At 38.4% G+C, this 72,089-nt stretch overlaps 2 protein-coding genes across 2 annotated transcripts; one reads left to right on the top strand and one right to left on the bottom strand.

Annotated features, from left to right (window-relative positions):
* The first annotated feature begins 52,105 nt into the window (after positions 1–52,105).
* LOC127081743 (uncharacterized) lies at positions 52,106–54,014 on the top strand. Its single transcript, XM_051021967.1, has 3 exons — positions 52,106–52,438; positions 52,887–53,311; positions 53,411–54,014. Exons 1-3 carry the CDS (start codon positions 52,274–52,276, stop codon positions 53,838–53,840), a joined length of 1,020 nt encoding a protein of 339 aa, XP_050877924.1. The 5' UTR covers positions 52,106–52,273; the 3' UTR covers positions 53,841–54,014.
* A 344-nt stretch (positions 54,015–54,358) lies between these two features.
* LOC127081735 (homeobox-DDT domain protein RLT1) lies at positions 54,359–64,137 on the bottom strand. Its single transcript, XM_051021961.1, has 18 exons — positions 63,360–64,137; positions 62,846–63,268; positions 62,163–62,242; positions 61,129–61,599; positions 60,956–61,045; positions 60,694–60,858; positions 60,351–60,573; positions 60,134–60,234; positions 59,661–59,747; positions 59,403–59,552; positions 59,149–59,304; positions 58,692–58,901; positions 57,947–58,618; positions 57,313–57,864; positions 56,322–56,942; positions 56,090–56,194; positions 55,707–55,970; positions 54,359–55,535 (listed from the first exon to the last, which is right to left on the bottom strand). Exons 1-18 carry the CDS (start codon positions 63,538–63,540, stop codon positions 54,624–54,626), a joined length of 5,463 nt encoding a protein of 1,820 aa, XP_050877918.1. The 5' UTR covers positions 63,541–64,137; the 3' UTR covers positions 54,359–54,623.
* Between the last annotated feature and the right edge of the window lie 7,952 nt (positions 64,138–72,089).

Below are 72,089 nucleotides of genomic sequence, written 5' to 3'. Positions count from 1 at the left end.
GTTATTGATTTTCTAATCAAACACTTAACAGTGTAGAGAGATCCAGTACGAGAAAAACTATGGCCCACTCAAATGAAAAGGATAGTTACAATGCTAAGCCTCCTGTTTTTGATGGAGAGAAGTTTGACTACTGGAAAGATAGAATTGAAAGTTTCTTTCTGGGTTATGATGCTGACCTCTGGGACATTGTCACAGATGGATACACACCTCCAGTCTTAGAAAATGGAGCTGAAGTTCCCAGAAATAAGATGTCAGAAGATCAGAAACGTGTCTTCAAAAATCACCACAAGGCCAGAACCATACTTCTCAATGCTATATCGTACAACGAATATGAAAAGATCACCAACAGAGAGACAGCCAAAGATATACTTGACTCTCTGAAGATGACTCATGAAGGAAACTCTCAGGTCAAAGAGACAAAGGCTCTGGCGCTTATCCAGAAGTATGAAGCCTTCAAAATGGAAGATGACGAAGCTATAGAGGCTATGTTCTCTAGATTCCAAACTCTTATTGCAGGTCTCAAGGTTCTAGACAAAGGATATACAACTGCAGATCACGTCAAAAAGATAGTCAGAAGTCTGCCAAAGAAATGGAGACCTATGGTTACTGCTCTGAAACTGTCAAAGGATCTGAACAATATCAGCCTTGAAGAACTTGTCAGTTCCCTCAGAAGCCATGAGATAGAACTAGAGGAAGATGAGCCTCAGAAAAGGAACAAGTCTGTAGCATTAAAGTCCAGACCTGAAAGACGCAAACCTGACAGAACCAAAGCTCTCCAGGCAGAAACTGAAGATGCTGACGACTCTGAACCAGAAGATTCTGATGATGAAGAAGAATTGTCCCTACTAACCAGATGAGTTAAGCAACTCTGGAAAAAGAGGAACAACAACTTCAGAAGACCAAGACCCAGAGGGGATCGATCAGAATCAACTTCAAAAGGTAAATCTAACAAAGATATTACCTGTTATGAATGTAAAGAAACAGGTCATTACAGGAATGAATGTCCCAAGCTAAAGAAAGACAACTCTAGAAAAGAAAGCTTCAAGAAAAATACCTTCAGGACAAACAAAGGACTGATGGCTACCTGGGATGATAGTGAATCTGGATCATCAGAATCTGACTCTGATGAACAGGCCAACGTGGCACTTATGGCTACCACATCCAAGAGTAGCTCAGATGAAGAATCTGAAGAGGTATTTTCTGAACTTTCTCGATCTGATCTAGAATCTTGTTTGTCAAAAACTCTTAGCTCATATCAGAAATTAAAACAAAAGTTTAAAAACATTAAAGGTTGTCTTAAAGTAAAATTTGAAGAATATAGTGAACTTGAGATGACAATTCTAGCACGAGAAGATACTATTAGATCTTTAACATTAGAAAGAGATGGAGCAAAGAGAAAAAGCTTAGAATTAGAAGAAACGTTGTCTCAAGCACCACAAACTTCAAATAAAATAATTTATAAATACGAAGAAGCCTTTCAAGAATTTCTGAAAAATGGGATAGATAGGAGTATTATGGCATCCATGATTTATGGAGTAAGTCAGAACAATAAAAAGGGAATTGGGTATGATCCTAAGGAAGATAAAACTTCTACCAGTAACCAACTTAAGTCTCCCTTTTCATATCACTATACACACACACAAGAACAAAAATTTTAAAATGCCAGAAAACCCAAAGTTATAAGAAACTCTGGGAAAACTAATCTGAAAGGACCCAAGAGATTCTGGGTACCAAAGGATAAGATTGTCTATGTTGCAGATATCCTATGCAGCAAAGTTCAGACACCAGTCATGGTACCTGGACTCTGGATGCTCGCGACACATGACGGGAAGAAAGTCTATGTTCCAAAGTCTGGAACTTAAAGATGCTGGATTTGTAGGCTTCGGAGGAGATCAGAAAGGAAGGATCAGAGGCTCCAGAACTATTGGTAATGGTACTCTTCCCTCTATATCTGATGTTCTTTATGTAGAAGGATTAATGCATAACTTATTATCCATAAGTCAATTAAGTGATAACGGTTATGATGTAATCTTTAATCAAAAAACATGTAAAGCCATTAATCAAAACGATGGCTCTGTCCTTTTCATAGGCAAGAGGAAAAACAACATTTATAAAATTAATCTTTCTGATTTAAAAGAACAAAATGTTAAATGTCTGATGTCTGTTCATAAAGAGAAATGGATATGGCATAGACGCTTGGGCCACATTAGCATGAGGAAACTTTCTCAGCTAAATAAACTCGAGTTAGTCAGAGGCCTACCTAAACTGAAGTTTTCTTCAGATGCTCTGTGTGAAGCATGTCAGAAAGGAAAATTTTCAAAAACATCCTTTAAAAAGAAAAATGTTGTTTCTACCTCTAAGCCTCTGGAACTTCTCCACATTGACTTATTTGGTCCTGTGAAAACAGCATCAGTCAATGGAAAGAAGTATGGACTAGTCATTGTTGATGATTACAGTCGCTGGACATGGGTGAAATTCCTAAAGCACAAGAGTGAGTCTCACTCTGTATTCACTAGTTTCTGCTCCAAAGTGCAAAAAGAATTTGATGCTAAAATTGTTAGAGTCAGAAGTGATCATGGTGGAGAATTTGAAAACAAAGATTTTGAAGAATTATTTGACTCTAATGGAATATCCCATGATTTCTCCTGCCCTAGAACTCCACAACAAAATGGAGTTGTAGAGAGGAAGAATAGGACACTCCAAGAGATGGCCAGAACCATGATCAATGAAACTAATGTGGCAAAGCACTTTTGGGCAGAAGCTGTAAATACAGCGTGTTACATTCAGAATAGAATCTCTATAAGACCCATTCTAGAAAAGACTCCCTATGAACTGTGTAAAGGAAGAAAACCAAACATTTCATATTTTCATCCTTTTGGATGCTCTTGCTTTATCTTAAACACTAAAGAACATCTAAACAAGTTTGATTCCAAAGCACAGAAAGGTATTATGTTAGGATACTCAGAACGCTCTAAAGGCTACAGAGTATACAACACAGAAACCAAAATTGTGGAAGAATCAATTCATGTCAGATTTGATGATAAGCTTGACCCTGAAAAGTCAAAGCTAGTTGAAGATTTTGCAGATTTAGAAATCACTCTTGCAGGATCTGATAAAATTCCAGAAGCAACTGTCATTCAGAACTCTGAAGAAATAAAATCCCCAGAAATCCCAAAGAAAGTCAAAAGTCGTATTAAGATATCTGAAGATTTGATTCTGGGAAACAAGGACGAACCTGTCAGAACCAGATCTACCTTCAGGACCTCTGAAGATACTCCTCTGGGACTAGTGTCTCTGATTGAGCCTATGTCCTGTGATGAAGCACTTCAAGATAACGACTGGGTTTCAGCCATGCAAGAAGAATTAGATCAATTCACAAAGAATGATGTCTGGGATCTTGTTCTAAAGCCCAGAGGCACTCACGTTATTGGAACCAGATGGGTATTCAGAAACAAGCTGAATGAGAAAGGAGAAGTCGTCAGAAACAAAGCTCGACTGGTAGCTCAAGGGTATAGTCAACAAGAAGGTATTGATTATAATGAAACTTTTGCTCCAGTCGCAAGGTTAGAATCTATTCGTCTTCTTGTATCTTTTGCTATTAACCATTCTATTAAATCATATCAAATGGATGTCAAGAGTGCGTTCCTTAATGGTTATATATCAGAAGAAGTGTATGTCAACCAACCTCCAGGTTTTGAAAATCCAAACTTTCCAGAACATGTTTTTAAACTTAAAAAATCTTTATATGGACTTAAACAAGCTCCCAGAGCTTGGTATGAACGTTTAAGCAATTTTCTTCTGGAACACAATTTTATCAGAGGAAAAGTTGACTCCACACTTTTCTGTAAAAACCTTAACAATGATCTCATGATATGTCAGATATACGTTGATGACATTATTTTTGGTTCAGTTAACGCCTCTGTTTGTCAAGAATTCTCTAAGTTAATGCAGGCAGAATTTGAAATGAGCTTAATGCAAGAACTAAAGTTCTTTCTGGGAATTCAAATTAACCAAACCTCAGAAGTTACATATGTTCATCAAAGCAAATATATTAAAGATGTTCTGAAGAAATTTGACATGGCTGACTGCAACTCTGCAAAAACTCCAATGCATCCAACATGCATTCTTGAAAAAGAAGAAGTAAGCGCAAAGGTTTGTCAGAAGCTCTATCGAGGTATGATAGGCTCTCTTCTCTATCTGACTGCTACTCGTCCTGATATTCTCTTTAGTGTCTGTCTCTGTGCCAGATTCCAATCAGATCCTAGAGAATCTCATTTAACAGCAGTTAAGAGAATTCTTAAGTATCTGAAAGGAACTCCTAACCTGGGCCTGATGTATAAGAAAACATCAGAGTATAGACTTTTTGATTACTGTGATGCAGATTATGCAGGAGATAGACTAGAACGAAAAAGCACATCTGGAAATTGCCAGCTTCTGGGAAACAATCTAATCTCCTGGGCTAGCAAAAGACAGTCAACTATCGCTCTATCAACTGCAGAAGCAGAATATATCTCAGCATCACTGTGCACAACTCAGATGCTCTGGATGAAGCATCAGTTAGAAGATCTGCAAATTTTTGAGAGTAACATCCCTATCTTCTGTGATAATACTGCTGCCATTTGTCTAAGTAAGAATCCCATTCTACATTCCAGAGCTAAACACATTGAAATAAAACATCATTTTATCAGAGACTATGTTCAGAAGCAGAATATATCTCAGCATCACTGTGCACAACTCAGATGCTCTGGATGAAGCATCAGTTAGAAGATCTGCAAATTTTTGAGAGTAACATCCCTATCTTCTGTGATAATACTGCTGCCATTTGTCTAAGTAAGAATCCCATTCTACATTCCAGAGCTAAACACATTGAAATAAAACATCATTTTATCAGAGACTATGTTCAGAAAGGGATAGTAACATTGAAGTTCATTGATACAGATCATCAATGGGCAGATATCTTTACTAAGCCTCTAGCTGAAGATAGATTTCTTTTTATCTTAAAAAATATGAACATTCAAAATTGTCCTGAATGAATTGTGCCTCTGAGAATATAAAATGAGACTCTGATGTAAACAAATGTACTTCTACCTCTGACTCTGATACTTCTACCAAGTTAAGAAGATATCTGAGTTAGAAATCTCTAGGAACCAATCCTTTGGTAGTCCTGAAGATCAGATACATCAACACGTGGAGCACTTAGCGTCCAACCCTAGAACTTCTAGACAGCTGTCCAGAAGAAAATCAAAGGGAAACGTTTGAGATCTCCTCGAGCAGTGTGCATACTGTTGGGATTAGACATTCATTAATTAGCCTTAATCATTTCTCCCCCAAGCGTGCTTACTTGAGCTTTGTGCTAACGCAATATTGTGTGTCGTTTTGCATGTGTTTTAACTTAGGGTATTTAAACACTTTTCTCACTTTTCACACACTTATCACTCTCACTCACTCTCAAACCCTCTCTAAAACCCTAAACCTCTCTAAAGCATTTCTGCAAACTGCAAACTCTTCATCTTCTTCCTCAACTATGGATGCTCAACAACAAGAAGTTTTCAACTTCTCTCAACAAATGGAATCCACCACCACTGCCCAAACTTCAAGCATTTCAACTCCAATGGTTACAGGCGTTTCCACTACCCCAGTATACAAGGAACCCCATATCCTTGATCGTTTACCTCACATCAACCTAGCAACTCCCTTTGAGGGATTGGATGTGTTATGTGAAACACTGGTGGACTTTGACAACTTGAGAAGAAATGGAGTTGATCTTACTGAAGAACTTCATCAACAAGGTTGGGGAAACTACTTCCAAAGGCTCTATGGCCCTGTTTACCCACTTCTCGTCAAGGAGTTCTGGAGATTTGCAGATGCTGATGACCATTTCATCGTCTCCTATGTTTTGGGGGTAAAGATAGTAATTACTGAAGAGTCAATTGCTTCTTTGTTGAACATGGAGAAAGATGGAGGAAAAAGGATTTACAACATCAACCCTAGATCAAGGCGCGTTGCTGAAGTAATCAATCCAACCATCTTCAAACCCAACACTGAAGGAAATCCTTCAAAGAACAAAGAGCTGCATCAGAACCTCAGAGTGTGGCTCAAGATCATTCTGGGAACTATTCACCACCGCCCAGCCTCAAATTCCTCTGATTACATCAATGCAGATCAGAAGTGCATTCTATATTGAATTCACAAGGGTGTGAAGATCTGCCTTCCTGCACTACTCTTCAGATGCCTAAGAGACTCTGTCAGGGAGACCAGAAACAACATGAAGCCCAGATCCTACATCCCTCTGGGAAGATTGTTATCTGATGTTTTCATCGAGAATGGGCTGGTAGATCATCTGGAGAAGGCCAAGCTGATGCTAGATCTGGCAATAGACACTGGGAAGCCTTTGAACGCCAGAAATCTCAAGAGTATGGGTATAATAAAGAAGATTCAAGTCAGACCCACGCTGGACACATCCTGGGATTCCTTGAAAGATCAGAGGAAGCTGCCTCATGGTCTTGCTAGGTTCTACAAGAATGAACTCAGAGATGCGGTTGCTATCTATCTTAATCGTCTGCTGGATGAAGGTGTTGACATCTCTGACTTCAGCCTCGACGATTGTCTAGATTCAGAAGAAGACTTCGTCAGGTACAAGAGAGGTCTCTCTGAGAAGAAGATAACATCACAGGCAAAGAAGGCAAGACTTGGAGAATCTTCTGGAAGCAGATCTCCAGCTCCTCTGCAAATTTCTACTGGTACGTCTGTTCCTCCTATTTCCTCTGCACCTCTGATGGTTTCCTCTACTCCTTCCTCTAATCCTCTCCCAACACCACCCATTTATACAACCTCTGAAGTCCCAACTTCTATAACCAGGACCTCACAACCTTCACCAATTTTAAATATCGCCCATACATTCATACCTCCTTCTGAACCTGAACAAATGAACCAAAGCACTTCCTCTTCATCATCTTCAGAACCAGAATCACCATCATACCTTCAAATCTCCTCTGACCAAGAATACTCTGACCCTGACTCTCCAACCTTAGCCCAAATTCAGGCTCAAAACCTTGCTTCACAACAACAAACACAAACACAATCTGAAGCAACTTCACCTCCACCAGAACAAACAACCAACATTACTTCTGAAGACCAACCCTCTGAAACTCAACCCTCTGACCTCCACACCTCTGATATCACACCTTCAAACATCTTCGCAGAATCTGAACCATTAGACTTAAACCCGCTTTACGCTTCACCCCAAAGATCTGAACCTCAACCTGAAACAGAATCTGAACCTCTCACCTTAAATCTCAGCCCTCCAACATCTCCACCTCATACCTCTGAACCTGACCTTTCTATACCTACCCTTGAGGAAGCCATCATGTTGGTCGCAGGGGCTTCAGTACAAAAGGTCAAGTCTCTGACCACTAACTCTGAAGTCAGTGATGATCCTGACTCTGTAAGGACACACTGGAACAGAGTCATTGGCTGGATGACCTCTGAGGCTTTTAGACTGAAGAACATCTCTGAACAAGTCAGAAATGGCTACATCAGAGATGCTGAGGCAAGACTTCAGGAAAGACTTGCAAGAGAAGCTGAAGCCAGAAGGCTGGAAGAAGAGAGATTAGCAAGAGAAGCTGAAGAAGAGGCTAGAAGGCTGGAGGAAGAAAGAGCAAGAGAAGCTGAAGTTCTAAGGATAAAGGAAGTTGAAGCTAAAGCTCTGGCTGAAGCTGAAGCGCTGGCTGCTGCTGAAGCACAGCAGGCTCTGACTCAGGGGGAGTCTTCTTCTTCTGTTATCCCTATGGTTCTCCAGACGCTGAAAGAACTTAAGCAAGATCAGAATGAACTCCGTGCCAGAATGGACAAACAAGACACTGTCAACGACAACATTCAGAACATGCTGGCTATGTTGCTTCAGAGAATGCCTCCGCCTCCGAACCCATAGGCACTTAGGATATTTTTTGCTTGCCTGTTGTTTTGTTTGCTTTCTCTGATTCTGATGTTTTCCTGTTCTTGTTGCCTTTGTGCTTTTATCTGAATACAATGTTTTTCTCTTAAATTCCTTATTTTTGCTATGTCTTTTTGATTCTGACAAAAAGGGGGAGAAGTCATTAATAGCTCTGATGAAAATATTGTCTAAATACCTTAAGCATTCTGCAACATATTTTTCTTAAAAACAAATTTATCTAACCTGGACTTAAGAAATTGCAGAAGGTATCAAGAAACCTCTTTACTTAGAAGCTCTGGTAAGAACTTCTGAACTCCCTAGCACTATCTCAGGGGGGGCTCTTATCTATCTGATCTGATATTATTCATGTTTCATCTGCTAATTAAGATTGTTTTGTCATCATCAAAAAGGGGGAGATTGTAAGAACAAAAATTGTTCTACAACAGATTCCTTGATTTTGATGATAACAAAGGATGAAACCAAAAATGGCACCCTAACGAAAAGTTTCTAAGTGTGCAGGGTTCTAAAGAAAGAAGGAAGAGATCTGATGATGTCATCAGATACAGAACCAGATCAGATACAAATTATCAGAAGATAAGAAGCATCTGAAGTAGAAACACGTTCAAGAAAGTCTAACTCTGAGCAAAACAGCAAAGTATTAGAAGCATCTGAACAAGAAGTAAGCTCTAGAAGTTCTGACTCTGATCAACGCTATCTCTAAACTCCAGAACTTATCAGCGTTATCTGAAGAATCCATCAGAATCCAAAAGAGATCAACATCAGAAGCAAGACTCCAAGATTCTCAGATACACGAAGACTCTGATCATGGAATTGCTAATTATGAAAGAGTAACGTTAAAATCAAGTAAAGGTTTGCAAATGGATTTCCTAATACAGAAAGAGACGTTAATCTCCAATTTCAATAAAGAAGATACTATATGTGGTAAGTAGTCATTTCAAGGAGAGAAAGTTATCCTGCAGAAGCTATTTAAGTGATGGCGTAAATTCATTTTAATATCCATCAGTTTCAACTACTACCTCACTGATCTATATATAAAGGACTGCAAATCAACATTCAGCACACAACACATACAAGGAAAAATATACTGAAACATCAAACACTCAAAGAAATACTCTTGCTCTCTAAATCTTCACGAAGTTGTTGCTTATAACGTGAATCACTTTGTTCTTACTATTGTAATATTTACTTTCTTAGAAGCACTTTAGATTACATAAATCTTTTATCTATTGTTTGTTTATTTCCTCAAGTGACTCTGTGTAGTCTGTATACTTGAGAGGACTAAGAGATCTTTCTCTTAGACGTTGTTTGTAATCAATCTTTCAAGATTAGTGGATTAAGTCCTTGTTGAAGGCGAAATCACCTCGGCCGGGTGGACTGGAGTAGCTTTGTGTTATAAGCGAACCAGTATAAAATCATTGTGTGGTTTTCATTTTGAAAAAGCGCTTATTTTTCCAAACAATTCAAACCCCCCCTTTCTTGTTTTTCTCACCTTCACATACCACCCACAGACTAGTGGCCAAGTAGAAGTATCTAATAGGGAGATAAAACAAATCCTAGAGAAAACTGTTTCTATTTCTAGGAGAGACTGGTCTCAGAAGCTTCAAGAAACATTATGGGCCTATAGAACCGCTTTCAAAACCCCTATAGGAATTACTCCTTACCAACTAGTTTATGGAAAATCTTGTCACTTACCATTCGAGTTAGAGCATAAGGCCTATTGGGCCATTAAAACTTTGAATTTAGACTACCTAGCCGTTGGAGAAAAGCGTACCCTAGACATTCATAAATTAGAAGAACTTAGGCAGTCGGCCTACGAAAATGCAAAAATATATAAAGAGAGGACAAAAGCCTATCATGACAAAAGAATAGTAAAAAAAAACTTCAATGTAGGCGATTTTGTTCTCCTTTTCAACACTAGGTTACGACTCTTCCCTGGAAAGCTACATTCAAGATGGGCTGCTCCTTTCGAAGTATCCAAGATTCTGAGATCAGGAGCCGTAGAAATCAAGAAGCAAACATGTATTCCATTCATTGTAAATGGACAAAGACTGAAGCTCTACGAAGGAGGAGACATTCCAGCATACTACTCAAGCCACACCTTGATTGATCCACCGATTCCTACTACTACAGGTGTATAAATTCTAATCGTCAAGCTAATGACGTTAAACAAGCGCTGCGTGGGAGGCAACCATTGGTTTTTCTTTCATTTTAATTTTTCGCATTTATTTACATTTATTTTTATTTTTATTTTTATTTTTATTTTATTTTATCTAATTTTGCATTGAGACTAAAATTTGAATGGTTTGCATTTTCAGGATCACCTTCTTAAACTTTTACAGGATGCAGGGTTTTGATGACATGCACGTTGCCTATAGAGATAATGCTCAGAGGGAGCGCTACATTGCTTTGTATCAGCGCCCTATGGCACCCACACGTTACCCTGATCAACACTGTATGGAGGCACTGGGTATCGAGCCGAGTATCAGATTCCTTAGCCACCAACTTCACTGGGACGAATTTGCTGATGACTTGAATAACACATACAGGAACCTGACTTTGGAGTTCCTGAGTTCATTCGACTATGACCCATATTCTGGACCAGATGGGTATGCTGCTTTCAGACTTTTCGGAGTTGAGTACTCCTTCAGCCAGAAAGAGTTCGGCGACTTATTGGGCTTCCAGACCACTCCTGATGCTATTTCGGAGACACCTATGGGATATTTTCTGGGTAAGGAGGTGGAGAAGTTTTGGAGTGATATATCAGGTGGCGGAAGCCAGGATCCATATACGCAGTTATCTTATGTCATACATAACCCAACCTTCAGATATTTTCAGATGATATTAGCACATTCCTTCTTGGGAAGACAGGATGCAGAGACACTACTGAGTGAAGAGGAGATCTTCCTATTATTTTGCGCATCCCAGTCTCGCCTAGTAGCATGTGGGAACTTTTTATTGAATAATCTCAGCGGTATCTCTAGATCCACCGAAGGAGTCATCCATGTTGGTGGAATCATCACACAGATTGTTGTCGCTTTAGGTCTGTCTCGTAAGCTGTCACATCTTCGGATCTACTGTGGACACACTACCATGGACATCGATTTCTGTTTGACCAGAGGATTGATGAGGAGAGCCTCTTTCCACCCATGTCAGTTCCGATTGCTAGTCGACAGTGAGGCTATCCATTATTTCACACTGCCAGACCCTATGATGACCAGTGTGCATGATCCAGCGAATTGGAGTTATGCTCTAGAGGGCCGGGGAGAGACCGTCGAGGCACCGAGATCACCAGCCGTTGCTGAATACACGCCTACACCACCATCTCCTAGAATCACTGTTTTCTCTAATAATCATTCATTGCAGACACCCGACATACGCACCCAGATTGCTGAGTGCCGTAGAGAGATTGCAGAGCTTAGACAGGAAGTGGCGGACCTAAATTTACAGATAGGAGTGTCTGATCTCATCCATGCTATTGAAGTCGATTGTCTATATCAGGAGATCGCAGAGCTCGGGCAGGAGATAGCCGTGCTCCGTGGATCCACTCAGGCAGACGAAACCCCTAATACCTGATCTCACCATTTCATTTTATTTCTCTTTTATATATTTATCGTATTTGCATTATCTATTTTATATTATCGCATTTAGAATATTATATAAACCACTACTATACATTAGTATTTCTATTCTTATCTATATATGTTTTATATTTATTTTATTTGCATTTTAATTTTTCAGTTATTTATTTATTTATATTTAATTTCTGTTTTTTTTTGTTTTTGTTTCAGTTTCCCTTTTTATTTTTCATTTTTACTTTTATAAAAATTATGCAAGTCGAAGAAACTAGGAGAATCACAAGACAAATGCTATCTAGACCCCTCAAAGCCAAAAGACAAGAGAAGCCCAAACCAAAGGACCAAAATCTGGCCCAGCCAGATTTGGCCTTGTGGCGCCCGCCATAGGACCTGTGGCGCCCGCCACAGCGTCTGTAAATGGTCGGGGCAGACCCCTTTTCTTCACCATTTTTGCAACTTACAACCTCCAAAACCCATTTTTTCACCTTGGAAAAAAGTCCTTGAACCCACAAAAAGCTAATACTTTCCTAACCATCATACCACACAAATCATTAATCCACTTTCCATTTTCGATTTCATCCGCCGGATTTTGTAAAAATCCAACCTTTTCACCAACCACTTCATCTTCTTCATCCACTTTTCAAGAGCATTCAAATGGAGTTCAACGGATTCATTCTTCGAGGAGGGAAACCGGGGGAGAGACAAAGAAAAATCATTGAACGGTTGCAAAATCGGGAAATCCTCCCGACAAGGTATGTTGACGAAAATTGTCTCTATACTTAGGTTTGCATAATTTCTTTATCAACAAAGAACCCACCTATGAGCGGTTGACAATCGAGTTTTTAAGTTCCTTAATTTATATTGTCAACCCTAACACTGCTAGCACAGTCGATACTGTCAAATTTAGAATGTTTGCTGTTGAATACCAATTCAGTACCGATGAACTAGCCAGCTTGTTAGGGATCCCTCATGGGGAAGGTGCTATTTGTGAGGGCCCTTTGGATTCTGAATGGTCTGTTGAGGTATTTTCCTTCTGGGAGCGTTTATCAAACACTTCCATAAACTCTTTTGAAGGAGTTCTTGCCTCAACTATCCATAACCCGACCATCAGAGTTTTTAGATATCTGTTGGCATGCACTATTTTTGGCCGGGAGAATCCAAATAAGGTTAACACTAGAGAGCTTCTATATTTGCAAGGAAGCCTCACAAATAGGAGAATTAATTCGGTTCCGTTTATGCTCGCCCATATGATTTTAACTCTGAATAAGGCGGGACCGATTTCTTTTGGTGGATTGATTACGTCTATTGCTCGGGCACTTAACCTGAACAATGAGATGGCTACCCTAGACCCCTTACCTCCTCGCACAATTAACTTAAAATTTTCTGAGAGACATGAAATTGTGTCGTTCAAGGAGAGAAGGAGGTTATACACTTATGATTCATGGTGTAGCCATCCCATCTGTTATTCTACCTTGCACTAGACGTACCGATATACGTGATGAGAGGAATTGGACCTACGATTTAGATGCTCCACCTGTTTTGGGTCCTCTTCCTCCTAACATTCCTGATAAGGCGGGACCAGACACTGATGATGAATATGATCGGCGAGAGAGATCTCCCGTACCCCATGTGTCCCCCCATCATCCTTCACCACCACACACCGCACCATCTTCTTCTTCTGCAGGTACCACTCCTGGCTTCTATATTACAGAGGAGATGTGGCGTGACCACCTGGCTAGAGAGCAGAGGCGAGATGACCTACTCTCTACCATCCATCAACAAATGGCGGACAACATGAGCTTTATGCAAGAGTCGCAGCGGAGGACAGACAGGTCCTACGAGACCGTTCTACAGTCTATGCTTGCGATAACAAATACACAAGCCCGTCAACAACAATACCACCAGCAACACATGGCACTCGTCGAAAACACTCAGGGTACCATTTTAGGTCACCTTCGAGAGGTGAGGACCGCTCAGGATGCCCTGCAGGCGAGGATGGATCAGAGAGACCGTCGTCGTACCCGATCCCGTCGTCCACCTCAGGATGGCGAGGGCACTAGTGGTCAGCAATAGGTTGCCAGGTAACTCTTCCGTTATCTTATTTCGAAACATTGTGGACAATGTTCGATTTAAGTGTGGGAGGAGCATTTATCGTTTTCCTTTTATTTTCAGTTTTATTTGCTGTTTTTAGACTGTTTATTTCCTTTTAGTTGTTTAATTTCCTTTTTAGTTGTTTATTTTTCTTTTTAGTATAATGCATGAGTCTGACGAGTCACCGAATATAGCAGATCTTTAGTATAATCTAATCTCCCCATACCTTTTAGCCCCACCAAATTTTTTTTGCAAAAGAAAACAGTGCTATTCCGAAAGTTTTCAGGTTTTAAAGACATGTTTTGAGTAAGGATGCGGTGACTTGGGAGAACTTTGCGAAACATCAGTATTATTTTAGCACCATAGACTTCGTAAATATATGAATCATTCCCGAAACCCCATATATCATGGCCTTAATCATCATTTCCGTATAAGTCCTCAGTAGTTTATCTCAGCAGTCAGCTCCGGCCTACGCATCCTCTACGTAGGGGACCGATGCAAATAAGTGAATGATCCAAAAAAACAAAAAAATAAAAGAAAGCAAAAAGGCAACTCCGGTATAGGTGACCCTCACAAAGTCATTTAAACCAAAGAATTGTAAAAAATTGCTACAAAAAGAAAAAGAAAAAGAAAAAGAAAAGCAGTACCCACTACTAGTTGGTTCAGAGGTATCTGGCACTGAACTCGGTAGGGCGGATTACGATCCGATCCCCCACAACTCCAGTTGGGTCCAAAAAAAGGTTTTACACATGTTTATGTGCCGGAAACCCCAAGCTCAGATCATAATCACTAACAGGCCACTCTACTATGAAGCATGTACGATAACGGGCTTAATGTGATTGCGTCTGAATGAAAAGGACACAAAAAGAGATGAAGAGGCAGGCCTAGGTATTGTGGGATAATATGGGTTGGTTAATATAGGAATGAAGTTTATGTCCGTATTTGCGGATTAGTGTCATCATGATACCCTTAGTTCACTCAGTTAGTACCTATCACTGCATCCCGACTTGAACTTAGAATTTCTACCTGAAGCACTCATTTACACCGGTTTTTCTTTCATGAGCTTTATAATGTTTTGCTTGAGGACAAGCAAAGGTTTAAGTGTGGGAGAGTTTGATAACACTAAAATTTACGTATTTTCGACTCCGATTTCACATGCATTCTAGTTGTTTTATTGTCATTTTGTTGTGTTATTACTGTGTTTTCCTTTGTTTTCAGGTTTTTACTTTAATCGGAGCCCCGATCAAGAAAAGGAGTGAAAAGGGCTAAAAACCCTAAAATTCGGCATTTTGTGCTTATGCCCTACCCAGTGGCGGGCGCCACAGAACAAGCCATGACGTGTCAAATTCAACTTCCCTCAACTTCCACGTTTTCCCACTACTTCCACTAAGGCGCCTCACTTTGGCCTTGTGGCGGGCGCCATGGCCTTGTGGCGGGCGCCACAAGAGGAAAAACGGTTCCCTCCTATTTTCAAGTTGAAGGGCATCCAAGTCATTTCCATCTTTTTACTTGCTTATAAATAGAAACGCGAATTCACTTGTACAATCATCCAAACTTAGAGCAGAGGCAAACTCAGAAGAAAATTTGTTTCACTTAGGCATATATTCAGTATTTTATAGTGGTAATCGCTTCGCATTGGAGTGTTACCACAATTGTGTCATCAAGTCTGTGATAGAGTCTGTAATCGAGTTTGGAGCACTTTGGAAGGAAGTTAATCCTGCCGCCATTTTCATTTCCGCATCGCAATTTACTCAGCCCTCCGATTGGAGCAGATTTTTATTACTCGCCTTTACTTTATTTATTTCCCGCACTCGCTTTTACTTTATTTATTTCCCGCACTCGCTTTTACTTTATTTATTTCCTCGCATTCGCTTTAAATTATTTATTTCCTCGCACTCGCTTTAAATTATTTATTTCCTCGCACTCGCTTTAAATTATTTATTTCTCGCACTCGCTTTAAATTATTTATTTCCTCGCACTCGCACTACTTTTATTTACTTTCCGCACTCGCACTACTTTTATTTATTTTAATGCACTTTTACTTTACCATGTCTAACTAAATCTAAAAGGTTAGAATGTAAGGATCGTAATTGAACCGATAATCCGTACAATTGTTCGTAGAAACACTTAAGGGTTATTTTAACTTTCAACTTAAGTTTTCCCGCACTTCAATTCCGTTGGGTAAGATCGAAAGCCGTCCAACGTCTTTATAAACTTAATTGTTTTTAACTATTTCAAAAACAGTGAAAGCGCTTTGTTTAGTTCATTAGGAGTTTTTACCATTAAGAAGAAAATAGATTTTAAAACTATTTTCGGACGCGTTTATAAGTTTAGAGTCTGGTTCGTAAGAACCTCTTTTGGTTAAGAAGTCCAGGTTATAATACTTTTCAACTTAGTCAAGATACTATATTTCTTAAAAATAGGTTTACTACTCTAACGCAATGCGCACCTTTTTATAAGTGACAATAAGAGGGTTTGATTAGGGAGTACAACTCGGTTCTGAATACGCGAAAGCGACAGTTCCCATTAAATTAGTTCTTTTCAAAGTAGGAAACATTGCCCATAAGTAGTTCTATTAGCAAGTACTTGGATTATCAATTGGTTACATGAATTACATTCGACCCTGTCTTTATTAGTTAAATCTATTTAAATACTTTACTTTCCATTGCACACTACAAAAACACCTACTTTGATTTCCCTTGATAAACACCATAACAACAGATAACGATAGCTTGACACTTGGTCTCTGTGGATTCGACAATCTTTTATATTACTCTGACGCGTTCGTATACTTGCGAAAAACACCGCATCAAGCTTCATAGTAATGCTCAATTGTTGAAGACAATGCTGAATGTTAGATATTGTTATCTTAGGTTAATGAAGGAGATTGAGGTTAATAATGATGGTGTTAATCATGGGTTGTTGAGTTTCAGTTACAAGTTGAATGTTAAGAAAGATGTCCCAAACATTGTTTCCAACATCTTTGCACTTGTTGATGAAACTGATATGGTTTTTGATGGAGAAAGTTGGAGTTGTTTCACCTTAATTTGTTATTGTTGCTACTACCATTTTGGTGTTCCTTGTTGTATGTGCTCCCGTGGTCAGATTATATGATACATATTCCAAATTTGAAGTCTTTTAAGTTGAACATATGTGCTGGCCTGATTGGCTGTTGTTCTTGTCAAGCTTGTGTTCTAGATCCCGAAGCTTGTTGTTTTGTGTGTGGTTCTTTCCATACCTTTTACAAATTATGGAAAGGGGGGGGCAATGATCATGTGGAACAAGATGTTCCAACATGATGTTTTGTGTATGTATTGATCTGATCTCTTGATGTGTAGCAACAACCTTACTTATGTATTACTTCTCTATTTGTTATAATATGTGATATGGTGTGCTACTTCTTGAAAATCACATCTTGTAAGTTGTTTTATCCAAAATTTTCCAAATGGGGGATTGTTGTTCCTTTTGATGGATTGCATTAAGTAAAACAACATATGTACAAGAAGTATTTTATGCATAGATAATATGTGAAACAAGATGTTCCAGCACGTGTTCCAGCATCTGAAACAAGATGTACTTTATTCATATGCAATATGTAGAACAAGATGTTCTAGCATATGTTCCAGCATCTGACCTAAGTCTGTAGATCAAGACTCGCGAGTGAATCTGTGCGTGTTGATGTTTGATTCCTAGAAGATTTGTTGTTGTATCCTTTAGAAAATATTATTCAGTTAGATTTGCTAAAAAAAATTATTAATCCATAAGTTTGAAGAAGATTTAATTTAGATATGTATTAATTAAAAAGATTTAGAGTTGGATTATTTGCATGGATTTACATTGAAGAAAAGATTTAAACGGGTATGCTTTAAAGATAGATTTAGTTAATTTTCATCCAAGATTGTGCTGAAGATTTAATTAAAAAATATTTCATTAAGAGATTTTATGGGATTTGTTTTATTACAAGATATGGATTTGCACTTAATGAGAAAATCTTCAATCCAAGATTTAGAAGCGTGGCTCAGTTTTTAAGAAGAGATTTATTCTGAATCAACTACTTGAGAAGTTGGAATAATGATTTATATCAATTAAAGATTTTATTTGAATTGTTCAAGATTCAGAATTCTATCACGAGGATACATATGGAACCTGATGTTCCAGCATGTGTGCAACATCTAGTCCTTGTCAGCAGACCAATATTGTAGATGTTTGAAGTGTGGTTTTTTTATTGGACCTCAATAATATTTGTTGCTATTTGTTACTATCTTTTAGCAATGCATTTATGTAGATTTCTTTGATTAGATTGGACGTGATCAAATCAATTTAAATGGAGATTTAAATTTAAATTTGAATAAAAAATAAATCATATATTTTGGAGATTTTCGTGGAGCAAATCAAAACAGAATCTCTTATAATTCTTGACGAGATCAAAGTTGCTTATGCCCATTAGAAAAAGTCTAGAAGAAGCATTGTTATTTAACAAGACTCGAACCTCTCTTAAGAGGGTGTGCATGTATTGAAGATTTATGTGTTAGGATTTATACTTTAAGTCTTTGTTTTTGTTGTTTTTTGTGCAACACTCTAGCGCTTTTATTCATATCATAAAACATAGAGTTTGGTTTGTTTACTTGAGTTGTAATTCAACGTCAATATTTTGTTTATTGAGTTGATCACTTGAGATTAGTGATTGAGAGAAATTGTTTATTAAATTTGTCAATTGGGATTAGTGATTAAAGAAAGTGAGGGAGGTTCTCATATTTAGGGGGATACCTAAATAAAAAATACTTAAGATTAAGAAGAGGCATTGAACATCAGGGTTGATGTTCCTATAATACTAATTGTACTAATTCAAGATGATGAATTTCCTTTCTTGGGTAGAGTGTTCCTCAATCGTATGTGTTCTTTCAGCGATCTGGGTTAATAATTTTTTGTGTTCTTTATTATTTTAATTGTTTTAGCTATCTATCTTATAAACTATTTTTTTCCTGGTATATAATGTCCCAGAACCTGTCATCTGTCATAAATCAGTTATACACATTTTCTCAGGCATCTGGTCCAATATTTGTCCTCCTGAGAACATTATTTTAGATTTTACGTGTGTTCCATATTAGATTAGGATCTATGTCGTCCGAGTTAAAATAGTTAGTCAGATTATAGAATGAACACACCTTATAAATACATTGGATAAAAGTTGACTGATTTGAATGAATAGTTATATGTGAGAAATTGAAGGAACTCTTTCATCCTCCCATTGAAATAGTTCAAACTCATATACACAATTTCAAATCTTAAAAAACTCGCACTGATCATCAAAGTGTTTACATGTACACTCGTATCTGAAAGTTGCAGTCTACAGAACAACGACTATCAACAAATATCCACATTCAAACATATCAAATGTCTCTTGGTCCGACCAAATCAACGCATATTAAAAAAAGTAAAAAAAAAATAGAAGTTATAAATTAAATATTGTGTTTTAAATTAATGTAATAAAAAATTAATATTTTAATTGTAAAAAAAATTAAAATAAATATTGTGTTTTAAATTAATTGTAAAAAAGTTAAAATAATTGAAAAAATAAAATAAGAAATATTTAATGATAAAATATAATAAATGACATTAATATTTTATTTTATTCATATTATAAAAAAATTAATATACTCTTTTGAAAGTAACGTATAATTAAAAACCAAGGGTGTATATGAATTATTTTAGAATGAAAAAAAACAAAGCAAACCATGGCATGCCTTTTATAGTTCGGGGCACTATTTATAGGTAAAAGAAGAATTGTTGTTGAAAAAGTAACAATAATGATTATTTTTCTTAGTATGTGTGAAAACTTAAAAATTGACACTTAAAAAGGAACGGATGGAGTATTTTCAACTCATGCATCACGTGGATATATGAAAATTAAGTCAAATCATTATATTTACTACTCCCTGCGTTCTTTTTTAAGTGTCTTCTTTTTGAAAAAGTTTTGTTTCTTTTTAATTGTCACTTACGAAGTTCAATGTAGTATTAATTGTATTTTGTCAAAATTGTCCCTATGTAATTATTACAGGAGAATTGTGATTGAAAAAGTAACAATAATACTTGTGTGTAATTATTGGTAGATGTAAAAATTCAAAAAATGAAACTTAAAAAGGAACGAATGGAGTATTATTATTTCACCACAATAATACTTGTGTGATTTTTTTTTTAAAATAATCATATTTTTCAAATTAAATACTGAAATAACCATTTTTTCAAAAAAAAATTAGAAAATAACCATATTTTCAAACAGATACGTCAGTTGATATGACGCAACCATTTAGTCCTAAGAGGAGGCGCCAGCTCCCTTGGCGCATGCTTCTAAAGCATTGCATGGAGACGTCAGGGTTGTTGGGACATGCATGTGTCTTTAGCACATGCGCACATGCATATGACGTATGCATGTGCTTGTGTGCTCCTCTTTGGGACATTTAAAAATTTTTTTAAAAAGAATTAAGGTGTATGCATCAGATCCATTGGCGCATACACCAATGCATAGACACATGCGCCAACAACCCTGACACCTCCATGCAAGGCTTTAGAAGCATGCGCCAAGGGAGCTGACGCCTCCTATTAATATTAAATGGATGCGTCGGATCAATTGGCGTATCTGTTTGAAAAAATGGTTATTTTCGTATTTTTTTTTTAAAATGGTTATTTCAATATTAAATTTGAAAAATATGGCTATTTTAAAAAATAATCTACTTGTGTTATTATCTTTAAAAATATGTTTCTTACTCATTCGGTTTTATTTTTGTTTGTTTCAACAATATACAAAAGCTAGAATATTTAATTTAAAATTAAGTGTTTGTTAAAAAATTTAAATAAAAATTTTAGAGTTAATTTTTAAAATAGAAAACTACCACTTTATTATGTCATATCAATATTTTAAAAATACTTATGTGAAAGTTACATATAATTAATTTGTTGATAATGTAAAATTAAATACATATTTCATTTTTCCAAAGTTTTAAATGTTTAAAATTGTTAATGTTTATGAATCAAACTAACTCCTTCGTCATTAATTGATTTATTCTTTTGTTTCCCTCTCAACGTCTAAATCAAACTAACTATTTTTATTAGCTTGACTTTATTATATTTAAAAATTAAACTAAATCGATTCATAATACTTCTCTATAAGTGTGGATGGCAAAACGGTCCCTGACATGTCCATTTTTCTTTTTTTTAGGTTGATCAAAGATCTAGACTCGCATTCTCTAATGTGTTTGTAATATCATGTCTCGTTTTTAGCAGACTTTAAGTGTGTGAGAATTAACATTTTTTTTCTTTTAAATTCAAAATATGCAATGTACGCGAATCCGCTCCGCCACCCTCGCCTATTTGTAGGACAAACCAAAGTTTCAGACCTAGATTTTTAACTATGTATGTTCCGTCTCACTCCATCTTTTGCTAACTTTTATGGGACGAGGTTAAACTGGGCGGAAATGTCCATTTGTCACCTCTATATATAAGCTTAGAAATTTTAGTAGAGTTGTCGAAATAGAGTATACTATCTGAATAAGTTACATCGATTAGTCTATTTGATTAGTCCATTTGAGCCGTTCATAAAAGTTAAGTTAAAAAGAAAATGATTTTTATGAAAATGTTTTTTAAAATATTAAAAGTTTTTTCAAATTCTTTTTATATAAATTGAAAGATTAATTTTGACATCTTATAACATACATTATTGAAGATCAAAACATTGTCAAAATCATAATTTTTTCAAAAAATTGTATTTCAAAAAGGATTTTTATGAAAAACTATTTGAAATAGCTTCAAAATTAAGTAATTTTTTGAAATTTTGATAACACATCAACAATATTATCTACCATAGTCTACTCTCCCTCTAGTATCTCCCGATGAGCTGACCTAAGTGGACCACTCGGAGTATCTGTCATATAAGGATGTGATACCCTAAAATACCACTGGATGTAATCGTATGCAGTGCTCCAATTGCTAGGAGCTAGGGAACCACATGCCTCATTCGATACCAGATGAATAAGGTAATAGTAATACATGGCATCCACATCCCTGTGTCTTATAGCGGGAGGAGAAGACTCGGAAGGGTCTTTCGAAACAAACTGCATGTAGTTGAATACCCGCATAACACGCTCAGGCACATGTAGATACATCAGACGTGAACCGTAAGTCAATCATCTAGAGTAGAAGGCTATGTTGTCCAAGTCTAATGGTGATCGGTATACGTTTGGAAGTGTATATCTTCTGCTACCAAGCGGTCAAGATACACTCTGAAACATTATGTCACCCGATTCCATCTGAGCGGGATAAATGCAAAAGCACATGGCATATCCTCGGTGTAGGTCAGAACATATGGCCGGTCGGATATGCCCAAAAAGTGTTGGAGGATTCTACCCTGAAAAATAGTACATACAGATTATTAGTAATGATGTAACACAAGTGTTATGAAAATGACACACAAACACTAAAAAAATGAAAATATATTATTGTCATCACCGTGCAGATGTTTGTCCTTTGTTTGGTCTTCCATATCCAACCTTCATTCATCTAACTTGGAGTACATATAGACAAAACAATTATTCCCTAGTTATACTCATGGATTTTCTCCAAGTCAACAATGTATCTCAGATAAACGACATCTACATAAGTGACACTGTTATCCATAAAAACTGGACATGCCAACCAAGTACAATAAGTATACTCTCAATCTGTATGCTTTATGGTGTATAGCCTGCTCATCATCACCAACGGTCTGGTCTGACACATGAAGCTACTTGCATACAACCTTTCCAAGAATCTAAACCTAGCTTGACACCCTCGGGTGGCTTCTAACTTCTGCATGGAATCCCTTGGTCAAATCTCAGATAGGTCATCATCATGTCCACTGCCTCATCTATGATAATCCTATCGTGGTCTAATAGTCCCCCCCTAATTGAAAGATGCAGCAGGCATGAGACATTGTTCAGGGTGACAGACATCTCACCATGTGCAAGATGAAAAAATTACGTCTCTGAATGCCATCTCTCTCAACAAAAATGGATAATATAACATAACATGTCATGCAAAAGTCTCGCAACTCAGATAGTTGCATTACATCCTGAAACCACTGCTCAGCAGGCCGCAACAGACAGACAATTTTCCGTCCATTGTTAATGCATTTTAAAGCATCACCGTCCTGCAGAAAAATGAATCACCGTCAGAAACTTCTATTATTATATCAAATGTGTTTCAAAGAATAAATAAAATTTAGTTTTACCTTTCCATCCCACATATGTCTGGAAGCATGGTCAGGATATAGAGGCAGTATAGATGAGTCATATGAGCCTCCTACAAACCCCTGGGGTGCCTCAACATGTACAAGTGGGGCTTTTCGATGTGACATCTTACCCCCTACAGGATGACGAAGGCGAAGATGCATGAGCCTCGGAAGTTGACGCTTCTGTGTCAACCGAACTAGAACCAACCAATGCTTATGATGATTGAGCTTTTTCCCTTTAAAGTGATGCATGTTGCGCAACTCTGTCATGCCTCAAACTATCTTATTTATCAACCATAATGGCTATAATTAAACAATGCAAGCATAATTTAGATGAAAAACAATGAAATGAAGCCAAATAATGCAGACATAAAAAAATTAGAAATACATCTTTAGATTCTGAAAATCAAAATGTTGAAAAAAATTGGAGATGCGTTTCTGGATTGTGCTACAACTCAGAAGAACGTGTTGAATCCAACATCCAAAAAATGCATTGATCATTTAAACTACCTATAAAATACATTGCTCATTTAAATAACATATATAAACTATCTTTTACATAACCTAATTCCTAAATTCTACAAATGTATATATAAATAAAAAAAATCGGAGAGAAATTAAAAACTTACCAAATGTTAGTTTGATGTTGTGCTCTTTGATCGATTGCATGTTAATGGTAGAAACTTGGAAATGAGTTGAATGAGTTTGAGAGTTTATGAGTTGATAGAGTTTGAGAGTTGAAATATTTTGAGAGTTTGGAGAGTGTGTGAGTTGAGAGAGTATTTTGAGAAGTGAGGAAAGAGAAGGGACCTTTAGCGTATACTTGATTAAAAAAGCGTTCAGGGGTCCATCTTCGTAAGTTACACAGACATACATTTTTCTTGACATAGCCTTAGGGTCTGACTAAAAAATAAACGTGAAAGAGGTGCATTCAGGGATGCATTTCTGGATTCTATAGGTAGTTTTGGTTTTTTACTAGGGTGGGGGCAACAATGCTTATGGTAGGAAAAGTAATTCTCAAAATCTAAAGTCTCGAGTAGTTTGTTTTGACACTCTATTTTAGTTCCAAGGAGAAAATAAAATGGAATTACTTCTCCCACCCTAAGTGGTGGAAAGCACAATATGAATATCCAAAAATACCTCTAAGAATTCGGAAGTGTAATTCTGGATGCACTCATTTACACTAAATTCATGCATAAATGAGTAACACCCTCATTTTGTCAAAGAAAAATCCAAAAATATTATTTCAGATTAATCCTAAAATATACTTTCGTAAAATTTGCTTATAAATTTTTAAACCTCATTCGCCTTTATACCCCCTTACTATATAGAACTCAAATCTCATAGAAAATGCGCTAATAAAACAACAAATACAAACATAAAAAACCCAGGGTCTTAGAAAAAATGAAACCTAACTTAACTTGTATGAATTTGATTAATCAACAAACTCATCTATTTAGCTTGACGTCTATTGATCTAAAAGCATTCCAGGCACTACTATAAAAAACACACCTAACCTCAAAGGCGAAATGCATTTAACCTCAGCTATAGAGGCGAGGTAACGAAGGACGTCATGAAAAGTGGCCACTTTACCCCTTAGTTTTTAAATAACCGAGGGGTAAAGTTATATGCACATGAGTTTGATCCCCATCATCTGCATTTTTTTATTATTTTCAGAATTGGATGGCGCGCCTAATATTAACTATATATGTTATGTATAACCGATGTAATATCTATATGTTATTACCTCAGTTTTATGTAAAAAGAGAGGGGATGCGTTTTTTTAGTACTATCGTATGCACATGTATTAGAATCATATTATAGAATATAGAACCATATTTTGCATATTCCTGAAACAGAGACATTGTACATTTTGCCAAAGTCTCAATCTGAAACATTTTACTACAAATATTCATTGTTAACACCAAATGCAAACTCAAAATGGCACACACTTTATAATTTTAAAATAAAACAAAAACAAATAATTAACCAACAAAAGCAATACCCAAAATGGAAAGTTTTGTAGGTTGTCCAATATGATTTGTCATTGGTCTTTAAGCACCTATAATTTGAACAATATTTGAAACCGATTAGGATAATCAACAACAACCTTAAATATATAGTACACAGAATAAAAAATAGTAAAATGAATAATTATAAATTACTAAGAGATATAAACCATTTACTTACTAATTTTCTCATATCCCCTCTTCATGATCACGACGAATAGTATGCACATCATCTAAATCATTTTCTTCAGATGATTTCCATACATGTGTTGCAAAATAAGGGGTCTCAGAGTTAAAATATTGATTTTCGTCAGTACTATCAGAAATATGTTTTCCATGAAGAACAAATGTTCTTTGTATACCCTTTAAAAATCTTCATGTAACGCTCTACTAAATACATCCACCATAAACAAATCAGACCATAAATTTTAATCTTTCTTACTAGATGAAGAAATAAGTGAACCATAATGTCAAACAATGATGAAGGGAAAAACATCTCTAATTGGCACAAGATAATTTCAGCTTCATGTTCTAAGTAGTCTAATTTCCAAGATCAATAACTTTACTATATATAGCATTGAAGAATAAGCATAATCTAGTTATAGTTACCCTTACATTTCTTGGTAAAATGTCACGAATAATCACTGGTAGAAGTTGTTGCATCAAGACATGACAATCATGAGATTTTAAGTCAACTAACTTGAGATCATTCATTGATACAAGTTTCTTCACATTTAATGAGTACCATTGGGGAACTTTGATATCATGCAAACATTCACAATTTTTTTTTTCTTTTTTAGACAGAGTGTGACATGTTGGGGAAAATATATTCTATTTCTTGTTATTTTGGGGGCTAACTCTTGTCGTATATTCATCACAACCATATCTTCGCGGGATTTCTTAGTATCTTTTGTCTTGACTTTAATGTTGAGAAGTGTCCCAATCAAATTATCACATACATTTTTTCCACATGCATCACATCAAGATGATGTCTTAAATCAAGACTAGACCAGTATGGAAGATCGAAGAACACTGACCTCTTTTTCCAAATATTTTTCTCCACGTTCTTTTTTGTTTCTTTCCAAAGACAAAATTAATATGTTATTGCCTTTTATAAACTTTCTTCACAGTTAAGGGCTTTGGAGTGATATCAAACTCATGGTCTCCATTAAAAGCCTTTCGGGATCTACGATACGGATGATTAGTTCTTATAAATTTTTGATGTCCGAGATAAACTTTTTTTTTCTTTTTGCAATTGGTGGTGATATGTATCAACTTCACATATATAACACGCTTTATTTCCCTTGACGCTATACCCATACAAATTACTCTATGCAGAAAAGCCATTGATTGTTCAAAACAACATGGCATGCAACTTAAAGTTATCACTCGTATACAAATCATCAACATTAACACCTTTCTCCTACAAAATTCTTAAATCTTCAATCAATGGTGTTAAATAAACATTTATGTCGTTCCCTAGTTGTCTTGGACATGAAATCATCATTGATAACATCACATACTTGCGTTTCATGCACAACTGTCATACGGTGAACTGGACTTTATTGGATTTTTAATCGCAATGTCGCGGTTAGCAAGAGTCGCCACCGACTTTTCTTTTATCCCATAAGGAAAGGTGGAAAAGAACAGGAAAGACCTTAATTTTAAATTCTTAGGTTCGGGAGGTACTTTATACAAAGGGAAGGTATTAGCACCCTTTGTATCCATGGTTATCCATGGGCTCTTAATTGCTCAATCATTTATGTTTTCTAGTTTGAAAAAGGTGGTTGAGAAATGTGTGAAAAATGTTTTGAAAATGAGAATTTAACTTTGTAATGATTCTTGCATGAATGTATACAAAGTGGTTATCTCGTATAGTTTTTGAAAGTAGTTTAGAAAAATATAACTCGGCAATGATCCTAGTACGGATGTATGCTAAGTGATGATTTTCCAAAAGATGTTTGAAAGGTGTGAGGTGTGAAAAGTATTTTTTTTGTTATGAATGAGCAATTAAGGTTATACCTGTCCGAGGTCTTTCCGGGCATTTCCTATCCTTATGAGGGTAAAACTGTCCTGACTATTGAGAAGTAAGTATTTTTATCCTTGGGATGTAGAAGGGTCATCGTAGGGTCATTGATAGGTCATTGAAGGCAACAGTAGTGAGGATACCTTAGCATTCGAAGGGACGATCATCATTTAACCGTAGGCTACACCGAAGGGTCATCGAGGGACAAAATCGTATTTTCGAAGGCAACATCCGAGGGACTATGATGATTTAACCGAAGGGTCTTTGCTAAGGATATCCCCATATTCGCGGGACATGACCGTATTACGTAATCGTGGGGTAATAAAGAGAGGTCCGATATCATTTATTTAAAGTCCGGATTTTAACAATTAATTAAATAGCCGTAATCAGTTAGGTAATTAGGTCCACAGGAAATCAATGAAATCAATACATTAAAAATCAAGCTTGGTGATTCAAGATGAATCTCCATATTAAACTTAGGTCATCCAAAAGCCATCTCCTCAAGAATGTCCGCACCTAAAGCGGCATGCCTAGCCGGTTATTTCTTTGGAAGTATGCTAGCCTTTACATCATGCAACACACGGATTAGAGCATTGAGGCAAAATACAATTGGAAATTGCCCCATAAAATAAATATAACAGTCAGAAATTTAAGCCAAATAATGCAGAATCGTGATTAGATGAACATAAAATGGACAACAAAGAGACAAAACAGCCACTGTCCCATTCGCCTCTGCTTCGCCTAGCGAAGGCTCAGCGAAGGCTCGCTGCAGGCTCGCCTAGCGATGAGCTAGCGAGCGACCACGGGTTTGGAATTTGAGAACAGTATGACCTCAACCTGCGGCATGGCTTATGGCATCCAACACATAATTACATGGTTCAGCATTCACAATATTCAGGCACACTTAAATTCACATGCAAAACTTCAAATATGTTTATGAATTCAATTATAATATCATCCACAAGTTAAGAACATGAAGCGGTACCACATGCCAAATGAGAACACAAAGCGATATCACATGCAGATTAAGAACCTAAAGCGGTACCACATGCAAAATAAGAACATAAAGCGATATCACATGCAAATTAAGAAAATAAAGCGATAATAGTGATGCAAACCTGTTTGCAATCGAATTGCAACCTTGAATTGGCGAGCCGGATTGAGTGATGCAGACCTAAAGCGGTACCCTCTGGGTCTGTGTGTGTGTTCGTCCGTCCGTTTGTGTCTTTTTTTCGTGGCAGAGGAGCTGGTATTTATAGTGGTAGTGGTGGTGACCTAATGGGCTTAAAATGAGGTCCAAAACTTCAAATTTTCGCAAGCTTCGCTAGGCGAAGGAATTGCTCGCCTAGCGAGCAAGCTAGGTCTGGGCTTTTTCTGGACCTGGTGCTTCGCTGGGCGAGTGGCATGCTGAGATATTCGCTAGGCGAAGGAATTGCTCGCCTAGCGAGCAAGCTATTTTGGGCCACTTTGGATTAGGCCTGTTGTGAGCTGGGCTTTTGTCCATTTGATATCAGTGCCTTGCAGATCAAGTCAGAGGGTCTTGGAAAATGCTTTGTAATATCAACGGGCAAATTTTGGGGTATGACAGCTGCCCCTGTTCAATATTCTTGAACCGAGAGAGTAGGATGGTATGTGCCATTCGTGATTTGGAGGTGAAAGATTATTGAACACTAGAATGCCCCTAAAATTTGCGATTGTCAATCAGGAGCTAGTCTTGAGGGAGATGGGCTTAGAGATGCCATCCAGGAAGTTTGATGACGAGCTTCCGATGGTGTCGTACGTTAGACGATGTCTGAAGCCATGGATGTCATGCCGGGTCATACGCTACGCCGTATAGCGAATCATCCATCATGCTGTTGACTTCGTTGGGGAGTCAGAGTATGCTATACACTGCTGGGGATGAGGGATCAGAATGGATCGTATATTAGACCGTGTCTGAATACCAGAGTGAGTTATTCATTAGGCGGATGACTTTGCTAGGGATGAAAGATCAGAATGGATCGTACGCTAGATCGTATCTGAGTTGAAGATCCAAATGGGCCTTATGATAGACTGTATTGGATGAGCCGTCCATTAGGCTGAATCTGATGATAAAAGGGGGTAGTCGTACACTAGACTACACTTCAGAAATGTACCGTACACTAGGTAGCATCTGAGAAGATGAAGGTTTAACTTGGTCGTACATTAAACCATATCTGAGCAGAATGAGCCGTCCATTAGGCTGAATCTGCTGAAAAGGGAGTAGTCGTACACTAGACTACCATTCAGAAATGTACCTGTCCGAAGGTAGCATCTGAGTAAGGGAGTAGTCGTATACCAGACTACCATTCAGGAATGTACCTGTCCGAAGGTAGCACCTGAGTAAGGGAGTAGTCGTATACCAGACTACCATTCAGGAATGTATCTGTCCGAAGGTAGCACCTGAGCCAGGGAGTAGCCGTATACCAGACCACCATTCAGGAATGTACCTGTCCGAAGGTAGCACCTGAGCAAGGGAGTAGCCGTATACCAGACCACCATTCAGGAATGTACCTGTCCGAAGGTAGCACCTGAGCAAGGGGAGTAGCCGTATACCAGACTACCATTCAGGAATGTACCTGTCCGAAGGTAGCACCTGAGCAAGGGGAGTAGCCGTATACCAGACTACCATTCAAGAATGTACCTGTCCGAAGGTAGCACCTGAGCGAGGGGAGTAGCCGTATACCAGACTACCATTCAGGAATGTACCTGTCCGAAGGTAGCACCTGAGCGAGGGGAGTAGCCGTATACCAGACTACCATTCAGGAATGTACCTGTCCGAAGGTAGCACCTGAGCAAGGGGAGTAGCCGTATACCAGACTACCATTCAGGAATGTACCTGTCCGAAGGTAGCACCTGAGCAAGGGGAGTAGCCGTATACCAGACTACCATTCAGGAATGTACCTGTCCGAAGGTAGCACCTGAGCAAGGGGAGTAGCCGTATACCAGACTACCATTCAGGAATGTACCTGTCCGAAGGTAGCACCTGAGCAAGGGGAGTAGCCGTATACCAGACTACCATTCAGGAATGTACCTGTCCGAAGGTAGCACCTGAGCAAGGGGAGTAGCCGTATACTAGACTACCATTCAGGAATGTACCTGTCCGAAGGTAGCACCTGAGAAAGGGAGTAGTCGTATACTAGACTACCATTCAGGAATGTACCTGTCCGAAGGTAGCACCTGAGCAAGGGGAGTAGCCGTATACCAGACTACCATTCAGGAATGTACCTGTCCGAAGGTAGCACCTGAGCAAGGGGAGTAGCCGTATACCAGACTACCATTCAGGAATGTACCTGTCCGAAGGTAGCACCTGAGAAAGGGAGTAGTCGTATACTAGACTACCATTCAGGAATGTACCTGTCCGAAGGTAGCACCTGAGAAAGGGGAGTAGCCGTATACCAGACTACCATTCAGGAATGTACCTGTCCGAAGGTAGCACCTGAGAAAGGGAGTAGTCGTATACTAGACTACCATTCAGGAATGTACCTGTCCGAAGGTAGCACCTGAGAAAGGGAGTAGTCGTATACCAGACTACCATTCAGGAATGTACCTGTCCGAAGGTAGCACCTGAGCAAGGGGAGTAGCCGTATACCAGACTACCATTCAGGAATGTACCTGTCCGAAGGTAGCACCTGAGCAAGGGAGTAGTCGTATACCAGACTACCATTCAGGAATGTATCTGTCCGAAGGTAGCACCTGAGCAAGGGAGTAGCCGTATACCAGACTACCATTCAGGAACGTACCTGTCCGAAGGTAGCACCTGAGCAAGGGAGTAGCCGTATACCAGACTACCATTCAGGAATGTACCTGTCCGAAGGTAGCACCTGAGCAAGGGATGAAGGTCTAACTTGGTCGTACATTAGACTGTATTTGAGCAGCATCTGGTCTAACTTGGTCGTACATTAGACTGTATTTGCAGAATCTGACTTGAAGGTCTAACTTGGTCGTACATTAGACTGTATTTGCAGAATCTGACTTGAAGGTCTAACTTGGTCGTACATTAGACTGTATTTGAGTGGTATTTGAAGATTTGAAGGTCTAACTTGGTCGTACATTAGACTGTATCTGAGTTATTGAAGGTCAGAATGGATCGTACGCTAGATCGTATCTGAGTTGAAGGAGTCATGTGTTGAGATGAATCAGGGTGGACCGTATGCTAGGTTATATCTGATAGTATTTGTATATGTTGTATTTGCAATAAATGTCTGGGATGGGCTTATAGATGCCATCGTTAGGAGGATGTCAGAATGAATGTTGTCATGGAGTGTATCTGAAAGATGTAGTTGAATCCTGAATGTAATTGATAAGGATGTCCGTCTGAATGGACCTTTGTTTTGACTATGTCAGGAGGATAATTGACCTGAAAAATAAAGTTAGCTTCATGCCATGTCATGATGCATGAGATGCAAATGTTGTATGCATGCGTATGCTGTGAAATGATGTAATGAGTGAATTATGCGTCTGGAATAAATGAGAGCATTGTATACATGTGCATGTTATGAAATGATGTAATGTATATGATGCGGAACGAAAATTGTATGTAGGTATGTGATGTGAAATGATGTAATGAATGCACTATGCGTCTGAAACGTTCTTCCAGGGGACTCTACTGGGGAAATAAATCTCAGTCTTCTGATCGGAGATATTTGTATTGATGACCCTTCCTTAGCTAGGGGTATTTGACCTTTATCTGATGGAAGAGATATTCAACAGAGCCTGGTTGGGGGTAGAAGAGATGACCAGTCTAGTGATGCCAAGTTCTTCTGGGGAATAACTGGCGTTGCCGGGGAATCGAATTAGCAACGGATTCATTGGGAAGCATGGTTAGACCTTCTCCTCGATCCTGAAGTCGTGTAGTAATTGCTATTACTATTCTAGGCATGTATTTTTGATAAACATTGATCATATTCAAATGCATATATCAATTCAAATTAAATCAATGGACGTTTATGCAAACAAAACAGAAAAGTAAAAGAACAACATTTTTTCCGAAATGAAATGGCATTGATTTTGAAAGAGGGCCTATACATAGGCAATTTGAGTACAAGGAGACAGAAATCCTAGTAAGAGGAAATTGTCAGGCAAACAAAGAGAAAGCTATGCAGAAAAAGTCCTATCGATTCTAATTCCACCACTGTCATTATGTCTTCAAGCATCTCATCTCCTGCTGTCGGATAGAAGCGATTGGCTTGTTCAGTCCCTTGAACTTGGTTGGAGCAGACAGAGAACGGGGCATAGTCATACGCTTTAATCCCTAATTTTTGCCTGGACCGCCTTTTCAGGTTTTCAGTCCACCGGGATACCCTTTTTTGCCCAAGCCGCCTTTTCAGGTTTTCGATTTACCGGGTGTATGTCTTTATATGTTTATCCCTAATTTTTTGCCCGAACCCTTTTGGTTCGCCGGGATGCCCTTACTTTTGCCTAGGTACGTCGACCTAGCGGGTCTCTTTTATGCGTAGTATTTTTTAACTATGTCAGCGTTCACAGGATGCGGGAACTCTTCGCCATCCATTGTAGCAAGCATCATGGCTCCACCAGAGAATACCTTCTTAACCACAAATGGCCCTTCGTATGTGGGAGTCCACTTGCCTCTGGGATCCCCTTGTGGTAGAATGATACGCTTGATCACCAAGTCGCCAACTTGATACACCTGTCTCTTGACTCTTTTGTTAAATGCCTGGGTCATGCGCTTCTGATATATCTGCCCGTGACAAACAGCCGCCAGTCTCTTCTCATCAATCAAGTTTATCTGATCGAGTCGAGTCTGAATCCATTCATCTTCATCTAAGCCCGCCTCTTTCATGATTCTTAGAGAGGGAATCTGGACTTCCACTGGTAAAACAGCTTCCGTTCCGTAGACTAAAGAGAAAGGAGTTGCCCCTGTCGAAGTGCGTACTGAAGTGCGATAACCATGGAGAGCAAATGGTAACATCTCGTGCCAGTCTTTGTACGTTACTGTCATCTTTTGCATGATCTTCTTAATGTTCTTATTAGCAGCCTCCACGGCGCCATTCATCTTTGGCCGGTACGGAGAAGAGTTATGGTGCTTAATTTTGAACTGCGTGCAGAGTTCAGTAATCACCTTGTTGTTCAAATTAGTACCATTGTCAGTGATAATCCTTTCAGGGATGCCATACCGACAAATAAGGCTATTCTTGACGAACCGTGCCACCACATTCTTGGTGACAGAAGCGAATGAGGCTGCCTCTACCCACTTCGTAAAGTAATCAATAGCGACAAGAATGAAGCGATGTCCATTAGAAGCCGTGGGTTTAATCTCTCCAATCATATCGATGCCCCACATTGCAAAGGGCCAAGGAGCTGTTAACACGTTCAATGGAGCAGGAGGCATATGTACTTTGTCCGCATAGATCTGGAACTTGTGACAGGTTCTGGAGTGATGGTGGCAATCAGTTTCCATGGTAGACCAATAATACCCTGATCTCAGAATCTTCTTAGCCATTGTATGTCCATTAGAATGAGTCCCAAAAATACCGTCATGCATGTCTTCCATAATCTTTTCCGCTTCCGTTTTATCCACACAGCGAAGCAGAGTCGAGTCATGATTACGTTTGTATAACACTCCATTACTCAGAAAGAATTTAGCGGAGAACTTCCTCAGGAACTTTCTGTCGTTGACGGATGCCCCTTCGGGGTATTCCTGAGCTTCTAAATAGCTTTTCACGTCGTGGAACCAAGGTTTCCCTTGTACCTTTTCAGTGTGAAGTTCATAACAGTGTGCTGGTTCATCTAATCGTTCAATAGTAATCCTGGGAGCTTCACCGTCCCATCTGACTCTGAACATAGATGACATGGTAGCTAATGCGTCTGCCAATTGATTCTCCTCTCGTGGAATATGTTCAAATGTAATCTCTTCAAAGTATGGGATTAATGTCATCACCCGCTCTCGATAAGGGATGAGATTTGGATGTTTAGTCTCCCATTCTCCGTTGATCTGACTGATTACCAAGGCCGAATCTCCGTACACACTCAAAAACTTGATTCGCCAATCTATAGCAGCTTTGAGTCCAAAAATACATGCTTCATACTCAGCCATATTATTGGTACAATGAAAACATAGTCTAGCAGTGATAGGTGTATGGTAACCTCCGGGAGAAATAAGTACAACCCCAACACCATGGCCCAATGCATTAGAAGATCCATCAAAGACCATAGTCCATCGGGATCCCAGTCCGGGTCCTTCATCCGGTTCAGTTTTTTCATCATCAGTAACAAGCATGACATCCTCATCTGGGAACTCAAAATTCATAGGTTGATAATCATCCACCGCTTGATAAGCCAAATGATCAGCGAGCACGCTTCCTTTGATGGCTTTCTGGGTAGTATACTGGATGTCGTACTCTGTTAAGATCATCTGCCATCTCGCTATTCTTCCGGAGAGGGCAGGCTTCTCGAACATGTATTTGATGGGATCCATCCTAGAAATCAACAAAGTGGTATGATTCAACATATACTGTCTTAGTCGGCGAGCAGCCCAGGCCAAAGCACAGCAAGTTCTCTCGAGCAGTGAGTATCTTGTTTCACAGTCGGTGAACTTTTTGCTCAGGTAGTATATGGCATGCTCTTTTCGACCAGACTCGTCATGTTGCCCCAACACACACCCCATTGAATTTTCTAACACGGTCAAATACATGATTAGAGGTCTTCCTTCAACGGGCGGTACCAGAATTGGAGGTTCTTGGAGATATTTCTTGATTTTGTCAAAAGCTTCTTGACATTCCTCATTCCATATCATCTCTTGATTTTTCCTCAGTAGCTTGAAGATGGGTTTGCAAGTAGCGGTCAAGTGGGAGATAAATCGAGCAATGTAGTTCAAGCGTCCCAAGAAACCTCTGACTTCTTTCTCCGTACGGGGAACTGGCATTTCTTGAATAGCTCTCACTTTAGCCGGGTCAACCTCAATTCCTTTACCGCTGACAATAAAGCCCAAGAGTTTACCGGATCTTACTCCAAAAGTGCATTTGTTTGGATTCAATCTCAACTTGTACTTCTTCAACCTCTCGAACAGTTTGTATAAATGATCGAGATGTTCTTCTTCAGTATGAGACCTAGCTATCATGTCATCCACATATACTTCTATCTCATGATGAATCATATCATGGAACAAAACCACCATAGCACGCTGGTACGTTGCCCCGGCGTTCTTTAGACCGAATGGCATTACTTTGTAACAGAAGGTGCCCCATTGCGTCACAAACGTAGTTTTCTCCATGTCCTCAGGTGCCATCTTAATCTGATTATAACCCGAGAATCCATCCATGAATGAGAATACTTTGTGTTGAGCGGTGTTATCTACCAGAACATCAATGTGCGGGAGTGGAAAGTCATCTTTGGGACTCGCTTTATTCAAATCTCTGTAATCTACGCACATTCGCACCTTACCATCCTTCTTTGGCACTGGCACCACATTAGCAACCCATTGAGGATAAGAAGTAACGGCTAGGAAACCGGCATTGAATTGTTTCATGACCTCGGCTTTGATTTTCTCATACATTTCAGGACACATGCGGCGAACCTTTTGCTTGACAGGACGGCAGTCTTCCTTCGTAGGCAGCCGATGCACCACTATATCAGTATCCAACCCGGGCATGTCTTCATAAGACCAGGCGAAAACCTCTACATAGTCATGTAACATCCGAATCAATCTTTCCTTGACACTGCTTTCCAATCCTGCTCCTATTTTGACTTCTTTTCTGTCTACCTCAGTACCCAGATTTACAATTTCGAGGGACTCTTCATGTGGCTGTATAGTCCTTTCCTCTTGCAGTAATAGTCTGGCAAGCTCTCCAGGGACTTCACAATCTTCCTCACTTCCATCTTCGGCTTGGTAGATTGGATTTTCAAAGTCATAATGAACAGTAGCGGAATTATTATCAATAGGATCCAGAGTGGATACGGATCTGCAATTCGTTACGTGAGTGTGTGTAAGAAAGCATAGCTTGTTTGAAAGACGACAGGAAAAATAAAGAGCGCAATATTTGAATGCGAAAAGGTCCATTGATTTATTGAATATGAATATGCTTATGAAATGACAAAACCCTTAACAAATTAGCTATTGTGCCCCGGGCATAGACACAATGCTTTAAGAAGTTCAATTGAAAAATTAAAATTTGCAATACTAAATGGACAATAACAATTACTCCTGACTAAAGGAGATTGGGATAGTGTCTTCAGCCTTCCAATTATTGAGTCCGTCGCCAATTGTTGGGAAGATCCAGCTATCCAGGTCGCAATCACTGTCAGCATCTTCTACAGCATTGATTTGATCTTTGACCACCTTCTCAGAGCTAAATCCCAGACCAGATTTATCAGACTTATAGGGTATGTTGATCAGTTGACCCCAGCCAATACAGCCACCATCTTCAACCACAGCTTGAGCGTCCTTCAGGGAAACCATGGCAGAAGGAGCTCGAATAACAAGGGGAGTTGGCTTAAGGACAGGACTAGGCGGAGGAACCACTTCAAACGACTGAGACGGAGTCTCGAAGAATTCACCATCCATCTCGACATATCTGAAGGTATGCACACTACTGACAATGTATTCTTCTTCCCCACACACAGTGACAATCTTTCCCTCTATTGGATATCTCAGCTTTTGATGGAGAGACGAAGCTACAGCACCTGCCCCATGAATCCAAGGGCGTCCCAGCAAGCAGGAATAGGCGGGGCGAATGTTCATTACATGAAAGGTAGTGTTGAAGACTTGAGGTCCTATCTTGATAGGGAGAACAACTTCACCGTGGACAACACTCTTTGCACCATCGTAAGCACGCACCACAATGTCACTAGGCTTCAATTCAACGCTCTTGTAGTCAAGTTTATCGAGCACGGCTTTCGGTAACACATTCAACGAAGAGCCATTATCGATCAACACATGAGACAAGGTGATCCCCTTACACTCAATGGAGATATGCAGAGCCTTGTTGTGGTTCTTTCCTGCTGGTGTCAGGTCAGCATTGGAAAAACCTAGGCCATTGTCAACAGTCAGGTTAGCAACATAGTTTTCGAACTGATCGACGGAGATCTCCTGAGGTACATGGGCAGTCTTCAGGAATTTTATCAAGGCATTGGCATGAGATTCAGAAGATAGCAACAAGGATAACATCGAGATTTTGGAAGGGGTATGCCCCAACTGTTCTACAACATCAAAATCACTCTTGCGAATGATCTTCAGCACTTCTTCCATTTCTCGTTTGGCAACGTCTTCAGTGGTAGCTTCGGTCGGTGTCTCTGACCGAGAAGGGTTGACCGGTTCCTTTCCTCGGTTTTCGGGAACTGGAGGTGAGATCTCTAGAGAGAAGATCCTTCCGCTTCGAGTAACTTTACTAGTCCCAACAATGTCATTAGGATTAGCAGAATCACCAACTTGCTTTACGCCATGGATGTAAACATCACCGCCATAATTCCACGGAATAGCTTTGCTTGAGGAATACGGGATCGGGCCAGGTGCAGTAATGATCAGGGGAGCTACTCTGGGCTCGGCGATAATCTTCACAGGTACTCTGATAGCAGTAATCTTCACTGGAACTTTGGACCTTCCAATCACAGATATTTCTTCAACAGGGTTTTCCGTCTTAGAAACCCTTTCAAAGAGAATTGTACGATCGTCCATCAGCCGTTGAATACCATTCTTCAATTTCAAACAGTCCTCGGGCCAGAGTATGCAGAGGTTGCAATCTTCAGTACAACCTGGAAATAAACCAGCTTGCAATAAATTCTTCTTTATGATCGGGAGAGGAGATGTCAAGTCCGCTACAGTAGTAATGAGAGAATCGTCATCGAGAGCATTAATAGCCTTGTCATGATTAGGCATAGGAGCAGTGATGACATTAGGAGTCTCCGGAGGCTCGAACTCAATTTCCCCAGCGTCGATCATGTCCTGAATCTTATTCTTCAATGGCCAGCAATCATTTGTATCGTGCCCGGGGCTATCGGAGTGATATGCACACCTGGCATTGGGATTATAACGAGGCGAAGCAGTGTTGACATTTGCAGGAGGACCTCTGAGAGTGATTAAGTTCGCCTTTAGCATACTTTGCAGTGCTTGTGCTAAAGTCATACTAAGCTTGGTAAACTGCCTTCTTGGTCTGTCTTGTCTTTGCTGGAAGTTTTGAGCTGGCGGGGCTGCGATTGTCACTGCTCCCACGGCATGGTCACCATTTTTCTTATTGTGATTCTTTTGACCGTACACAGCATTTGACTCATTCTTCCCATGATAGGACTTTTTACTGCTTGTAGAAGTAGTTGCCTGTAACTTTCCACTTCGAATGCCGCTCTCCACCCGTTCACCTGTCAATATAAGTTCAGTGAAACCGGATGAAGAACTCCCCAGTAGGTGGCTGTAGAATGGGCCAGTCAGGGTACCCATGAACAGGTCTACTAATTCTTGGTCAGTCATAGGGGGTTTGACCCTGCCGGCCAAATCTCTCCATTTCTGAGCATACTCCTTGAAGCTTTCTTTAGATCCCATGGCCATATTCTGCAACTGTAGCCGAGTAGGCGCTAGCTCAGAATTGTACTGGTACTGCTTATAGAAAGCCGTTGCTAAATCAGTCCAGGTGCGGATGTCAGAGCTCTCGAGCTGATAATACCATTCCAACTGAGTGCCAGACAGACTTTCTTGGAAGAAATGGATCCATAGTTTCTTATCAGTGGTATGCGGCTGGATCTTTCTCACATAAGCCCTTAAATGCATCTGAGGACAGGATGCACCATCGTACTTAGTGAAAGTGGGGATTTTGAATTTGCGGGGAATGGTCACATCGGAGACCAGGCCCAAACTTTCGAAATCTAGACCAGGCGCCTTCTGACCCTCCATGGCTAGCATGCGTTCTTCCAGCAACTTGTACTTATCATCTCTCGGAGAGTATTGTTCATTTTCATAGTTCTCATCGTCATCCTCAGGGTTAGAGAAATCAGCATTCTCCTCCTCTGAATCATTCCCCGCCCCCTCTTCTGGACCATTCGGGATTCCAAATTTGATTCCCGTAGCCTGTCCTTTACGCCTTCTGCCCGGGTTAATGAAGCTCACAACTTTCTTGTCCTTCTTCTTTTCGGCCAAAAGAGCCTTCAGTTCTTCCTGTCCCTTGGATAAGCTTAGCATCATCTCCTTGAATTGAGCATTCTGAGTCTGGAGATCTTTGACAGTCTGTTCGAGATCCATTTTTCTGTTTAAGAGGCAGACCGTGAGAATATGGTCTTTTGGAATACCTGTTATGCAATGTTATGTTATGCGATGCAATGCATGAAATGTTTTCAAGGACTTTTGGAATTTAACTTTGCGTAAATCACCAGCAAGGGAGAAATGTTTATTGCTAAATTTTTTTGATCAATGTTCATTACAAAAGGCATAATAATAAAATACAATGAAAGCTCAAGTCTCCCAAGGGCGACTTCTTTTTGGGCGAAGATATGCATTGAGTCTTCGTTCCTCGTTAAGCTGACTGGTGAGCTCTAGTACTTTCTTCCTTTCTGCATTGAACTGAGCTTCGAAAGTATCTCTCTCCTCTCTCAACTGGGTCCAGGATCTTTTCAATTCCTCAACATCAGTAGGCATATCTGGATAAGGAATGATCTGGGAAGTACCTCCTTCGACCTCTGATTCAACAATCAATAGTCCGACTGCAAGATATGGCATGACAAGTTCGCGAGCTCTGGCGCATACCCATCTGAGATAAGGCTCCATAGGAATAGAATTTTTCTTTCCTAAATTGCTTCTTTTCACCATGCCCCAAGCTCGTACAAACCTTTGGCGGAGACCTTGAGAGTCATTGTCATAGTCAAACACTATACCTTGAATAATCATTTCATGCGGACCATCCCTTCGAGCATACCCAAACTGACGTAGGGCTAAGGTAGGATTATAAGTAATACCTCCTCTTATCCCCATGAGGGGTACGTTAGGGAATTCTCCACAACGGTCGATGATGATAACATTTTCTCTGAGGTTAGAACACCAACGGATGTCTAAATGGGAGAGTGCCATTATCCTTTGGGACCATTTCAGATTTTGATCATTCTTCAAGATTGATTGAGGAAGGTGCGAAATAAACCACCTAGACAACAAAGGTACGCAGCACATGAGAGTCCCTTGCTTCTTCATAGTACGAGTGTGAAGGGAATGCAAGATGTCTCCAAGCAAGGTAGGCACAGGGTTATGAGTAAGGAATATCTGAATAGCATTCATGTCTATGAATTGGTCCAGATTAGGGAATAGCACCAAACCATAGATTAGCAATGCTAGAACATCTTCAAAAGCATGGACATTCATAACTTTTAGGAATTCTCGGGCCTTACTTATCAGAAATTTGGCAAGCAAACCTTTCATTCCACTTCTCGTTACCCAATTGGTCTCAATGTCAGGCTTTGTCATGTGTAAAGCTGCGGCAACTTCTTCAGACTTCGGAATCTTTTCCAGACCACTGAAAGGTATTTGATCAAGGATAGGTATCCCAAGCAGCTGGGAGAATTCTTCTAATGTGGGTACCAACTGATAGTCTGGGAAAGTGAAGCAATGATGTTTAGGATCGAAGAACTGGAATAGGACTCTCATCATATCTTCTTTGAAACCAGTGGTAGCTAAGTTGAGAAGATGACCATGTTTCTTGTTGAACTGAGCATGATCGGGGAGTTCTGACACCAAATCCTTGAGTTGAGGAGAGATTGCTACAAGATTGATCCGGATAGTCTTCCTGGAAGCCATAACCTGCTCACCTGTGCAAAGCTAAATTCCTAAGTCCTTGAAATGGTTAGTATGATGTCATGATGTTATGATGTTATGTAAGCGCAAGCATGTCACACAACAATTATTCCTAGGTTTTAAGGCTTGCATGAGTTCCATAGGTGAATACCCTCCCCACTGAAGTTTGGTTGGTTCAACCTGTCCTAGAATAGTAACCGGGTTCTAGAAGGATCTCAGATCATCGACCTTTCTTTAAGTCCACTTCAGTGCAACGCCAAGTGGTTGACCGAAGCTTCCCTAAAGTCCAATCTCAAAGAGTGTAGTATCGAGTATCAACCAACCTCAGTCGGAACCGAAGCCAGTTATCTCACTACTTTCTAATGGCTAGGATGAGTCAATTAGGGTTCTAAAGGTCTGGTTAATGCTTTGATGACACCAAGCGGAAGCCAAATTTTTCCTCAAGCAACATGAGGAACATCAGGACAACCAAAGTGTCACATTAACCGTAGCCATCATTTTAACCATTCCAGTATACGCCGGATAGTCGCGATGATCTATTGCTACTTACCTAAGGTACACTAGATCCGGGTGTAGGATCTTTCACTCAGACAATCCCTTAAACGAAGGAACAATTTAAAACATAAATGATTTTTTTTTTTTAAGATGGACCTCTCTCTTTAGATCCCCAGCAGAGTCGCCAGTTCTGTCATACGGTGAACTGGACTTTATTGGATTTTTAATCGCAATGTCGCGGTTAGCAAGAGTCGCCACCGACTTTTCTTTTATCCCATAAGGAAAGGTGGAAAAGAACAGGAAAGACCTTAATTTTAAATTCTTAGGTTCGGGAGGTACTTTATACAAAGGGAAGGTATTAGCACCCTTTGTATCCATGGTTATCCATGGGCTCTTAATTGCTCAATCATTTATGTTTTCTAGTTTGAAAAAGGTGGTTGAGAAATGTGTGAAAAATGTTTTGAAAATGAGAATTTAACTTTGTAATGATTCTTGCATGAATGTATACAAAGTGGTTATCTCGTATAGTTTTTGAAAGTAGTTTAGAAAAATATAACTCGGCAATGATCCTAGTACGGATGTATGCTAAGTGATGATTTTCCAAAAGATGTTTGAAAGGTGTGAGGTGTGAAAAGTATTTTTTTGTTATGAATGAGCAATTAAGGTTATACCTGTCCGAGGTCTTTCCGGGCATTTCCTATCCTTATGAGGGTAAAACTGTCCTGACTATTGAGAAGTAAGTAGTTTTATCCTTGGGATGTAGAAGGGTCATCGTAGGGTCATTGATAGGTCATTGAAGGCAACAGTAGTGAGGATACCTTAGCATTCGAAGGGACGATCATCATTTAACCGTAGGCTACACCGAAGGGTCATCGAGGGACAAAATCGTATTTTCGAAGGCAACATCCGAGGGACTATGATGATTTAACCGAAGGGTCTTTGCTAAGGATATCCCCATATTCGCGGGACATGACCGTATTACGTAATCGTGGGGTAATAAAGAGAGGTCCGATATCATTTATTTAAAGTCCGGATTTTAACAATTAATTAAATAGCCGTAATCAGTTAGGTAATTAGGTCCACAGGAAATCAATGAAATCAATACATTAAAAATCAAGCTTGGTGATTCAAGATGAATCTCCATATTAAACTTAGGTCATCCAAAAGCCATCTCCTCAAGAATGTCCGCACCTAAAGCGGCATGCCTAGCCGGTTATTTCTTTGGAAGTATGCTAGCCTTTACATCATGCAACACACGGATTAGAGCATTGAGGCAAAATACAATTGGAAATTGCCCCATAAAATAAATATAACAGTCAGAAATTTAAGCCAAATAATGCAGAATCGTGATTAGATGAACATAAAATGGACAACAAAGAGACAAAACAGCCACTGTCCCATTCGCCTCTGCTTCGCCTAGCGAAGGCTCAGCGAAGGCTCGCTGCAGGCTCGCCTAGCGATGAGCTAGCGAGCGACCACGGGTTTGGAATTTGAGAACAGTATGACCTCAACCTGCGGCATGGCTTATGGCATCCAACACATAATTACATGGTTCAGCATTCACAATATTCAGGCACACTTAAATTCACATGCAAAACTTCAAATATGTTTATGAATTCAATTATAATATCATCCACAAGTTAAGAACATGAAGCGGTACCACATGCCAAATGAGAACACAAAGCGATATCACATGCAGATTAAGAACCTAAAGCGGTACCACATGCAAAATAAGAACATAAAGCGATATCACATGCAAATTAAGAAAATAAAGCGATAATAGTGATGCAAACCTGTTTGCAATCGAATTGCAACCTTGAATTGGCGAGCCGGATTGAGTTGGGCGGCGGTAGCTTCGGAGCGGGTGAGCGGCCTTCAGGGTTTCCGTCTTCCGAATTCTCTGGATCAGCAGGGTTTCAGTGTTTCTCCCTCTGGGTCTGTGTGTGTGTTCATCCGTCCGTTTGTGTCTTTTTTTCGTGGCAGAGGAGCTGGTATTTATAGTGGTAGTGGTGGTGACCTAATGGGCTTAAAATGAGGTCCAAAACTTCAAATTTTCGCAAGCTTCGCTAGGCGGAGGAATTGCTCGCCTAGCGAGCAAGCTAGGTCTGGGCTTTTTCTGGACCTGGTGCTTCGCTGGGCGAGTGGCATGCTGAGATATTCGCTAGGCGAAGGAATTGCTCGCCTAGCGAGCAAGCTATTTTGGGCCACTTTGGATTAGGCCTGTTGTGAGCTGGGCTTTTGTCCATTTGATATCAGTGCCTTGCAGATCAAGTCAGAGGGTCTTGGAAAATGCTTTGTAATATCAACGGGCAAATTTTGGGGTATGACAACAACCATGGAGATAAGTTATAAATTATGAGAAGAACATGTCATGATGTATGGTTAGTACTCAAGTTACCAAAAGGGTGCATTCCGTCGGTAGCAAGTCCAAGCCTAAGGCTCATCGGATCAAGGGCAAAAGATGGACACAAGGAACCAATTTTTTTCATTGCAATGAATCAACTACATGGCAAATTTTTCCATCACACACTATTTCATCTACATGTCATATATTGTTCTTTGCATCAAACAATCTCTTGAACCTTGGAATTATCGATAGGTATTACATCATCTTGGAAGGAACACCCTTGTTAGTTACACTATCATTGTCATCAACACCATTGTCCTTCTGCTTGTAGCGTGACTCCCCACGCCTCGGGCACCCCTTCAAGTTTTCAAACTATTTCCTATATAAGATGCAATCATTATGACATGCATGTATTTTGGCATACTCCAAACCCATTGGACACAATATCTTATTGGTCTCATAACTACGGTTCAACAACGTGTTACCTTCGGGAAGCATTTCTTTCAACAATTCAAGCAATTCAGTGCAACTTTACATCCCAGATACAACTAATTTTCCATGTCTCTTTGCAAAGTATCTACCATATTAGCTTTCTTGAAAGCATCTACTAAAATATCACGAATCATGTCTTCTAAAGTATCATTCATAAATTTATCATCTTCAATTGTATGTGACAGAAACCTCTTTTATGTCACTTCACCATGCCATATCCATTTCATGTAATTTTTAATAATTCTATCACAACCACAATATAACATTCGGTGGATGTTTTTTCGTATTAAAACACTTTTTACATGGACACCAAAAAAATTCATTATTATTAGGAAAACTTTTTTCCTGCAAAATCAAGAAATTGTATCACTTCAGACTCATACTTTTTATTTAATTTATTGGCCTTCGTCCAACTATGATCCATAATCACATAAAGCTTCTGAAAATAAAATAAAAATAATACACAGACAACAAAACAGTAAACAACAAGACATTCTCAAAATAATAACAACAACAACAACGACAACAAGAACAACAATAAACAACAACAACAACAACAACGTCAGTAATGGAGAACTTGTACATACTAGAAATGTGATGAGAAACTTGTAAAAAAAAGTGTTGGTTCGAGCTTCATTCCTCCTTGGAGAAGAATGGTGTTCTTTCATTCGTTAAGGCTAACAAAAGTGAATGAGTTAGACTTAGCATTAACTCTAAAGGATTAAAAAAAAGAGTATTTATCTCGGCTTTACTAAAAATCGAGGTAACATATCCGACATAAAATCTATAAAAAATAAATGCGATTTTTTTTGTTCTAAAAAAATAAAAAATTAGAGAGTTGTCATCTCGGTTTATATTAAAACCGAGGTATAATATCCGACGTAAAATCTATAAAAAAACAAAGGCACGTTTTTGCTTCTAAATAAAACATACAATTGTAGGAACTGTGAATCGAATCACAAAACTTTAGCAACTATTTATGTTAATTTTTGTAAAAATCGAGGGAAAAGATTGATTTTTTTTAAAAAATAAAATATGGCGCTCCCATGACCTATACTTTCGGTTGTTTATTGTTCGAGGTGTAAACTTTATCATAAAAACGTTATTTGTAGCAGTGAAACTAATTTATCTACAAATGATTTTTTAAAAGAGCTCAACCCATTGCTTGACGATGGCAATTGGTTTTCTTGATGATTCTCAGGTAATTTGTTAGGATAATATGGTTCATTAATTGCCTTCGCTTAACATTGTCATTAACTTTGTGACTCTTTTCACTCTTATTGAATAATAGTATGTGAAGGAGGCTCAAGAATTTAAAAGCAAATCACAGAGAAATATTTTTGGATTTTTTTGTGACAAAATAGATGTGTGTGGATTTGATGTATTTGAGACGCATCTAGAAATATATTTCTGAATTTTATATGCATTTTTAGTTTTTTCACGAAGGTGAAAGAGCACCATAGAATTGGAGAAGCAATCCTCAAATAAAAGATAAAATAAAAATTGGCTTAATCTCAATCTATGAAAATATATGTAAATAGTTTTCAATTGGGTTTGATTTTTTAAATGTCTTATATTATTCACAAATTTAACAAAAGGAAGTATTCATTTTGAAATTGAGGAAGTAATAATAAATCTGACTAAATCGAATAGTGAGAATATTCTTTTGTTGATAGAAAATAATATGGATAATTTTATTTCTAAAAAAATGTATTAAAATCAAGCATTAGAGGTGCTTAACCCTAATGGATCATCATGAATGAGAATCATACATACTAGGTTAAACACTCACCTAAAGGTCAAAAACTCACCCAAACAATTGAGAAAAATACCCCATATTCACGAAAAACCTTAAGGTGATAGGTGTATGAGTTCTCTTACTTACAAATTGTTCAACCTCCACTTTTGTAAGCAATGTGAGACTTAGAACAAAGACTTGTTTCTCTACACAACTCACACTTCTTTTGCAACAATCTCCCCCCTAAAGTGTGAGTCCATTAACTATGTCCCCCCTCAAATAGAAGCTCTTTCATTCACATGCGTGTACTACCCATCATTGAGAGACACTCTTATCTCGTCATGAACACTTCAACGGGCCACGTTGTCTGACTACCATGTTAGGAAGACTTTCGACACAAGGAGTCAGTCCCTTACTCGAACCACAACTCTGATACCACTGATGCGACGTCATGAGGGGGAAGCATACACCTACATGTCAAAAACTCACCTAAAGGTCAAAAACTCACTCAAAGAAGTGAGAGAGACACCACGTATTCACCCAAAACTTTAGGATGATAGGTGTATGGGTCATCTTACTTATAAAGTGCTCAGTCTCCACTTTTCTAAATAATGTGGGACTTAGAACTCGTACTAACAAACCCAATACAAAAGAAAAAATAAATATAGAAATGCAGTTAAAACACAATCAATTAACTAAGAAAAAATAATTTGCAGATAAAAAAACCAAGTATCTCTATCGAATAAAAATTTTGTCGCTCCTTTAATCCCACCCTTGAAAAGAATGTCATTATGCCCTAGTCAAATAGCCCAAGAGGTGGATAATTGGTTAATACACTATTTCCAGGTTTTTTTTACAAAAATAACCGACTTTTTCAAGAAAATTCCCAAAATATCCTCGGTTTCAAAAAAATTCTCAAAGTACCCCACTTTTAGGAGGAGTCGCCAATTGAATTGGAGACTCCTCTTAAAACTTGAATGGAGGCGCCAATTGGATTGACTAGGGCAGGTGCCCTAGCCAATCCAATTGGCACCCTTGTGTAGGTTTTAAGAGGAGTCGCCAATTCAATTGGAAACTCCTCCTAAAATGCAATTTTTTTGTTATATGGTATACGTGATAGATAAATTTGATATAGAACCACTTGATATTAATAAAATTTTCCGTTTACACAAAGAAACCTAATGGTGATGACCAGGATCACCTAACCGACCTCCGGTCCCACATCCTCTAGATATCCTAACCCTTGGCCCTAACCCACGTTGACGATTCTGCATCGGTGTTTGATCATCTGAGGGGCCAGGAGCGTCACTACCAACTACAGGAGAAAGTCTATTGAGGTATTCAGACAAGTCGGTATAGTCTTCAGTATGCATCGATGGTATACCATCGTAGCTGAGCTCATGACTCATGCCAAAGAAGTTGGGATGTGGTTGACTCATTGATGAGCGACCGGGACGGTTGAAGGGAGACATGGGTGTGAACGATGCGTCGAGGAAAGGTTGGAAAGGTTGTTGGGGTGTTTGGTAGAGATAGGGTTGTTGGATGTTTTGGTTTTGTGATGTTTGGGCTTCTTCGCTACGGTAGGAGGAGGGGCGGTTGGTGTTGAATGATCGTTGGGTGTTCTGGCTTAGGCGACTTTGGTAGGGTGATGGGGTGGGTGTGAAGCGATGTTGAGTCTCAGGTTGATGGTCAATTTGTTGCTGGTGGTATGGGGTATGCTCTTGGTATTGGGGTTGGGTGTATGGAATGTTTTGGTTGTATGTTTGTGTATTGGTTGAACAGAACGTTTGACGGACAGGGGGTTGTGTGTATCCGGTCTGACACTGTTGTTGGGGGTTTGATGTTGAGGTGTCAGGTGTGTAAGTCATCTGGCGTGGGTCGTACAAGTGCATATCCTCGGCGATGAACTGAAAACCAACCGATCTGTACCAAGCCATATAAGTACGACTTGGTTTTTCTTCAGTTGGCATGATTGCGTCAGTTAACACATGGTCATGACGGTGCTTCCATTTGCAACACTCCGATCTTACGAAGCTTTGCCGTGAATTGAAGTTCCATTGGTCGTTAACTTTACGCAGATGCCATTCTCCTAGGCTAGCCGGGGGATCTAGGATATTTTGGAGCATACCGAACTGCAGCTTCACACGATCACTGTTGTGCATCTCCACAGTTGTGAATCGTATTATCGGTGTGCATGCAGTCCATACGGCCGCGTCTTCAGCGTTGACCTCATGGTCATGATCCAAATTAAGGTATGGACGTCAAATGAACTGAAATGTGAAAGAAGATAGGATTATAGTCAATGTAGAAGAAGTTAACAAAATATAACGAAATAATTAAGTTATTTTCCTTACGTCTGTCGGTCGAAGGTGATCCAACAGGTTGCGATACTGAGTAATACAGTGTCTTAGACATCTGTTGTAACTCATACCACGTGCAGACCATCTACACTAAAAAGTCAAAAAATATTAGTTAGAGGTAATAATCTTTAAAGAAGTAAGTAAAGATATAACAATTTAAACAACTTACTTTTGTGCATACGGAAATGTGAAAGGGTTGTTATTGACGGGTGCTAGAGACGGTAGTCTTGACCAACCCCATGCTTGTAGCAAAATAGCACATCCAGAAAATGTAGATGTGTCTTTGTGTGAGTTTTTGCACAAGGAGTTATAGAGATAGGCTAGACAAGCAGATCCCCAATTGTAACTTCCTATTCTATCTACATGTCTAAGTAGAGGTAAGTACATAATATGCATGCTAGAACCACTACCTTCGGGAAATAAAAACGAGCTAATTAACAACATAATGTAACACCTAGTTTTTATTATTCGAGCATCTTCGGTAGAATGCTCATCTAAGTATAAACTATTATAGTATGAATTAAGGCATGAGAGTAGTATACATTGACCTCTTGCATTATCATCTAACAAATCAGTCTCTAAGAGCTCCATGCAAATTGAATTTGCAAAGTTGGTTTTACCATTAACAGCCTTACCTTCAATGGGTAGTCCCAAAAGCATGTAGACGTCTTCTAACGTCACGGTACACTCACCGGTTGGGAACCAAAATGTGTGTGTCTCTGGTCTCCATCTTTTGCATAAAGCTAGAATGAATTTGTTATCTATGGACCAAGATAAAATCTTGCTTATATGACCAAAACCGGCGAGTTCAACATAAGGTTGAATCATCGGGTCCATATGGACATATTCGTGGAACCGAGTTCGGAACCTTGATACATCCTATAAAAGAAAGAATAAAAAACTTGACTAAGTTGGTATGTTAAAATAAAAGGGGGTCGGTGAAGATGAAAGATAAAAAGTTAACAAAAGAAAAAACTTACATATGTTGTAATGTTTGCAACCGTTCCTCTATGTGCTTCGCCCATTGTGAGGATAAACATTTTGTCGGGAGGTTGGTGTAGATGAAACTACAAGAAGTTGTTGAAGATGAAATTGTAGAAGAAGTATTGTAAGTAGTGAGAGTGATGGTGTGGAAGAAGTGTTGATGGAGTGGATGTATTTATAGGAAAATGGATGGGAGCATGAAAAGTTGTGCTTGCATGGTGTCTCCACTTGAATTGGCGACCATGTACAACCTTTAAGAGGGGTCGCCATTCAAATTGGATCCTCCATAGGGACATGCATGCAAGACCTAGGTCTGATTGCCAACCACGTGTCAGACATGCAGGGACATGCATGCAAGACCTAGGTCTGAATGCATGGTGTCTCCACTTGAATTGGCGTCCATGTGCAAGGGATGAGTGGGGGCGCCAATTCATTTGGAGTGTGTCTCTGCATGTCTGACACGTGGTTGTCTTGTCTCTTGCATGCTGAACATGTCATTTCTTAGTAGCTTGCATGGTTGACACATCATTTCGAAGTAGCTTGCATGTGCGACACGTCATTTCGGAGTAGCTTGCATGTGCGACACGTCACTTCGAACTAGCTAGCATGTGAGACACTTCACTCCTCTATTTAAGTGTCTTACTATCAACATCCAAGACACTTAACTCACATTCATCTGCATTAAGAAAATAGTTTTCATCTGCACAATGTCATCTTCATCATTATACAGTGTCAACGTTCACTGCAACGGTGAAACATACGAGTTTGAGCTATATGGTTTTTGTTTTCGAAACACTGATACCATTAGACTCACGATTAAGAGAAACGCAACCTTCTTGCATTTGAAAAAAAGAATACAATCTTGTATAGGATCGGGTATTGTGTCAAAGATCACATATCAAAATCCAATATTTTTTTAGAATAGTCAATGCAAGTATTTCCCCCTTAAGGTACGAGACGATGAAGATGTTGAATACATGTTTGTTAGTCATGAACATTCAGGATGCAACTGTATTGAGTTATACATTACTCTTCAACCATGTATACCATCTCAACAGTCTCAACTAACCGGTCAGGATGAATCTGGTGAAGATGATCCACAATGGTCAGATGACGTTAACCCAGAAGCAGAAGCAGAATTGGACGCCGTTGATGAAGAAGAAGAGGAGACCGAGATACAGGTCATCACATGCTGAACAATGACGATGAAGATGATGATCAACCACCACCAATGCCTCCTACTCATGTCTACAATCCGCCTCAACATATGATAAATATGGATCTTCACGACGATGAAACATCCAACAGTGTTTTCTATAATCCGTATCCGAGAACAGAAGGCGAATTAAAGGTGGGAGACATGTTTCGTACCAAAGAAGAATGTGTTCTGGCTATAAAAAAAATTCACATGAACAACTCTGCTGACTTTACAGTGAAACACACTGATTCTAGAAGGTATGTTATCGAATGTCGTAACATGCTTTGTAAGTTTCGTTTGACTGCGTCTTACAAGAAGAAAAACGACTCTTGGGAGATCGATTCAATAGACCCACCTCACAGGGAGATGGCTAAATAACATACCAATAGAGCAGTGGACAAGGGCATTTGACAAAGGTTGTCGATGGGGCCACATGACAACAAACATTGTGGAATACATGAACGGGGTATTCAAAGGAATTTGAAATCTGCCGATAACCGCCTTGGTAAGATCAACCTATTATAGGTTGGCTTCTATGTTCGCAACCAGAGGTGAAAATTGAGTGCGGTGTTAATGTCCGGGCAAGTATTCAGTGAGTGTTGCATGAAGGTCATGAAAGAGGAGAGCATCAAAGCTAGCACACACGCTAACAGTCTTTGACCGTCATAGGCAAAATTTCAGCGTCCAGGAAACAATGGACCACAACGAAGGGAGACCAAATTTAGCCTACGATGTTAGACTAAACAGAAGTTGGTGCGATTGTGGAAAATTTCAGGGCTTCCGCATACCTTGCTCCCATGTCATTGCAGCATGCGCTTATACTCGTCAAGATGCTTACAGCCATTTATCTAATGTGTACAAGGCCAACACCATCATGAATGTATATAATCAAAGCTTCTCAGTACTACCAATGGAGGATTACTGGCCTCCATATGAAGGTGATATTGTTTGGCACAATGACGAGATGCGTAGAAAGAAGAAAGGAAGGCCAAACAACACACGTATCAGAACAGAGATGGATTCCACAGATAAAATGATAAGATTATGTAGTATCTGTCGTCAACCAGGACACAACAAGAACAATTGTCCCAATCGAGGAGCATCATCTAGGTCTTAAGCTTTTTGTAACATTGTATTTTTGTAACCTTCAATCATTATATATCATTAAGTTTTTGTTACATCGAGGTTCACAACAAACATCAGTACAAAATAAGCTATCTGAAAACATAAATATTTCTAACTGATTACAACAATCAAATTGATGTCGTCTCGACCGAACATCATTTTTCTAACATCCTTATCAGTCTTCATTCGCACCCAACCAAAGATATTGTCAAATCTCTCAATACTTCTAATTTTTTTTCCCTTCTGATATTTTCCCATCTAACCAACGAACCAGCTCCCGCTTCAATTGATCGAACGTAGTGATGTTCCAGAACAACATCAGCATTTGAGATTCGTCTCTCGCATAAATCAATCGGCGATGAACACCAAACATGATTGTCAAATGATTGTGTGAGATGTGGAACATTTACTCACACAACGCATCTATTTATAACACAAAAATTGCATTTTAGGAGGAGTCTCCAATTGAATTGGCGACTCCTCTTAAAACCTACATAGGGGCGCCAATTGGATTGGCTAGGGCACCTGCCCTAGCCAATCCAATTGGCGCCTCCATCCAATGTAGTAAGCTGGAAGGAGGAGTCTGCAATGACAATTGGATTGGGGTAGTTTGAGATTTTTTTTAAAACCAGGAGTATTTTGAGAATTTTCTTTAAAAAGTGGGTTATTTTTGTAAAAAAACCCTATTTCCGATTGTAAATAAAGAAATACATACTTTTTATACATGAAGATAAATTTCTAATCAATAATGGTATTTTTACCACTATGATCAATAATAATCATTACAAATCTAGCAAGGACAAAACAATCTTCAAGAAAGTAAAAGCATATCTTGAGTAAAACAGAAAAGTTGTGAAAGACTGAATCCCAAGATTGAAGATGGGTTTAGATTACTATGAAATTTTGGAGGTTGAAAGAAATGTAACCGAAGAAGAGTTGAAGAAAGCTTACAAAAAGCTTGCCATGAAATGGCACCCTGATAAAAATCCCAACAATAACAAAGATGCTGAGACTAAATTCAAACTCATATCTGAAGCATACGAGGTATATCTAACTTCATCTTGTCTTTTCTATTTAATTGCTGAGGATGTTTTTATAGATCAGGTTTCCTTGTTTTATGTTTTGGTCAATTTTTTGTCTGTTTATGTTTTTGTCTTTTGATTTATGGTTAAGCCTTGATTTTATGTCGGAACAAGATTGAGGATTTTCAAAGACAGGTCTAAGATCTTCTGTCCAAGGATCAATCTTTGGCTATGGAATACCTAAAAACATATTGTGATAGGTCAACCGTTAAATGGATCTCAGGTAACTAGGTAAGTTACCTGAGAGTAATCGTCTCCGCAGTTGCGCGCAAAGGATACCTCAGTTTACCAAACAAAATTGATTGTGTTGCCGAGTTAGTTAGTTTGTTACTATCACTTGTTGAAAATGTTACAAACCATTTCGTGTACACAGAATCTGACTTAGTATATTGGTTTGGATTTTCATGAAGGTTCTAAGTGATCCACAGAAGAAATCAATTTATGATCAGTATGGAGAAAGTGGACTAAAAAATGGAATGTCACCGACGGATGAAGCTACAGCTTCGTATTTTCAAACTCGGGATGGCAGAAGATTTAGATTCAATCCCAGAAGTGCAGATGGCATCTTTGCTGAGGTTTTTGGCCATTCAAGCCCTTATGGAGGAATGGGAATGAGGGGCGGCGGCTGCAGAGGCATGAGGGGTCAGACGTGGGTGTCGAGGTCTTTTGGTGATATGTTTGGTAAAGATGTATTCGGAGAAAGTAGACAGGCAAGTCAAGCTCCGAGACGCAAGGCACCTCCCATTGAAAATAAATTATCTTGCAGCCTTGAGGAGCTTTATAGAGGTACTACCAAAAAGATGAAGATCTCAAGGGAAATCGCATACGCAAACGGGTAAATGCTCTTCCCCGGCTTTTTGATTTACAACAACTTCGATATTATGAGCAGAACTAGTTTAGACTAACAATGTATATTCTGCGTATGTATTTGCAGTAAAACTCAACCTGTGGAGGAAATACTAACGATCGAAATCCAACCAGGCTGGAAAAAGGGAACAAAAATCACTTTCCCTGAGAAAGGAAACGAGCAGCCAAATGTTATTGCTGCAGATATTGTATTCATTATTGATGAGAAACCTCACAGTGTATTTACAAGAGAAGGCAATGATTTGGTTGTGACACAAAACATATCACTTGCAGAAGGTGAAGCTCTAACCAGCAGCTACACCTTCCAGCTTACTACATTGGATGGAAGAGATCTGACCATTGCCATAGACAATGGAATTGATCCAAACTATGAAGAAGTGGTTGCGGGCGAAGGGATGCCGATTTCCAAAAATCCTTCTCAGAGAGGCAGTCTTAGGATCAAATTCAACATCATATTGACAGACATGGTTGATGCTGAAACAGAAAGCCAGAACTAAGATATGCTCATAGTGCCATAATAAAGTGTCAACCATTGTAGTGTATCTTGTGTACAATATAATAATATTTCGTTTTGCTCCTCTTACCAAAGATATATGTAGCTTATGTGAGATCGTTTTACAGTGCCATCCATGCCAATAAAATACAGTAATCACATAAAGATTGAGGTATAATATTTTGAATTATGGTTGAAAAAGAGTACCTCTCATTTCTGTATCAGTAGTCTGCAATCTGTATTGTTTCATTATTTACTTCAGAAAGATAGAAAATAAGATAATTGAAATGTATATGCAGAACTGTGTCTGAATAGCATCCCAGAAGTTCTGTTGAACCAAAAAATGATACAAAAGAATATTCAGATTCTGAAATTTTTACTAACCAATGTTTGATAATTTTTATAAAATAATTTTACAAATAGAGAGGTAATTCCGCTTGTTAAGCAATTAATATCTTTCAATATTTGAGTAGTTAGTTTATCAGGGCCAAGTAATAATAAAACAAAACAATGAAAAGACAATTAAAGTGGAATAAAAACTTTATTAGTTAATGAGTATCTATTACAAAGAGAAGAAAAAAACAACATAAGGTTGGCTACAAAGCCCTCTGCTTAACATTTAAAAATACATGGCTCCATTTTGCATGGATAATATACACTAAATCTACTCTTCCAGCCGTGTGATTTGTAACCTGGAATTGAGGTATTTCTAAAACTGCAATAAGAAAAAATGTAATGCAGCCTTCATATGTAAATGCCTACATTGATCAAATTAAAAATGGATGTTCTAATCAGAAGAATCTTCAGAGACAGACAAATCTGAGCCTCCTACGTTTATTACTCTATTGGCCATGTGATCCGAACCTTCACTCATAATATCTTCCTCAGAATCTTCCTCGAAATTCTCTTCAAAGCCATTAACATTGACATTCTCATTATCATCTTCAAAAGCATCCCCGTCTTCATCACTCATTCCAACCAAATCCCTGTGCCATCTGTTAGGGGAGACGCCATTATAACCTATCTCCCAGTTTCCATGATCATATTCTACTGCTTGAGCATTATCATCAGATTCCACTGCTTGAGCATTATCATCATATTCCATTTCTTGAGCATTATCATCATATTCCATTTCTTGAGCATTATCATCAGATTCCATTCCTTGAGCATTATCATAAGACTCCACTCCTAAAGCATTATCATCAGACTCCACCTCTTCAGCACTGATACTATTTTCAGCAACCCCAATGTGAACAGGAGTCATGGAACTTGCTTTTTCTACATCCCATTCTTCATCCAAACTTCTCAGTGGTTCTTTAGCACTCTTGAAGCTATGACCAGCTGCTGCATGGCCCAGCAACAAATCTTCAACAGCTCTCTTTTCTACTCTACGTTTCCTGACTGTTCGACGACCTCGTCCACCCCCTTGCCCTTGTGGTCCTCGTCCCTGCAGTCTTAATCTCTGACTTAGATTCTCGGTGACATTAATGTTTCGACGGCCAGTGTCTCGTTTGGAATTGTACATTCTTTTAGACAGCTTTTTCACCCTCCCATGATCACTAGCCCCTCGTCCACGTTTATTTCCACTATGAACAATTTTATTAGTAGAAGATTTAATTTTGGTGAATGCATCATGATCAAGAGCTGCTGGCTCAATCTCTCTATTAGGCTTGAAGGAAGTATATCTTGATGGAAGCCTCTGCAAATAAGAAAACGTTCCATTAGATTATCATGAAAATTCTATGCTCAATAACGTAATTGCTCAAAATATAATACAGAAAAATGAGAGGTGGCAGGCAAACTTGCTACTGAAGTTCAGACTCAATTCTCAAAGCTGTTTACTTAAAGAGGAAAAATGAAAGATACTCACAATGTATTCTCTTGCTTCTTTCTCCTCACCGGGGTCAAGTCTCTCGAGCTTTACATAGCTAATGGATGAATCAAACTCAAATAGCCTGAGAGACAATGCTGCAGTAGTTTGTGGAACCCATGGAAGTAGAGCAACTGATTCAGGATCAGCAGACACATGTGCAGCCTTTTCTGACATTCTGCTTAATCCCAATAATTCTTCCGTTGTCGAGAAGTTTGGTGATAGAAAATCACGCTTTAGTGCTTTTTCAAATAGGGTCAACATCTGCAAAATAGCTTCTTTTTTTAATTTAAGTACGTCTCCATTGATATTGATTGTCGACCTTTTTAAATGAGGCAAGTATATGGAAAGATAAAACTTCAAGAAATGAAACGGCATGAAACCTGTAAAAGTTCCTCAACAGACGATGATTTACTCAACTTCACACCCCAATGCTTCCTAAAATCAGCTGTCCAAATTGTTCCAAATGCTTCAGAGAGAACAGATGCCTGTAAATCAAAACGCGAGTACAACATACTCTTCAAAAGCAATGAAATAATAGGAAGCAAAATGACATCTTAAAATTTACAAGAAAATTAGATTTGAGATTAAGAACCGAAGTTGGCATCAACTCACCTCCATGTATGACAGTAGGATCTTAAGCAATCTTGTCCTCATGGGAAGAGAATGTTCCAAAATACAAATATCTTTGGATAAATTGCCAACACATTGAAATGCATGTTTAGAAAAATTAAATCCATTATTTGACGGAAATGTGCGGTGGCAGGAATTGCAATGGGGGTCTTCAACAAAATAAGGATTGAGACAGATTTCACAAATAACCACCTGAGGTTTGCATCTTTTTACCCCAAATTTCATTGCACATAAAATCGATGAACTATAGCATTCTTTCCACATCCACTTTTGAAAATCTTGATACCTTCTCGAGGCAGCTTTCTTTTCATTCTCACTTTTCCCAAGCTCGATTTTGAAGGATGATGAAGTTTCTGATGTACTAGAGTTCAAGTCATGAAGGGTACTGCTAGAACTGTCAGGTCCTGAATGGCGCTCAGGCACCAGATATGTTTCATCAGCTTCAGTTTTTATAGAATATTTCTCTACGCTTCCAATTTTTGCATATTGTGTAGTTTTTCGAACATTTTCTTTAAAGGATTTCTCAATCTTTTGCAACATTAAGCGCAGATGAGATTCCCTGATCCCGCGTGAATCCAGTGATGTCAAAAGAATATCAAAGGCCTGCATATGAATGGTAGAATAAATAATAATACACTAATTAAGGCGAAGTATATAAATACATTTCAAACTCGCAGGAACATTGACATCACCAGATTAGATTCAATAACACTTTCAAGACAGGCCACCCGATAAATCAAGAATAAAGAAAATATAACTTCGAGAGGATGGATATAAAAGGAATTCCATTATTGAAAAGATAGGGCGGGTGTTTAAATTTCAGTGACTGTCCACATTAATGCCGTTTGTTTAATGATCAGACAATGATGAAAAACAGTGAGAGAATCATAAATTTAAAAGAGGAAATGGCTTAGAATGCTTAAGACTTAAGAGTAGGAACAAATATATCAATGTGCTGGTTCAATAGAGTTACCTCTTCGGAATCAATAAGCCTCCAACTGCCTTCATGATGTTCAACAAAGATCCTGCCAGAACCAGGGTCATTACTAGAAGCAGACGCAACAAACTGCCAATATCGATTACGCCTGCGGTCTTGGCCAAGGGGTAAAGATCTGTAGACATACATCTCCTCTGCTATGTGGGAAATATAGGACTTCAACTGTGACCGTGACCTTTTTGAATACGGTGCAGCTACCTGAGTCTGAAAGTTGTCTGGACCTATTCCTGTGCAGAAATCTTGAACTGTTGATGGCTTTTCAATAAGTAGGCTCTGTACAGAAGGAGTTCCTTTTTGGTTTTCTGTAGTGCTGGGGGATGCTTCATTCTTAATGTTGTTAATATTGATGTTGAGCAACGGGCTACGGTTTTCCTCAACAGCAGGATATGTGTCTTGTGTTTCAAATTTATTTCCAGTAAGTGACGTGTAATCTAATTTAACAATATAATCATCTTTTAGCCGAACTTTATCTATTTGTGCTTCTGCCCACATTTGCTTTTTCAGAGCATTTGCTGATTCCAATCGATCCTGAAAAACACGATTAATGTCAACTCTTGAAAATCAAAAACAATTAAACCCGAAGATATTAATTACATGGAGTTTAAATCACCTCAAGAACAATACGGATTGAATTTCCTTCATTTGCTACACCAACCAATGCAACAAGAGCATTTAGACGCTCTTCTACACTGAGATCAGAATATTCTCCTTCTGTCAGCCCTTGAACCCATGATTCTCCAGACTTGCTTTCATCGATCTCCATGACATCATCATCAAGATTTCCAGTATTTACATTTTCACAAGCAACTGGTTGTCTGGTGACAGAACTGGAACAATCAGCATCCTTGGAACCATTCTCAGGAAAACAAGGAAGATCTGTATCAAGCTCATTTTGAATAAAGTCTACAGCATGACCCAAATTTGCTTTTACATTTACCGAGCAAATGTTCATGTCATCATATTGTTCTGTATTTGGGTTTCCACTTGAAGGATTAATCAAATCATCCTCTTCAGGATCCTCATCAACTTCATCACTTTCTGACTCTTCTCTTTCAACATCATCGGCATCTACACCAGCTAGAAACCCATTTTCAAATATCTGTATTTTCTTTCTTGCTTCTGAAAGAATGGACTCAGACTCAGTAGGATCCTTTCTAAATGCAGTTCGTACACGATATGTTGATGGAGCTATCCTTTCAAAAAGTTTGCCATCTCTAGTCAAAGCAACCGAAATTGATGCTTCAGGTGTTTTACTGGTTGTCAGGTCACGAAGACCAGATTTCTGACATGACAAGGAACATAAGAACAAAGATAACAATTCTTAAGAGAATTCGATGTGACAATAAACAACTCACTTGAATCTTTTCTGCAAGCTCTAGTACATTCAAACCCTTGCCGCCCTCAAGAGAGAGAACATGAAATGCTGCGAATTTAACAGTTCCTGGAGTTAACCTGTGTCTCGATCTTCGAGGAGCTAATAGACCTTTCTCTTGCATTTTTGCCACTGCACTTACAGCTGCTGAACCATTACGAAGTGTTGAAATGACATCTTCGCCACTTCTTCCCTGCAGTTACAAGTACATTTTGCTCCAATTAATCAATAATAAATTTAAGACGAGAAATTTCATTGTTGATTTAAAATATATTCAAAATCAATTATTCAGTGAAAGTAGTCAATGATAACAAAAAGCTCTCGCAGAACCAGCAAACTGAAATGATTTTCATCCTATCGGCACACTATTATACGGCAGTATTCCGAAAAGACAACAATTTTGAGCTGAAAATCAAGTAAAATAAAAAAAAAAAATGAACCTCGTCTTTATCATTTGCATATGACCAAGTAACACTTCTTTTTCTCAACTGTGGTCCCAATCCTGCAGATAATGCTAACTGTCGCAGAATTTCAGGCCATGTTAATTGATTTAAGTTCTTCTGCCAATTTCGTATGTCAAAGCCCCATGTATATGCCTAACATGAAAGACACATTATTGGTGTGGACTGCATCAGACAAAAATACTATTTGTCTCAAAAATAACGGATAATTATTTTTGTATAGTTCAACTTACTCCTTCCACAATCTCTGGATGGCCACCGGCAGGATTAGCAGCTCCATTCTGGTTCAGTCCTAATCCTGTAGGTGTCCTTGCAACATCTTCAATGTCTTTTATTATCACTTTAAGAACAGCAACATGTATCTCACCCAACAATCTTGAATCCTGTGATCATTGAGTTTTAAGATTAAAAATCCATAAATGAGCCAAAAAATGCAAGAAAAATAGTTTCCCTCCGGTTCAAAATCATTAGGAAAGGCCAGATTTACTCACATAATCATGAAACGCTTGCACAAATTCATCAAGAGTAAAAGGCCATAACTCAAGAACATCAGCAAAGGTAATCAAGAATCTCCAAACCTGTAATATAGAACACCCCAGGTTTCATACTTCAAAATCAGATTCCTCAAATTAAGCTAAAAACGGATTATATATGGAAGGTCAATAAAACACATGCAAACAGAAGTGCATATACACATTACAATTACATTAATAATCTCAGTCTAGCAGAGATGGAAGGTCAACTTAAAGTCACCATTATACCCTCAATAACACACATGCAAACAGAACCGCATCTACACATTACAATTACATCCCTAATCTCAGTCTGGCATACATGGAAGGTCAACTTAAAGTCACCATCACACCCCACCGCTTGACAGTACCAAAAAATGAATTTTGCAACCAGTGCGTGACATGTTATATATGTATGCTGTAAGGAATCGAGAGGGGCAATCCAAACATACCATGAGAAGGTTGCCAACATCTTCATCCGAGTTGATCCAGGGCTGGATAGCAAATGGTTTTTTTAGCTTTACACTTCTGGGCGGGAAAACACACAAGGAATCTACAGTACAATTGTTGGCAGTACAACCTTTTTCTTAGTATTTCCAGATAAATACTAAAGGTTCAAAGAACCAAACTATGTAATATCACCGAGTAATTTAATGACAAATTGCTCACCCCTAAATGATTCAAGGTTTTGCAAAGTATCAAGATCAATATGGATAATAGAGGTAAGGCCCTTGCTTACTGCAGCCAACTCCATCAATTCCAGCTGTTCATCCTCAATGAGCTCCATAGATTCTTTGGCTATTCTGCGAGCATTTGCCTTTTCAAGGGCTGCTTTCCTTCTCTCCGCCTCTTTCTCTCTGCGAATCTCTTCTTTTTGCTTCCTTTTCTCAGCCTTTATAATATGTAACACGTGAAGATACATCAGGATACATTAAATAGTTAGATGCCTAAATACTTGATTCAAGTATAATACTTTATTCAAGAAAGCTATAACTTGGGACTTAAAACTTACTCTTAAATGTTCTTTCATCAAATATTTTTCCCTTCGTTCTATCTCCCGCCTTTGCTCACGCTTTAATCTTTCCTCTTCTCGCTGTCTCTCGCGCATCAGCCTCTCTTCTTCCTTCTTTCTCTCACGATCTTGTCTTTCCATTTCTTTCCTCATTCGTTCTTCATTCTACGAGATGGAAAATAGAAGGCTTAGCTATAAGAGAATATGATGTCTTTTAGCTTCATATAATGCATGATGGCAGCTTATGTTCATTGAATAAAACCTTTTTTCTTAGGATATCTTGTTTCTCAAGTTCTTTCTTCATCCTTATTTCATAGGCTTCAACTTCCTTGGCAACTCTGGCATCATCACTCTACATGCAAACTCACATTAAATTTACATAGTTGGGAAAAATAAATAAAAAATAAACACTGGGCTTACAAATTCAATTAGTACCTTTCGTTTCTTCTCCACCCGCAATACCGCATCATTGGGGAAAACTTGTCCACCAGGTAAAGCTAAAGCTAAAGGATTTTCTTGTCCAACAATTTGGTGATCTGTGAATTGGGAGTTCATGCCTGCATTGGCTATGTTTGAGTGAGGTTCCCTATTGGGGACAACATCATCATCTCGAGGAGGAGATGGAAAGGGAATCAATTGCTTGTTCTGTTGAGACAAAAGGGGAGGAGGGGAAGTATAGGGAATCACTTGCTTATCATGTTGAGACGAAAGGCGAGCACGGGAAGAATGGCTTTGAGTAGCATGAATTCTAGGTAGATGTTCATTTCCAATCGGAAAAGGAGGAGTTCTGGTAGGACCCTCCATTGGATCATATAAATGAGGTTGACTCAATTGTTCAAACGTGTCAGACCTAATGCTGGACTGGTTCGGAACAAATGTATATTCAGGGAACGTCCTTGTCATTGCCTGGAATGGAGCCCACTTCAATTCAGAATGTCAAATGAAACAACCAAACAGATAAAATTTTAACTCATTAAGGGGGTGTTTGGGAGTTGAGTTTTGAAGGGTCAAGATAGCAGGTCATATAACATTTCAATCACACTTAATTTATTTTTAGAAACTTTTTATGACATCCTTAATTTACAAGAAAAATGAGCACTCCACTCCCCTCCAAAACCTTCCATCAAAACATACCCAAAGGAAACATAAAGAATACCGTATTTGTATTAAAAGGATATTATCTGCAAAGTATGACAAAATAAACATGTGACTCAATTAAAAACAAACAGCGTGCCAAGTAAGCATCCAAAACTACATCCACAATAACTATATTTCCTTTAATGCATGCATCTAAACAAAGGTTATAGGTTAATGCAATAAAATGGCCCATAAGACTAACCAAAGAAAAAGATAGCTCATAATTTAATAGAAAAAGGTTTTATAGAACTTTTAACACGCAACTCTAAACAAAGGCAGTTTGTAATTTAATAGACCGAAACACTTAAGCACGTAAAGCCGCTAAGACTAACCTTATTCGGTCTAACTTCATGTCTTTCATATATTTTATCATCGTAGGCAAGACCAGGCCGCTTCTGCTGCTCCGCAACAGCTGCACCAAAATAAAATACCAGGAGTGAGTAGCCAAATAAGGCTCAATGTGCTGCGATCAGAAACATTAATCAAATTCTCTGTAGCACCGACACCTCCGAAAAAAGGTGTGTCTGTGTCGGTGTCAGACACCTACACCGACACTTGTGATTACATTTAATTTATTCATTTTTCAAATTATTATTGGTATCGCCATGTTGGTGGTGTTCTGGGTGTCCATACTTCATAGATCAAACTTCACACATGACAACATTGTTTATCACAACATTTTCGAATTAAGAAGAAGCAGCCAAAGCAATGGCATTTCATCTCAACACTGTTACTATAATACAGAACATCTAAGAAACTAGTTACGCATTTACCACACATAAATGTCAGAAAAGGAAACACTGTAATCAACAACATAATCAATTTATCATGATACCTTAATAGAGATATATACAATAAAAAGACAAAATAAAACATAAAAACAGAACACAAAAAAGGAAATACATCATCAGAGCAGAATTCAACATAAGTATAAAATAAACTACACAAAAACAACTCATTCTAAAACAGCAAGTAAAAGATAGTAAGTAAGACAGCTTTAGGACACTGGCTATACCTAAGGGTGCCCCAAATGCATCCGGTGGCAACGGATCAAACTCAATTCCCAAAATAGGTCCATCTTCCCTCAAAGACTCCCCTAACTGTGCTTCCACACAAGCAATAGCTCTAAGCTCCATTATAGTCTGGGGCGACTCATAGTAACGCAGAGGCACCACATTTCGCAACTCCGGTCGGGTCACCGGACTACACCCAGAACCCGACCCGGATCCATATTCATTACAAGGCTCAAGAGCCAACTTGGGGTTAAGTTCATCAGTAGTAGAATTCACCAAAGGTGGCACCTTACGTAGCTTCTTAGACGGTAACTCCTTCTTATCTTTCAACCTCCGGTGACAGAACCACATCTGTAACTGCCGATCCGACAACCCCAACTTCTCCGACAACTCCACCCTAGTAGCCTCCGACGGGTAAGTTTCCACTAATCAAAACAAACAAAAATTTCCCAAAATCATCAAAACCAAACCAAAAAAAAAACTCAAAATTGAAGAGCAAAAAGTAATGAAACGAACAAGCATAAGCTTTCTCCAGCGCTTCAAGTTGAAAAGGCGTTTTCATCTGACGCTTGGGCTTGCTTTGACCTTCACTGGAACTCATAATTTTACTATTGCTTTCATTGTTGTTGAAATTCTCATTGCTATTTTCAACTCCATCATCAACCTTCTGAGTATTATTCTCTGCTTCTTCCTCCATAGATCGAAATTTTCCCCTTTCAAAACCCTAGAATTCCAAAACCCGAACGCGAAGAAAAACAACAACCAAAAGCAACCACAATAATAATTATAATAATTACGGTAACCAAAAAGATTCAGTTAATATTTATTTTCCCCATTTTAAATTTTGTGTTGATTTTTGTAATATGAACGGTGGAACTTAAATTGAAAAGATAGAACAGCGAAGAACAAAAACAAAAACAAATTGGAAAAAAGAAAAAGAAAAACGAAAATGATAATAATAAGAATAAGAAAAGTAGTAATAATAATAATAATCGATAAACAAAAATGATACAAGAAAAACAACAACAACAGTTTCTCTTGAGTACTATAATTCCACCACCACCTTTCATAATTATTGGTTTTTTAATTTCCGTTTTTAAAAAATTAATGTTATTGTTTTCGTTTTTATGAATTTTTATGAATCAAATGAACGAACGGTGTGATTAATGATCATCGTTTTCATGATGATCGCGTCAAACATGAAGAGCCAGCTAAAAAACAAAAACAAAAACAAAGAAAAAGAAAAAGAAGAATGAACTCTTTTTAATTGTGGTGTTTTTTTCAATCTCATGTGTTTGATTTTTTGTTTTTTATTTTGTTTTTATTTTAAGTGTAATTTAATTTTGGTTAATTTGTTTAATTGAATTGAAGAGAGAGAAGAATTACTGAATGTGTTTTTTTTGTTCAAGTTGTGGATTGAAATTGTTCTTTAAAGCTTGTGTGTGTTTTTTTGAAGGGTTGGTTTAATGATTTGGGATCTTCAGCGTGTGAAGATTGAATCGATGTTTCACGCTCGTGTGTTATTGTGGGTCCCATTGAAAGGTTGCTATTTGCACCACCTTAATTGCTTCTCATATTTATTCTTTTTTCATTTACTTTTTCTATAAATGAAAAACAATATAAAAATTGAATGGTTGAAATTTTCTATTTTGATATTGTGTTTTATCAATAGTTGTTTAAATTTCAACAAATGATAAGCATGCTAATCATATTTATGCAAATTCATTACTACCTGAGTCTCAAGTCTTAGAGTAGGTGTATATATTTTTTATCGAATAAAAAAGTAATTAAAATTCAGTCAGTGAAACAAATTGGATGATTTGTATTCAAATATGCACGTTTACATTTAATATTTTTTATACAACTATTTGATGAACGGAAAAATAATAATTAATTATGTTAATTTTAAAGATGAAATAATATATTAAGAATAATATATCGTTACAATTAATTTATATTTAATAATTTTTTTAATTTGTTAATTTTAATAGTAAAGTTGTAATTGCAATCTTATTTATTTAGACATAAATTGAAATTTCCAATACTTTTTAACGATTTTTTTTAAAATAATCAGTATTTTTAAATTAAATTCCTAAATAATTATTTTTTCAAAAAAGATATTAAAATAATCATCTTTCTTAACTAATGTGTCAGTTGAACTGACGCATTCAATTAAATTAGAAAGGAGGTGTCATTGGAGCTGACGCATGCTCCCGATGGCTATGCATGTAGGCGTCATGCCTCTTGGCGCATGCATGTATAGTGTCACATGCATTGGCGCATACATACACTACATGGTGTACGCGCCGATGCATGTGGCGCATGCACCTTTAATTTATTTATTTATTTTAAATATTAATTTTACAGTTAAATAAAAAAAATATTGAAAATAAAAATTATATTTATGTTATAATAAAAATTACATGGAATTAACAAGAAATTCAATGATCCACCCGATTGAAACGTCCCCATATTCCACATCCAGATGCGTTAGTCTGTCTTTGAGGTCTTCCACGATTTTCCTGAGGTGTTTGGGATCTTTGAGTGCTGACATGATCCAATGGTGGCTGGTGTGAAGGTCTGGTGGAAGGTCTAGCGATATTTGATAGATGTGTCATCATTTGTTCCCGATGGTTGAGGGATTCTCGCCAACGATGCTTCCGTAATTGAGTTCGGTGCCCATGTTGTCGTAGTTGGGTCGTTGTGGTTAGGTAAATTGTGGACGGTATGGTTGCCCGAATTGGGACATTGAATCGGTTTGGAAACGAATTAATAGTTCCTGGGATGTACTATAGTCAAACAATGGTGGGGTGTTGTCGTGATGGGATATTTGGGTGGTCATTGGTGGGGGCTGCAATGGCATGAATTGTATGAATCATTTGGACTATAAACTGTTATGTTGGTGGGTAGGGTTTGATTCTTGGTTTTAAGGTTGGGTGTGTGGCATGATTGGCTTGCGAGGTTGGGTGTTTGGTTGTTGGGTGTATATGGTAGGGTGATGGTGTGAGGTTAGTCGTTGGGTTTGGGTGGGTTGACATTGTTCTTGGATGGGGATTTGTTGTTGGGCGTATGATAACAAAGCTAGTTATCATGGATCAATCAAATACCTTGGCTCAGACACAAATTGTGGCGTTGTAACCGACCTAAACCATGTCATATATTGTTGAGTTGGTATATCACCATGTATGACTGGTTCATTTAAGATGTGTTATCGTTGATTCCTCAAATGACGACACATCTCTTTTGCAGAGTCCCTACAGTCAGAATAATCCCATTGGGCATCGACTCTCTGTTGATGTCAATCTCACAAACACGTCGGAGGTTCTGGAATTTGTTGTTGCATGCCGAACTGCAGTTTTACCCAGTCACTCTGGTGCATCTCCACAGTAGTTAACCGGATAATTGGTGTTTTTGTTGTCCAAACTGCAACATCATCATGGTTAACTTGATGATCAAGACCCAGATATGGCCTCCAGATAAACATTACAAGAATATGACATGATTAGATGATAAATAATTTGATAATTATTTTTTAATCAAAATAGAGTTGTGTAGGAGTATTACATCGTCTAGTCCAATATGGTCCAATAGATTGTGATAGACTACTATAGCGTGTTTCAGACACCTGTTGTAGTTCATCCCTCTAACCGATCACCTAGATCAAAAATATTTGAAAAATATTATTTAGAGTTAGTTGTAATATAAAGTCTAACAATTATATGGTAAAGTTTTAAACTTACTTTGTTGCAAAGGGGAATATGAATGGCTTCTCGTTTACCGCGGCGAGTGACGACATTCTTGACCAACCCCATACTTGTAGAAAATATGCGCATGAATAAAACGTACAAGTATTTATTTATTTATTTATTTTGGGGGGGGGCATTTTTACACAATGCACTATATAGATGGGTCAAAACAGTTGAACCCCAATTATATGTGCTTACCTTATTTATGTTTCGTAACAACGGTAAATACATAATATTTACATATTACTAGTATTTTCGGGAAATAAAAAATTACCGAATAAAATCATAATATAACACTGAGCTTTAGTTATTTTTTCATACTCGGTAGATTCTTCGGTCAAATGTTATACTCGCATAATATTGTTTGAGATATCTTAAGTTAATACCTTGACCCTAGCTTGACCAGAAGTCTCTCCCGCAGCTTAGTCGTCACACAAAGGGGCACCCACAATTCATTGCAAATAAAGTTATCCTTGTTAACTCTACCATTTACGGCCTTACCACGTATACCCAACAACATGTAGACGTCCTCAAACAAAGCAAGAATAAATTTGTAGTCAATCGAGTATGAGACTATGTTAAGAAGATTACCAAAATCGCATCCTCGAATATATGGTTCTATCAAAGGATCGTGGGGTACATATTCATGTACACGGCATCGAAATCGTTTTGGGTCCTAATAAAGCATAAGTAAGAAATAAAGTAAGAAGAGGTAATAAACAATAACATAATTAAGAAATATGTACGAAATAAGTAAGAAGAAGTAATAACATACAAATGTCGTGATATTGTCGATTGTTCCTTGGTGTTCATCACCCATAGTCAATAGAGACATAATGTTGCAGAGGTTGAGTAATGCAGAAGTTGCGTGTTGTAAAGGTGAAGTGTTGTAGAGGTTGATTGTTAGTGTTGCAAATGTTGAGTGTTGTGAGTTGCTGCCCTATTTATAGATGAGTTAGTGTTGCATCATGTGAATAGCTATGCAATATGTGAAGCATGAGATAAGGCGCATGCATGTGAGATATGTGTAGTTCATGGGATTACTGGCCTGAATATCAAGGAGATATTCTCTGACACAATGAAGTTATGCAAAGAAATAAAAAGGATCGTCCAAACAGCACTCGTATTTGAACCAAAATGAATACGGCGAACAAAATGGTTCGATTATGTAGTTCATGTCGCCAACCCGGTCACAATCGTACAAACTGTCCTAGTGTTGGAACAAGTACAACAAGATAATTTTACATGTACCTCTTTTGTTTTATATTAAAAACAATATTTATTTCATATGATAACTTTGTGAGAAAATATCATCACAAACAAATACAACACATTCAACACATAAGCAACACATAAACAACAACACAACATACTACAACAAATAAAATACCATTACTATAACTAAGTGATTACAACCATCAAAACAATTTTGAACATATTATACATCATCTTGAGAACGTCTCTGTCAGTCTTAATATTCACTCATTCACGCACTTCTCCATTTTGGTTGAATGTGGACTCAAGCCATTGAATTCTTCTAACTCTTTCACCATCTGCAACTTCTTCATCTAGCAAACGGTTCAACATCCGATTAAGGCGTTCAAAAGAATCTATATTCCGAAGTCGAATCTTTATCGGAGGTGCGACAGTTGAAAAGATTAAATTGACATTTCTCTTGTGAATGTATTCAGACATGATTAAAGAAAAAAAATTGAAGGAGATTGAAGAAATTGAAGGAAAATAGAAGGATGGTAAGAAGTTGTGTGAAATAATATGGGGGATGCGCACGGTGGTATTTATAGAAGAACGAAAGCATGCATGCGCCAATGCACTAGGCTTTACACACACATAACACATGCATGCGTCAATACATGTGGTGCATACACACATGCACACATGCATGCACCAATGCATGTGCCACCTACATGCATTGGTTTTGCATGCATACGCCAAGGCTCTGGGCGCCTCCGTTGATGTTTAGTTGGATGCGCCAATTCAACTAGCACATAGGTAGAGAAAAGTGTTTTTTTTTAAAAACATGTTATTTAGGGATTTAAATTGAAAAAACTGGTTAATTTAAAAAAAATCACTTTTAAGTCTTAATTTAAGGGATTCATAATTTCGTTAGTAATTCCATGCTAACAATTAACTAAAATACATGCAAATTACTATAATTTATTTTAAATACTCTAACCAATAACTAAGATATGGTAAATATTTAGCCAGAATTTTCAACACTAAATTTTTTACAATATTATAGTAAATAGTGTCCCCGTGCTTTGGAAATTTGGGTAAATAAAGTTTCAACAGAAATGCAGTATGATTTTTTCAAATAGAACTGGACGATTGGATTAGTTTGAATATTAATAGAAGTTCTAATGAGAATGTTGGTTGGAGTTTTTATTGGGCGATGAGTTGTCATGCTATTTGGTTCTGACGCAATAATGAGGAACACGTCAAAGATTTTGTAAGGTCGTTTAACCCTAACTTACAAGTCTCATTGTGGTTGAAGGATTTTCGTGAAACCTTGAAAATGAATTATATGACAGTAGGGAGAAACAAGGAGATTATGTTTGTTAAGTGGGTTCCTCCTAGCTCAGGTATGGTGAAACTTAATGTTGATGGTGTTTGCATATAGGGCGTTGTTGCGGGCTGCAGGGGAATTGTTAAAGATGATAATGGTTGTTGGATGGGTGGTTTTGCCAAGAATGTGGACAATTGTAGTAGCTACGTGGTTGAGTTATGGGAATTACTTAAAGGTTTAATGCTAATCTTAGACCTCGAATTCAGAAGAGTATAAGTAAAATCAGATTCTTCTAAATTTGTTATGGATATTACACGGGGAATATCTAGAAGAAGGGAAGGCTTGGAGATGCTCAATAAGATTGAGAGTTTGTTGAGTATGTTCGAAGAAGCCTTTGTGAAACATAAGGTTAGAGAATCTAATTGATGTGCATATTGTTGGTGCAAAGGTAGAATAAATGATGAACGGAAATATTCTATTAAGAGAATGACGGCTACAAAACATGATGAAAGTTACAATGATTGTCACCCTATTTATAAGCTAAAACTAGGGTTACTAGAATAGGATAAAATACTAAAATACCCTCTAACAAACTTAGGGGCTAAGAAAATAGTACAACTAAATATGAATTACTTCTAATACCATCCCTTAATTCATATTCCATCAAAACTTGTAACACCAATTCCATCCCTTAATCTGAGAAATTGATCAGTCTTGATAGCTTTCGTCAGAACATCTGCCAACTGTTTCTGAGTGCTGCAGTGTACAACTTCTAACACTTCCCTCTGAACTTGATGTCTCAGAAAATGATACTTGGTCTCAATGTGCTTGCTTCTCCCATGCAACACTGGGTTTCTGGCAAGATTGATTGCAGACTTGTTGTCAATCATCAGCTTCAGAGGTTTGTTTACTTTAATCTTCAGATCCTGTAATAGATTCATAATCCACACAGCTTGGCATGCAGTAACAGCACATGCAATGTATTCAGCTTCACAAGTTGACAACGCCACAACAGGTTGCTTCTTGGAACACCAAGAAATGGGACCTCCCAGAAATTTGAATAAGTACCCAGACGTACTTCTTCTGTCAACTCTGTCTCCACACCAATCAGAATCTGAATAACTCAGAAGTTCTGACTCATCCTTTCTTCCAGAAGGAAATAATACTCCATACTTCAGAGTTCCCTTGATATACCTCAGAATCCTGACAGCAGCTTGGTAATGGGACCACTTAGGTTTACTCATGAACCTACTAATCATCCCAACTGAATAGCAAATATCAGGTCTGGTATTGCACAAATACCTCAGAGAACCAACCAACTGTTTGAAGGTTGTAGCGTCCACATCCTTTCCATCAGAGTCAGAATCCAATTTCTGATTTGTATCAGAAGGTGTGACAGCAATCTTACAATTCTTCAGTTCAAATCTCTTCAGAAGTTCTAATTCATACTTGAGCTGATGCAAAATAATACCTTTCTCAGAGTATCTGAACTTCATCCCTAGAAAGTATGTCATTTTGCTTAGATCAGTCATTTCGAATTCATTCATCAGAACTTTCTTGAACTTGGCTATCTCCTGTTCAGAACTTCCAGTTAGCAGTATATCATCAACATATAAACATACCAGAGTCATATTTCCTTCAGAAATATGCTGAACATAGACACCGTACTCCATCTCACATTTCTGAAAGCCTTGCTTCTTGAAAAATGAATCAATCTTCTGATTCCAAGCTCTGGGCGCTTGTTTCAATCCATATAGAGCTTTGTATAATCTGTACACCATCCCTTCCTGATTCTTTTTCACAAATCCAGGAGGTTGTGACACGTAAACTTCTTCTTCTAATGGACCGTTCAGAAATGCAAATTTTACATCTAAATGCATCAGAGGCCAATTCCTGTTAGCAGCTATTGCAATCACCATTCTGATTGTTTCATGTCTTGCTACAGGTGCAAACACTTCAGAGTAATCCAGCCCAGGTTTCTGTAGAAATCCTCTAGCTACCAACCTTGCTTTATGTTTGCCAATTGAACCATCTGGCTTTAACTTCTGCTTGAAAACCCATCTGACGCTGATGGCTTTCTTGTCTTTTGGAAGTTCTGTCAGCTTCCAAGTCTTGTTTCTCTCTATAGCATCAAGTTCTTCTTTCATGGCCTTCAGCCAGAGCTTCTTGAATTCATCAAACACCTCGTGTTTAAGCTTAATAAGGGATACCCATGTCATTCTTGTGAATTCATCAACAAATAACACAAAGTATTTATTCCCTCCAATCGATGCTACTGGAAATGGACCACACACATCAGAATGTATAACTCCCAAGGCATGTTTTGCTCTTGGAGCAGTTTCTGACGCAAATGGCGATCGTGGTTGTTTTCCTTCCATGCAAACTTTGCATGACTTTTCAGGCTTCTTAATTGCAGGAATTCCATGTACCAACTTCTTTGAATTCAAATGTTTTAAGCTTCTGAAATTCAAATGACCAAATCTTCTGTGCCACAGCTCACTCTCCTTCTCAGCACTTGTTGCACTAAGACATTCTGAGTCTGCAGTTCTGACATTCACCTTGAATGTTCTATTCCTTCCTTGTTCTGACTCCATAATCAACTTTTGATTGCAGTCATACAGCTTCAGAAGATTGTCCTTCATGGTAATTGAAAAACCTTTCTCAATTAATTGTCCCACACTCATCAGATTGCTTCTGATGCCAGGTACATACCACACGTTCTGAATCAATGTTGTTTTCCCATTGTTCAGAATCACTCTGACATTTCCCATACCTTCTGCATTAAGATATTTGTCATCAGCACATCTGATCTTTGTCCTCTTTTCAGAGTCAAAGTTAACCAGCCATTTCTTGTTTCCAGTAAGATGATTTGAACAGCCAGTGTCCATATACCACCAGTCTATCAGATCCATATCATCAGATTCAGAGGCCATCAATAGCACAGATTCGTCATCAGAACTTCTGGCTATATTTGCT

This window comes from Lathyrus oleraceus, chromosome 1 (assembly GCF_024323335.1).
Source record: "Lathyrus oleraceus cultivar Zhongwan6 chromosome 1, CAAS_Psat_ZW6_1.0, whole genome shotgun sequence".
NCBI lineage: Eukaryota > Viridiplantae > Streptophyta > Magnoliopsida > Fabales > Fabaceae > Lathyrus > Lathyrus oleraceus.
Note: the sequence above shows the minus strand (reverse complement) of the source record. Positions and strands in the feature narration are given on the sequence as shown.

What these genes read in the sequence shown, in the direction of transcription:
- LOC127081743 (XM_051021967.1), top strand. Translation starts at nt 52,274, where the DNA reads ATGGGTTTAGATTACTATGAAATTTTGGAGGTTGAAAGAAATGTAACC. An exon ending in TCATATCTGAAGCATACGAG is followed by an intron (nt 52,439 to 52,886) that starts GTATATCTAACT and finishes ATTTTCATGAAG; the next exon opens with GTTCTAAGTGATCCACAGAA. An exon ending in GAAATCGCATACGCAAACGG is followed by an intron (nt 53,312 to 53,410) that starts GTAAATGCTCTT and finishes ATGTATTTGCAG; the next exon opens with TAAAACTCAACCTGTGGAGG.
- LOC127081735 (XM_051021961.1), bottom strand. Translation starts at nt 63,540, where the DNA reads ATGGAGGAAGAAGCAGAGAATAATACTCAGAAGGTTGATGATGGAGTT. An exon ending in ATGCAAATGATAAAGACGAG is followed by an intron (nt 58,902 to 59,148) that starts GTTCATTTTTTT and finishes TTGTAACTGCAG; the next exon opens with GGAAGAAGTGGCGAAGATGT. An exon ending in TCCTACTGTCATACATGGAG is followed by an intron (nt 56,195 to 56,321) that starts GTGAGTTGATGC and finishes TTTGATTTACAG; the next exon opens with GCATCTGTTCTCTCTGAAGC.